Consider the following 60,747-nt stretch of genomic DNA (forward strand, 5'->3'; position numbering starts at 1 on the left):
TTATTCAAGCTATTTTCTACTTCTTTTTCAGCTCAACATTTCCCTTGTGGAAAAGTGGTGGTTAGGAATGTATGCAACATTCCAAATATTGATGCATTATTGTCACTTTCATTCCAATTACTTTTCTGCCATAGGACCTTTCCTTTAAAAAAAACGATTGCTGCAAATTTTTATTAAACAATATACCACAAGACCTAAGATTCCTTTTCTGATTAGTCACTATGACTTAAACCCCATCATCATATTTACTGCAGGATATCTTTTGGGTCATAATTAATTTTTGGGAGGGAACAGAGGGCTGCAATGCAATGACTGCAAAAGCATTTATAAATGGATGGGTGATTATGCAACCCCCTCCCCCTCTTTTCTTTCTGAGGGAGGATAGTGTTGTTTCATGTGTTAAATTGCATTACAGGGCATGCACAACAGGTTTTTATTTACACTGCCTATCTATAAATGCTAGGAAGATGTGTATTATCAGAAAGAATTATGTGGACTCCAAACTATGGAAATATAGGACTCCACACTATGAGCCTAAAGTTTGCTTGGCAACATGAAAGAAATGGCTTTCTCCTGCCTAGTGTTTTCAACTTCACAGTCCTTCCTAGCGCCTTGATATTTTTGATGTTGTTATCTGGGTAATTTGCCTGGGTTCAGGATCTCAACAGGGCGTGCCAAAATGTTTATGAAGCAGCACTGTCTTCTGACTGCCATGTACATCAGTGAAATCTTTTTCTTTGTTTGACTAATGACATAGTAGATGGACATGTGCTAGAAACTCCAAATACTGCTGCAACTCTGATTCATTTTATTATCTCGAAAAAAAAATCAACAGTCTCTGGGTTTGTTTCACATACTGAGACATACCTTGGGTGGGCCCCATCCATAGTTGAGTTTATGGTCACTGCCCTCTAACAATGCTGTTCTTTAACTTTCTGTATCTGATGTTCTGTTGGCCTAGAAAGCCACTTCTCATAACATGGAAGGCAAAAGACAATTTTAAACCCATTATTTAATAACTCATGCTTGGAAGACAACAATGAGTTCTGTACAGGAATTCCAAATTTTGCTGGTTCAGCAAATGGGGGTGAGGATAGTGGAAAAGGAATTGCAATGCTGCCATTTCAGACATGACTAAGAGCAACATGGACAAATTGATACTATCTCACTTTGGGCCTGTCATCCACCTTTCAAGTCTTTCCTTTCTGACCAGTGGTTTAGGAGTATGTCTCAATTTAGAAAGCATGAGGAAAATTCTTTCTTCTTTCTCAACTCTTGCTTGTAGCTGCCAGCATTTCGCGCCCACTCAACAGTGAAATTTCTGCTTTGCTGCTCATGCAAACTCCTTCCTTCCCTCAAAGCTCTGTAATTCAAATACCCATTTTTAATATACCACCTAAGCGGTATCCCCTTTAGGCAGCAGAGAGGAGCATTTGCCTGCACACACAACACACACACACACACACACACACACACACACACACCATTTATATAATTGTTGGATTATCTCTGAAGATTTCTGCAGACAGTTTTCCTGCATAGTTTTGGTTAAAAAAAAGATCAGTACATACGTTTACATAAAGCATCATATAAGAACCCTATATCATGCATAGCATGTGTCCATAGGTATCAGAAGAGTAGGGAGAGGAAGGAGGGGCAAATGTCAAAGTATATGGTACATTGTGACATCATAACAGATATCCTATTATACACCAGTATACGTATGTCAGAGCTCATATCTTGTTTTTTCTGTCCTGGTAGTTAGTAATGGACATTTAATATTTGCAGACGTATATCAATCATCTTCATCATCATAACTATCATCCCTCCTTCTTCTCCTCTTCCTCCTCCCCCCCCCTTTTAATTCTCATTCAATTTGATGGGAAAGGAAATCAGCTTCTTTTCTTCTATTTTTCCTAAAGAAAATACTGGTGAAATTCTTGGAAATTGGTCTGAGAATACTTGCATTCACCTTGATTATGAGTAGCCATTTGGATATAAATGAAAACATTGCCTTTTAGTTTCCCAGAAGGTATCTAACGTGTGCCCATCTCTATCATTCTCTAAGTTCTTGAGAAATATTTGAGACTGTCCTTCAAACTCGTTAAAATTCAGGCCTCTATGCTTTCTATACTGTTCCCTTTTGAGTTCATGTGATTGAAAACAAACGTAATCATAATCCATCAGAAAAGTGGAAATGAAACAGTTTGTCCAGGATCTAATATTCTGCGTTACCGCAATATATTTAAGAAACAACAGTAGAAACAATAATGCAAGATTTTCAGTCCTGCAGTCATTCACACGCACCCTATGGAGATAATAGCCAATACTAATTTATTTTCTCATCTAGTTTTTGGAGGGAGGGGGCAGTTAGACCTCAGCTTGTATCTTGCTGAAATTCTTCCTCCAAAATCAATTGCTTTAAGGAATCCTGATTGCTCTTTCTCCAACTTATTTTATTTTTAAAGTAGATAGAGAAGCAAAAATAAAACAGGGACAGAGGAATATTCAAATATTTCATGAGATGCAATTAAAATAAAATACGAATGATGCAGGTTTTATGTGCATTCAAGAAACAAGACCGTCCTGCTTCTTTTTCTTTTAAGCAGCTTGGAGTATTTTCTCTACCTATATGAGAGAGAATTAGATATGCTTCCAAACAGTCAGTTTTTTAATATATTGCTTTATTGTAGGTCCAATATATTTAAAATTAGGGTGACAGAGCCTCCAGAGAATTTTAAATATTGTGCTAGAAAGAAAATAAAGGACAAGGCAATCATGAAAAAATAATAACTAACTGATATGAAAGTAGATTGGTACTTGGCTATAGCAATAGCAATAGCAATAGCAGTTAGACTTATATACCACTTCATAGGGCTTTCAGCCCTCTATAAATGTCTTCCTTCCTTCCTTCCTTCCTTCCTTCTCTCCCTTTCCCTTTCCCTTTCCCTTTTTCTCCCCTCCCTTCCCTTCCCCTCTCTATTCTCCTCTTCTTATAAAATGTTAAACAGTGAAGTTTTTGTTCTTTTCATAGATTATCAGAACATATTTTCCCAATGGCTAGATTCACAAAATAAGCTAAAACTGAAACCCAGGTAAATAAAACTTAATTGCTGTGGTTACATAATATGTATTAGAGACATCACCCCTATTCACCAGATTGTTTCTTTAATGGGGCAGAAGAGACAAAAATGTCCTACTTTATATCTCTTTTCTGCTGCTGTTATATATGGGGGAAAGACCTAAGACCAGTTACACCAAAAGCTCTCATTGGGACTATCCATGAAAATTATCCACAATGTTTTTTCAAGCCTGAAAGGTTTTCCCTTTTTGATATATAAAGATACCAATGTTAGATACTAGCAACTGTTATAATGGTTTCCACCAAGGTCCTCTGTTCCAGTGGGAACAGAGGTTTAATCTCATTGGTCCAAGGATCTGACAGCTCCCTATAAAAGGGCTGCTGTCAGACTGAACCTTTGCTGGATTGTACATACTTGACCTGTTACAATAAAGAGCTGTTGTTGCCCTTAGTTTAAGTGTGCCTTTCCATTACCCGATTTAACACTGGCAACAAGGGTGGGATTGGAAGGCAACTAGGCAAACCAAAAAGAGCGTAGCAATCCAGCAAGTAAATCCAGCCGGGAGCTCAGTGTGGCTTCGAGCAGCCATTTTTGAGCAGCAAACTCAAAACGCCCTCAGAACACAAAATGGCCATGCACGCCCCACCGACTCCATATGACCCAGTCACCGAGCACTGGGACTCGTATATGCTGAAGTTCAACTGCTTCCTCGAAGCCAACGACCTCATGGGCCTTTCTGAAGGCTGCAAGAAGAACATGTTCCTTGGTTACTGTGGACAGGAAGTGTTTGAAACAGCCAAAGAACTATCTGAGCCAATGCTGCTACAATCAGTTGCTTGGTCAGTGCTCCAACAGACGCTGAGGACACACTATGCTCCCAAGCCGTCTAAGCACGTCCGCCGGCACGAATTTAATATTCGTAATCAGAAGGAAGGTGAATCGATCAATGAGTACATTGTGGCACTAAGGAAAGCTGCAGCGTACTGCACGTTCCGTGACCTAGATGAACTTATACTAGACTGCATCATATGCGGTATGCGGGACATTAATTTACAGAGGAGGTTACTTGCCAAATCTAACCTCACTCTACAAATTGCCTTGGACGAAGGCAGGGCATCCAAATTGTCCGTTAAGTCTACAGAAACCCTGCAGCACCAAAGCACTCCACAAGACGCACAAAAAAGTGCATGCATACATCGCAAGGCTGCAAAGGCTGAGAGCTCAAAAGATGAAGGTGACAGCTGCCACATGCACAGCAGCCACGCCAAGGTGGCCCGCAAATTCGAACCGCATTTCCCACCTTGCGCAAGCTGCAGAGGAGACCATGCCAGATCGTCTTGCCATTTCCGCGATGCTATCTGCCAGCGCTGCGAGTGAAAGGGGCACATCGCAAAGGTTTGCAGAAGCGAGCACCGCACAATGACCTGGCAGCCCAGAAGCTGACCTAACTGCCAGCAGAGGCCCAACTAAGGGGCATGGCAGCTGCCACCACGGTGCTCAGAGGGCAACACCAGAGTCAGCCACCACATTTCAATCAGCCAAGTCCGCACAAGACGACCAAAAAAGCTGAAGGTCACAGTCCTCATTGATGACTCTCCATGTGACTGAAAGAAATGCACGAAAAATTTTTTTAACCAACTGATACACTTTCTACAGTATGTAAAGAAAGAGGATTTTTTGTGTTGTGTCTGTTTTGAATAATAAAAATAAAAAAAACTTTTAATAAAAAAAAGAAAGACAAGAGCACTGAAGCAATTTTTAAGGAGTTCAAGGACGTCTTCGGCACTGGTCTGGGTAAGTATGTGGAGACTCCAATCTCTTTTAATTGGACCCCAAAATAGCCCCCATAAGGAAAAAACCAAAGAGAGTACTTTTTGCTCTCCACCCCAAAATTGATCTGGAAATTGACAAGCTCGTAGTCCAGGGAATCGTAGAGTCGGTTGATCACACATGCTGGGTGACCTCTATAGTGACACCTGTCAAATCTGACGTGTCTGTCCGAATCTGCTCTGACCACAAATGCACAATCAATCAAGCATTACAACAAAGCGCTTACGCCGTACCCATTGTACAGCATTTATTACATTCTTTAGGCCCGGCAAAATATTCGCTAAATTGGACATGGTACAGGCATACCAACAATTGGCTGTAGATGGCACTATGACGGAGGCTCAAACCATTGTGACGCACAGTGGTGCATTCAAATGTAACCGCGTGCAATTTGGAGTTAGTATCACCCCTGGACTGTTCCAAAGCATCATGGAACGGCTTTTGTAGGGGATTCCAGGAGTCGTCCCCTATTTTGATGACATCTTAGTATCGGCTGCAAACGAGGCGCAACTTTTCAAACATTTACGAACTGTTTTGACCAGAATTCAAGACGAAGGCCTCCGTCTCAGAAAATGCCAAATTAACGTGCCAAGGGTTGAATTCTTAGGGTACCCAATAGACGGCTCTGGGATTCACCCAACCTCTAAAAAAATTAAAGCAATCTAGGATGCCCCTACACCTTGCAATCAAACGGAGCTGCAGGTGTTCCTTGGGCTCCTTAATTTCTACAGCATCTTTCTTAAACAGAAAGCCACCATTGCTGAGCCCTTACATCGTCTCCTGGCAAAGAACATGAAGTGGTCCTGGGGCAGCGCCTAGGCAGCCACATTTGCAGCAGTAAAAAGACTTCTGCCAGCAGACACGTTCCTGGTGCAGTACAGCCAGACCCTGCCACTGGTGTTGACTTGTGATGCTTCTCTGTTTGGTGCCGAAGCTGTCCTCAGCCATGCCCAATGGAACCAAGGCTTCCATAATCTATTACTCAAGAACCTTGTCCGCTGCCGAGTGGAACACAGCCAGCTGGACCATGAGGCTTTGGCTGCAGTGGCTGGTGCAAAAAGTTTCCATGAGTACCTCTACAGCTGTGATTTTGAACTAATTACGGACCACAAACTTCTACTGGGCTTGCTGGCTGGGGATCGACCTGTGTCATTATCACCGCAGATGACCAGATAGACTATTTTCTTAGCAGCCTAACACCTATCGTCTCGTCCACTGACCAGACTCCACTTTGGGGCATGCCAATGCCTTGAGTTGCTGCCTGCTGCCAGAACGTCTTGCAGACCCTACCCCTGAGATGCCAGGCCTTCTTATTGACTGCTTGGAGACTGGTCCTGTCTCATCTAGTGACTCTGCACCACTCCGCCACTCTGCAAAAGACTCCACCATCAAGCAAATTTTGAACTGGGTATGGAGGAGGGCCCAAGGGGCCTGTTGGGTATGATTTCAAAATGTATTATTGTAAGAGAGATAAATTGTCTGTTATTAATGGCTATTTGCTGTGGGGGGACCGGATCATTGTTCCACTCAAACTGCGCATTGCATTATTAGAGGCTTTACACATAGGGCATCCTAGAATTGTCAGGATGAAGTCTTTGACCTAACATGGACAGGGATATGGAAGAATTTGTGGCTACCTGCACACCGTGCCAGGAGTCCAGACCAACTCCCCCAGAAACGCCCGCTAAGGAGTGGGAGCGTCCTCAAGCACCGTGGTCTAGGGTGCACATTGATTTTGCTGGCCCCGTTCATGGCCAGACATTCCTAGTAGTTGTGGATGCCTACTCGAAATGGTTAGAGGTAGTCCTCATGACCTCCACTACGGCAGAGGCGGTCATCAAGGTACTATGGAGACTTTTCTCCACACACGGCCTGCCCGATGTCCTGGTCTCTGACAACGAGTCCCAATTCACGGCCATGCAATTCAAGACCTTCTTAGTAGCACAGAGAATCACACATGCCCTGGTCGCGCCATTCCATCCGGCCTCCAATGGTCAGGCGGGGAGAATGGTGAGATCTGCAAAAGAGGCCCTATCCAGGATGGGCCCAGGAGATTGGCAAATACGGGTTGACCATTATCTTTTAATTCAACACAGCATGCCAAGTGCCACTACAGGGAGAAGCCACTCCGAGCTTCTCATGGGTCTCCGGCTAAGGTCCCACTTAGACCGGCTACACCCAAACTATTCTGCCGCATCACCCCCAGACTCCACAAGCAAAATTCAGAATTTTATCGTAGGGGATTCAGTTTATGCCCACAACTACGCCAGGGGAACTGTGGATTCCTGCCACAGTGATAGGCATCACCAGACCTCGCTCTTATCTCATAGAGCTCGAGGACGGTTGGAATTGGAGAAGGCATGATGACCAACTCCATGGCCGCCTCTCCAACTCCACTCTTAGACAACCAGAGATAACTCCTGCTCAAGTTAGCCAAAGCCCTACCCAAAAAGAGCACGAAGTCACTCCTTCCACAGCCAATTCAAACCCGAATACACCAGGATATTTAGCTACTTGTGTTGCAGGACTACAGCGTGCTCCAAGCGAACCGGCTCTAGAAGTTCCAGCCGCGGCCTGTGAAAGGTTCCAGGAGCTTCCACCAAGTGAAGCTGCAGAGCAAACAGGTCCGTCCGACCTGTCCGAAGAACACCCTCCGAATAAACTGAGCAGGTTGGGCAGAGCTACCAAAAAGCCTGCCTACCTGCATGATTATGTTACCAGTAGGATGATTCCATCTAAGAGGGGAGGGGTGTTAGATACTAGCAACTGTTACAATGATTTCCACCAAGGTCCTCAGAACAGAGGTTCAATCTCATTGGTCGAAGGGTCTGACAGCTCCCTATAAAAGGGCTGCTGTCAGACTGAACCTTCACTGGATTGTACATACTTGTTCTATTACAATAAAGAGCTATTGTTGCCTTTAGCCTGAGTGTGCCTTTCCATTACCCGATCTAACAACCGATACATCGTATAAACTTCCCATTGTTTTTCCTGTCCTTCTCTCCCTGCTTTAGTCTGGCTTTCATTCCACTGTAGCAATTTATTGCTATGGTGTTTACTGAGAACATTAAACTGTACTTTTTTTTGCTAAATGAACTGAATGGTTTGGGTGCTTGGTCTGTTCTGGGTGTAAGGATGAACTAGGAGTATGTTGGGTACAAACCTGGATTATACCCACAGTTGTTTTTCAACAATATGCAATGCCCAGACCAATAAACTCCATTATGAAGTATTGGAATAGCTTGATGCATACATAGAAAGACAGTGATGGAGTTCATCTAGACCAGGGCTGTCAGATTCATGTGTCACAGTGGCATCATGTGACATATTGGGACTTCCCCCCCACTTTGGTCAGTGCATGACGCATCCGGTCCATGGGCCAGGAGTTTGACAGGCCTGCTCTAGGCCATATTACCCATTTCATGTAGTACAAACCTGGCCTGTGTTTCAACCAAGCCTAGAAATAATTCTACAGATGGTACTCTTAAATTATCTCCTGTAATATCTGTACAAAGAGGGACAACTAGTTTGGTCTTGAATGCTGGATGAAGAAATATGTTTTTATAGGCTGATGCAGACAGTGATTCATTGGATTGCAACCATGGATTGTGGGAAGGGGATCTCTGGCTCCACTACAGATCTGCCCTAATGCTGACTTTCTTGTGTTTTACAGGAGGAAAATTTTAACAGAGTGAGGCAGTTTTGCATGGACAGCCAACCTCCCATTGCACCCTCTCTGACATGAAGATTTATCAGTTTCTACCCACACTCCACATTTCAGAAATAAAATTTATGTCAGCACAAGGGACAGTTGTATGTCCTGTATGTCATGTATGAAGTCAGATTGCCTGAAATTTCCCATTTCTCTTAGAAAGGAAGAGCCTTTATCTTAAAAAAACAAAAACAAAGGCAGAATTCGTTTTTTTTAAAAAAGTAAGGTTTGTGATGAGGTAGATTAAATTAATAGATTAAATTAAATTTCTGATTAAATTGGAATTTGACAGAAGGATTTTTCAGTCTCCCATAGGTAACAAATCAATATAGGATAATATACATCTTAAAGATCTGTTTTCTAATCTAGAGGAATTAGGAAGCCATTAGCTAAGAACTATACTAAAGTTTCTTTCTTTCTTTCTTTCTTTCTTTCTTTCTTTCTTTCTTTCTTTCTTTCTTTCTTTCTTTCTTTCTTTCTTTCTTTCTCTCTTTCTTTCTGTCTGTCTGTCTGTCTGTCTGTCTGTATGCTTAAAACTAATTGATTGTTTCTGGGATGTCTAGTATTGTCTCTTCAATTCAATCTAATCCAATCACTGTGTCTTTTTCTATAATGTGGAACTATGATCCAAGTTAGTTCTAAAGAAGAACAAACTAGCATGATCTTGTGATTTGCTCAGAGCCTGAAGTCCGATATATGTGTGCTAGAATCTTCTTTAAAATGCTGTTTGTGTTTTTAACAGTCTTATTTACTGATATCCCACCTTTATTTTTTTTATAAACAATACAAGCTAGCAAACATATTATTATACTCTTTCCTTTTCATATTTATCCCACCTCAGCAACCCTGTGAAGTAGGTTGGGCTATATTTTTATTTCATTCAGCTTTGGTTGTCCTGCATGTAACTGTAGAGTTAAAGAAGATTATTATCTTTCATCTTCTTCCTTTTAAAAAGAATATCTATTTCTCTTCACCCCCTTATAAGATTAATGTATTCCCCCCAAAGCAGGAAGGAGCTGATTTTATTAGCTATACAACTCAATGTTTTTGAGCAAGAAAGAAGTGCTTCAAAATGCCTTTCTTTTTTTAAACCCTGTTTTCTCGCACAATAGGCTGTGTGAGACTGATCATACATATTTAAGTTGGGGAGAGTATGGTAGAAAGTTAGGTGGCGCAAAAACTATGAAGCTGCTAAACCAAGGCAAGATCTCTCTCCCTCCCTCCCTCCCTCCCTCTCCATAACAGAATATCACATTAATACATATAATCCACAAAAACAGCAAATAAAATGAGCATCATAAAACATCAGAGCAGTGGGTTATTTTAAAAACAATATGAGTGATGAACAAAATTATGAATAAAATAATGTATGAGCGGTTACCGGGGTGGCTACGGATATCTAGATTGTTTAGCCCTTGGACAGCAGTGCCCTCAAGATGATGTGTTTCATGCAGGAATCCAGGAAACCTTCTGAAGTTTGCAGGATGTTCTCATAGTCACATTCAGAATGATCAACTAGCCCCCATTTTTATTTCCAATATTGGCACCAGTCATAGTTGGTTCAAATCCAGTTGAGCAGAGGTAGGAGCTGAAGCTAGGAAACATAGACCATAGACAAAGAGAGTAGGGGAAAAGGATTTTGAGACCTACAAACATTCAACCAGTTGAACTAGCCTTCAAAAGGTGTGGGACTGTGGGTGTTTCATCACTGCAGGTTTTTAAGAAGAGACTGGTGTAGGGCAGGGGTCTCCAACCTTGGCAACTTTACGACTTGTGGACTTCAACTCCCAGAAATCCAGAAGTCATAAAGTTGGCAAGGTTGGAGACCCCTGCTATCTCCTGCTTGGACAGGGAGTTGGATCAGAAGACCTCCAATGTCTTTTCCAGCTCTATTCTGGTTGATTGGTTGGTTGGTTGACTGAACCTTTGGTCTCAGCTACATTGATATGGAAACATTTCAAAAGTGAACTAATTCAGTTCAAATGGGATTATCTTTAGTAATAAAGCTGGAGACAGGGAAAACTTGTAACACAGTCCATCAGAAAGGCAAAAGGTTGGTACTCAGCTTCCATACTTCATCTCAGCTCCTCCCAGTTCATTGCTGTCCAGATGTATTAGACTATAATCCAATCCAATCCAATCAAATACAATACAATACAATACAATAGCAGAGTTAACTGAGCAACTATAACTCCTTCCATGGCTACTGGTGAATGATATGTTATCTAGATAAATTGGATGAATAATTCTCAACATTTCCCAGTTAATTTATACCCTTGATTTTCCATTATATAGAGAGAGCTGTTTCCCCTTAATTCACAACCTTCATCATTCCTACAAAACAATCATAATAAAGTAAATTAATGGGGAGGGTGCTCTGGCAGCTGATAAGAGATATTCAGGTCTCCTAATCTGCCCTGATTGTGCTGAGAATGGTCCCTTTGGATAAAAAAAAAACAACTGGTGGTGCTACTTCCTCCCTCTAGTCTATATCCTTCTTTCCATGTCTCTGCCATCCCCACTGAACCATATTGGCTGATCTCAATAATACTGGGAAGTGCCTGCCTACTTTTCTTACACCTCACTACAGTCTGGAAGCATTACTAAATGGCTAATTCGCTTTGTGCTATTCTTATTCTGGCCTCAACTCTAGGGAAACAGAATACCCTGCGATGCCAAATAGAGACTGCATCATTTTTTCCTCCTCCTCGCTGTTGGACCTTTTCACTCGCTTCCAGAAAGCAGAAGGAAATCTGCGACCCCTTCTCTCTTTCTCTTTTCTAATAAAGGTGGATTAGTGTCTTTGACTGCGCCCTGGGTGTACTTCTGACCCGCTACATTCCTCCTTAAGAGACGGGGGCAGGAGAGGCTCGCTGACCTAAATATAGACGGATCATGGTAACGGAGGGCGTAGAGCAGACGGGGGTATGTACGCGTATGTAGATATATATACTCGTGTGTGTGTGTGTGTGTGTGTGTGTGTGATATACTCGTGTGTGTGTGCGTGCGTGAGAGAGAGAGAGAGAGAGATCGCGCGCGCAGCTGCAACAACTGTAGTTGTCAGCGCGAAGAAGTCGAACTGTTTTACTCTAATAGGTTTTGGATTAGCTTAGCAACCCTTTTTCTCCAACTATTTAGATGCACGTCATTACTGTAGGTTTTTTTTTTAAGGATAAAAGACAAAGCACGAGCAGCCGTTCATTCTGCGGAGTTTGCCTTTAATATTTTTAATGTCACCTCCAAAGATTTTCACTCCCAGCCGGTCGTTTTTTTTTTTTTTTTGGTTTTTTTTTAAACGATGTTCAATCCGCTTAAGGGTCCCTGTTACAGATTTCAAGGGATTTCCTGCTCAAACTGGCAAAAAGCCCCATTTTCAGCAACTGGATCTACAGGTTGCTTTATAACTCCATTACTTCCTCTTTTTTTTTTTAAAAAAAAAATGTACTTTATAACTGACTAACTAAACATCATGTTTAATTCTGTAAACTGTCATGCTCAGTGATCACGGAACTGCAGCTGGAGCAGAATGGTGAATACATATTGGATTGGGTGACAGATCTCCAATCACAAAATGTAGGTCTGTGTCTGTAGGTTTTAGGGTGTTTTTTTTTTAATCCGGAGGCTGGCTTGTTGCCAAGTTCCATTGTCTGAACTAAAGGACTATATGACTTCTGAGATGATTATAAGATTCAAATCTATCCTTATGGAAAGCAGGGGCAGCTTTCCTAGTAGGACAGGCTATATTCATTTTGCAAGAAGTCTTAAAATAATGTCCCGTATTATTCAAGCATGCTTAGTTTAAGACATCAGACTAAAACCAGTTCTTGCAGGTATCTTGTTTTGATCTCTCAGAGTTGTTCCACATTTTTTCAGGTCTCATATTATGCTTGAAATATATTTATAATCCCTTTATTCAAGGTAAATGCTTGTTCAGAACATCTTAATATTGTTAGAGACTTGATCTGAGTGAGAGAATGGAAGGCATACTAAAACCCAATTCTTCTAAACCCAATTCTTTTGAGTAAGAAGCTCTTCTCTGAATGTTATTTGTGAGGACAGTAGTTACCACAGCTATTTTTTCCCCCCTACATGACTTGCATAAGTGAAGAACTCTTTGGAGACGCACCCACAATTTGTGTACATTTCAGCACCCAAATGAGTCATTTCTACAGAAGGTCTGGTGGGGAAAGAACAAAAGCAATCTAATGATGAAAATAGTTGCCTGACCTTTCATTGTCTTAACCTGTCTAAGATAGACAGTCCCCCCTCCTCCTTCACTGAATCATTTAAGGCCTGTGTTCGGGATCCTTTGCAGAATATCTCCTTTACAACCAGTTGCTTAAATCTTCTGGAGTCGTATGCCAAACATCTTGAATTGATATGGAGAAAGAATACCTATGGAGATTGCCAGTCATCCAGTTCATGGATATCCCAAAGCTGATTTTTCAAAAGGCAACTGGACTTTCTTTGTTTTTCCTTTAAGGTGTTTCGCTTCTCATCTAAGAAGCTTTTTCAGTTCTGACTGAAAAACACCTTTTGGATGGGCCCAAGAACCTAATTCTTCTAAATCTGCAGCATGATACATTTTGTTAAGGGATTAAAAGACTGTCTTTTGTAAAGCATCATTATCATCATCATCATCAACAACAACGGATGATTATTATTTAAGGAGGGTTAGAAAGTATAGTACTGGTGCATATACGGAAACAGGAATTTCAGATTCTCTTGCTAGGAATGAGAAAGGATGAATTTTGCCATTTCCAGAAAAAAAAACCCAGAAACTGTTATATGAAGATATGGCCCACTCAGAATCACTGAAAAGATTAAAGATGTAGTCAAGAATTGTTTTAGGACAAGCTGGAATATATCACGTCTGATACCGGTATATCTACAAATTTGTGGAAGAATAAAATCCCATTTTAAGAATGAAGGTCCCTAGGGCATCATGACAGAAAAATGACAGAATTTGAAATGCTTACTTAAAACTCATGCCATGTGCTAAGGTTCATATAAAATTCCTACATAGCTGTGACATAGAAATGGAACATATAAATAACTTCATGATAAAATGGATGCAAAGGTTTAAAAGAACAGCTATGGCAGAACTACGGGGAGAATTACAAATCAAATCCATAAAATTTACTCCAAGCTGTGACCTAAAAGAAAATTAGTACCAAACATTTTACAGATGATATACTGTATAGTTCTGTGAATAATGTTCAGGATGCATAAATCTTATACTAATGAATGTTGGAAATGGTATGAAAGAGAAGGAACATTTTATCACATGTGGTAAATGCTTAACTCCCACTTCCGCAAAAGTACTAGAAAGATATATACATAGTATATCCAAATCTTATAGTACAATGCAGAAAAATTTGGAAATTAAGTTTGAAATAAATTCACAACTTATTTTACTAAGAATTATGCCATAATGCAACAGTAACAAATATAATTTCCTGATATACATGCTCACAGCAGTGAGAATACATTTTGCTCAACATTAGAAGACAGTTATAATACTTTTGGTATCTGATTGAGAACGTACCTTGAAATATATACAGCAATAGCAAAATTAACAGTATATATTCAGATGTTTAACCAAATTCAAGAAAGAATGGTTTCCATATATACAATACTACAAACACTACACCGAATGCAGTGGTGGGTTGCAGGTGGTGCGCCCCAGTACGGCATACCAGAGCATGGCTGGAGCACTGGATACCATTCCAGTTCAGTGCTCTGGAGAGCCCGCTTGCCCACCGGAGCTCCTTACTGTGTTTTAAAGCTGTTGGCGCTTCCGCGCACGCGCATGTCACATACAGTGCCTGCAAATGTTGTCTCTGTAATGAGAAAGACGAGACAGTCGACCACTTGATCAGTAGGTGCAGCAAAATTTCATAAACTGACTACCTACAACGCCATGACTGCGCTGCTAAGATCATTCACTGGAAATTGTGCCAAAAGTTTGGATTTGAGTACAGCAAAAACCACTGGGAACATCAGGTTCAGAAGGTTTTAGAGAATGAAAAAGGCAAGATCTTGTGGGACTTCAGAATCCAGACTGACAGGCACTTGGCCCACAACACATCTGACATAACAATAGTTGAAAAGAAAAAAGTATGGTTCATTGACATTGCAATACCTGGAGATGCACGAATTGAAGATAAACAGCAAGAAAAAATCACAAAGTACCGGGACTTGCAAATTGAAGTGGAGTGACTGTGGAAAAAGAAATCATGTGTTGTCCTGATTGTAATTGGAGCCCTTGGAGCAATATCTAAAGAGCTACATCGCTATATGGAAAATTTAAATTTATCAGACTTGAACATTCTGATTCTACAAAAAACCACCCTACTTGGAACAGCTTATATCCTCCGACGTTACCTTAACAGTTCCTAGATCCTTGGTTAGGAGTCGAGCTGTTGAGCTACAAACCAGCCCCAAAGGCTGTGAATCTCACGCAATAATAATAATAATGAAAATTTAAATTTATCAGATAAATGGTGCAAAGACAGTCAAGAAAAGTGAAGAACTGGAGTGTATCTGGACCAGATGTGATACATGGCTTCTGGTTAAAGGCACTTACAAGTGTGCACAAAAGATTGACAGCCCAAATGCACCAGATCACCAAAGATTAACCATGCAATAATAGGAAATTCTAAATTTATCGCACTTGAACATTCTGATTCTACAAAAAAAAACCCACTTGGAACAGCTTATATCCTCCGACGTTAACAGTTCCTAGGTCCTTGGTTAGAACTCGAGCTGTTGAGCTAGCAACCAGCCCCAAAGACTGTGAAATTCACCAAAGATTAACCACTAATAATAATAATAATAATAATACAGCCTCAACATTTTACTTTTGCATATTTAATACATACTAGTCATTTCTATAATAATAAACCTATCTAACTAGCAAATCCCAAAGTCATGGTTACATTTTCATCTGCCTATTTCCAAGTAGAAAATAAATTGGATGCATTCTTTTTTTTCTCAAGAAAAGATTAAACTGCTTCAATAAAGTAGTTGATTTGGTCATTTTTGCTAGTTCTACCAGTTTATCCAGACATTCTTCCAATATGGGAATTAATGTATCTTTCAATTTTTGCACATAGAGCAATTCTCACTGCCGTCAACATAAATAACAACAAAGTCCCATTTTGTTCAAGTTGTCCCTTGTCCATTAAACCTAAAAAAAGGTGTTGGCTTGGTTTTTATTTTTTATTTATTTTATTTTTTATATATTCATTTATTTACATATTTATATAAAATAAATATATTTATTTTGAGACTGCTCTGTATTAAAAGATGAATCTTACCCCGTACATCTTTGCATTGTCACAGGTCCATCAAAAATGGACTTATTCTTTTTTTACATTTCCAATATACATTTGAAATACCTTTATATATTATTATATATATTCTTTTACAATATCAGGTGTTAAATATCAATGGTACATTTTATTTTATTTTATAAAAGTTTTTGGGGGATTATATTCAATATAAATTTTAGATTGTTCATCCATATGTTTTCCAACTGTTCAAACATTGTCTTCAAAATTCTTTCACTCTCCAAATTCATTCTCCAAATTCAGTTTCAGGAACAATTTATAAAGCTTCACAATAACATGTGAATCATTACCACAAAATATAATTTCAAATTCATTTTTTTATAAAATCATAAATTTTTGTGTATGGTAGTTTGAATCAATAATAGACATGTCCTTCTGACCTTAACTCTTCTTTGGACTTGAAAGGAGGTTCTCCTTGATTAAAAAATATTATTTGACCATCAGCCCAGTGATTTGGCCTCGTCATAATTTCTTTTCTAACAGAAACTTCCTGAGGTCACACCCAAAGAGGTACCTTCATAGAGAACCATTTTACATTTATTCCAGGCCCCTAGGATGACAAGCCTAACAAAAGTATTCTTAAAATCAACATTCGTTTTAACCTTGTCACACAGCATAAGAAGGCATGCCATCCAAATCTTAGTTCATGGCCTTTAAGTCAAGTAGTCCCTTGTTTTAGAGAGTTACTGACTCTTTCAAATCTGGTAAGTCTAAACTTCCTCTTTAGCATCTTGCAATAGTTTGCATCTAACCTTGGGAGTTTTTTTTTCTTGCCGTATGAATTTACAAATGTCCTTTTGCCATTATTTAAATAGAATGTCAGTGGTCAATATCAGGAAATTCAGAAATAAAAACAGTATCTTTGGCAAGATATTTATTTTAATTATAGAGATTCTACCTAATAGGAAGAAATATTGACTTACAGTTTGCTTTCTATAAGCATATATATATAGTCTTAAAGTTACCAAGATTGGAGACCCCTGCCATATAGATAGATAGATATAGATATAGATATAGATATAGATATAGATATAGATATAGATATAGATATAGATATAGATATAGATATAGATATAGATATAGATATAGATATAGATATAGATATAGATATAGATATAGATAGATAGATTTATTTATCAGCACAAATATAACAAATACGTGTGTGTGTGTGTATGTGTGTGTGTGTGTGTGTGTGTGTATGTATTTAGTGTCACAACCCCTGGTATGCCCAAATATGGGAGGAAGTCTACTGCTTCCATTCTCTGTCTATCGGCTCGTCACAAGAGACCATCCAGACAGAAACCCAATATTTTTACTGTTGCCTTTGTTACATTTGTGTTGTATTTGTGCTGATAAATACAATTATTGGGTTTCTGTCTGGATGGTCTCTTGTGACGAGCCAATAGACAGAGAATGGAAGCAGTAGACGTCTTCCCATATTTGGGCATACCAGGGGTTGTGACACTAAATACATACCTATTTCCCTGGCTCAGCTGATAAGGGAGGAGAACCTTGTGGCTTAGTGGTTAACACATCTGCCTAATATGTAATACAGCCCAGGTTCGAATCCCAGTAAGGGTATGGTTAGCTGATGAGAGCTAAATAGCTTGAAATAGATCTATACTAGTCTCCCTTTATTTATTTATCAGTACAAATACAACACACACACACACACACACACACACACACACATAACATACATACATACATACATACATACATACATACATACATACATACATATATGGCAGGGGTCTCCAATCTTGGTAACTTTAAGACTTGTGGACTTCAGCTGCCAGAATGCCTCAGCCAGCAAAGCTTTCTGGGAGTTGAAGTCCACAAGTCTTAAAGTTGCCAAGGTTGGAGAGTCCTGCTATAGGCATAAAAAACTGATAAAGGTAGCATAGGGAAATTAGAAACCAAATAGCTTAATATTTTTTCTTCTATTTTTTTTTATATGCATAAACAACAATATGTAACAATATAGTGGAGACTTTAGTATTAACTGTTAAACTTAAGATAGAAAGCTTTATTAAATAATAAGTAATGTATTTTGCAGTTGTTTATCAATGCCACATCCAACTTTAGAAATCTCATGCTTAACAATATTAAAATTCTGACTTCACCTTTCCTTTTTTTTCTTTCTTTAACATTGCTAAACAGCAGTGTTTATAATCCCCAATCAACATTGTTGAAATGCCACTGGAAATATAATGTACTGTTATCTTTATAATACAATAAAACAGGGTGAGGGGAAGCCTTACATTTTTTCTCCTTTTCTCTTTAAAAAAATATATCCTTTTGCTGGCCTCAACAGGAGGAAGTGAATATATTACGTGCAAAGTGGAAGTACTTTTTTCACACTTTCTGGGCAAATCTAACACAAAGGAAAGCTTTGGCAGAGACAAGATTTTTCTCCAAGCTATTTATTGTCTCTCCAATAATTTTCCTCACTGTAAGCCGAGATGATGGAGATGCATTTCAGGAGCAAATATTTGGGAACTTTGAAGATTAATATTTGGTACAAACATTGGCTTTTTAAACGGTAAGTATTATGAGTGTTGAGTATGTATGCATGATATACAGGCAATCCTCAACTTACAACAATTCATTTAGTGATTGCTCAAAGTTACATTGGCACTGAAAAATTTACATGACCATTTTTCACACTTGCAACCATTATAACATCCCTATGGTCACGTGATTAAAATTCATATGTTTGGCAACTGACTCATATTTATGACAGTTGCTATGTCCCAGGGTCATGTGAGCACCTTTTGAGACCTTGTTACAAGCAAAGTCAATGGAGAAGCCAGATTCATTTAACAATTGTGTTACTAACTTAACAACTGCAGTGATTCACTAAACAACTGTGACATGAAAAGTTGTAAAATGGACCCAAATTCACTTAACAAACTTTTCACTTAGTAACAAAAATTTGGGGCTCAATTGTGATTGTAAGTCTAGGACTACTTGTATATATATATATGATGTCACATTCTTTAATTTTTATTTTAATATAAAATAAAAGTATGGTTTTATTTATACGGAATATTCATGTCCTAGCATTCAGATCTTTAGTTATATTAAAGCATGCGTATGCTTCATTGGTACTGCTAATAATTTCAGGAAAGTGGGTATAATTAAATAAAAATACAGATTGACAACTAGGCAAGTCCTTATTTATTGATTAAAAGATATGTTGGCATCTTCAGATCTAGTGACTAGATTCATGCGACATGCTTAATCCAAATTAACAACTATATTAATTAGCATTATAAACCTCACAAAGGCAAGACAAAGGATACGAATTATATAGAACTGTATAGTTTGCATGAGGATTCAATAATGATATTATGGTGAATATATTATGACATAAGCTTTATAGAACTAAACCAAACTAACTAAAATGAATGATTAGTCTCTAGTCCTCCATAGCTAATGCAATAGCACACTGGTTGGGTTTTGCATAAGATAAGTTTTTGGGATACAAATAAAAACAAATAAGAAAAATAAATAGGTTTAATTTTTAAAAGGTAGAGGATGCTGATAGAGCCACTGTAGTGTAATCTACTATCAGTCATGGAAGCTCCAAGACTGACTTCGGGCTGCTGCCGTACTCCTAGCCAACTGCCAGTGGAGAGCAGTGATGAAGATGCTGGACCCAGAACAGGGAGACCCAGCCTCTAATTCATCTCCAGCTAAAGAACCTCCTTGGGTGATTTTGGACCAGACACTCTCTTTCAACCTGGTCTTTCTCAGAAGGTTGTTGTGGGGAAAAAAGGGGCAGGGGATGCTTTATAGGCAGCCTTGAGCTCCTGATCAAAGGCTGGGTTTCAATCTAAGGAATATGTGTCTTGCAGCTCATTCTATTGTAGCCCAGTGTGAGAGTTACATAGAGGATACAGTATTTATTATTTGTTAGACTGATTAGTTGCCTTTCCTCCAGAGCTCAAGGCCACCCGTGTGGCACTGAATAATGCTTTAAGAAGAACATTGGAGTCGTGAAAAGAGTTGAGTTACTGTACAAGCAACATTTTTCTTTTATTTAGGGTTTTTCTCTCCTTCCTTCTCTTCCCTTATATAAAAATCAATAAATGCTGATTTCCAGATTCCTCTGTGCCAAGGGGGCAAGGAGAGGCAGAGGTTAGGTGTTCCACTGTTTTACTCTCTCAACCTACATTTTTCACTGTTAGACAATTCAACTTCTATGCTATTTTAACCTTGTGAAAAACTGAGAAGGGGCTTAAAGTTAAAACCCTGACAATACTGCTGGCTGAACAGACTAATACAAGCCTGATGGGCCTGGAGTAGTGATGGTCATGGATGAAATCCACTTACCTTTGCTACCAGTTCAGTAGCAATGTGAGTTCATGTGTACTCCATGCATGTGCAGGACCTTCTGTGCATGCGCAGAGTGTCAAAATGACATCTGGGAGAGTGGGCAGAGCCTGCTACTGAGCGTATGCGAGTAAGCAAACAGCGAGGTAAGCAAACAGAGAGGGGGTGGGGAAATCCGCTCTGTCACGTGATTTAGATTAACTGGAAAGCAGGAAATCCTGCTTTCTAGCTAATATAAATCATGCAGCACAGCTGATTGTCGAAAAAACTGGTTTGCCTGAACCGGTAGCATTTTTTTTTACTACTGGTTCGGGCGAACAGCTGGCATTTTGCTACCAGTTCGGGTGAACCGGCCCGAACCGGTAGCATTTCACCCTGGTGGCAGTACATTTAACTTTAGGAGACTGCTTTAGGAGAGCACAGCAGAATGGCAGCAGATGAGGCCAGTAGTATCCAGAGTAAACTCTGATGTTGTCAAAAATGCCAGCTCACCACGCAGTTGTTGTATCTCACATCATGACACATGCACCATCATTTCTCTGTCTCCTTGTCAGAGTGGAGAGACATCATGGAGTTGATTTTTGTGGATAAAATTGATGCATGACCAGAAGGAATGGATGAGATTCCATCTGTATGACATGGTCAGTAAGACTATTCTTCTTCTACCTGCTATCAGTTACCTTGTCTCATCTCCAATGTAATACAGATGCTCCCAGAATTTCAGTTTCCAGGCAATATGATCATTAAGCAAGTCATAATGTGATCAGACTCTTTTACTATGGTCAGTAAGTTAATCACCACAGTTGTTAAATAAATCCAGCTTCTCCAATTGACTGCCTGGCGGAAAACTGTCTCGTAAGGTTGCAAATTATGATCATATAACCTCATGATATTGCAAATATCGTAAATGTGAGCCTAGTGCCCAGATTGCAATCATATGACCAAAGGGATGGTGCAATGGTTGTAACTTTGAGGATGTGTCCTAAGTCATTTTTTACAAGGCTTTTGTAACTTTGAAATATCATTAAATGATGATTTAAGAGTGATTTAAGTCTACTTCGGCCCTGGGCTGTGATTAGAAGGAAACAGTACTGTACTTAATAAATAAATGTTGAATACATATGTTCAAAGGACCAAAATCCAGCGATGGTACTAAGAAAAACAAACACACAAACAAACACTGACATACCTCAATTTTTAGTATCACAGATCCTTAGAAATGAACTCTTAGTTCAGCCTCCTGTCCAGAATGAAATCTAGACTGAATGCTTAGAATGTATTGAATTCCGCTGTTGCCATATGGCACTACTTTGCTTTTTATTAGACATTATAAATTACCCTTTTTCATGGGTCTTAATATGTCATACTTCTTCATCAATAGTGTAACACTATTTAATATCATCCTATCATTTAGTTCAGTTATATAGTTAATAATTATATTATACATCAATTTATTAACTTGTCATTACATTTTCCTTTACTTTAATATTTAGAATAGAATAGGACGGAACAGAATTCTTTATTGGCCAAGTGTGATTGGACACACAAGAAATTTGTTTTTATTGATTATGCTTTCAGTTTACATAAAGAAAAATAAAATGCATTCATCAAGAAGCATAAGGTACAACAATTAGTGATAGTCATAGGTTACTAATAAGCAATCAAATCGTACTAGGAAACACATAAAACAACATAAATTGTAAAGATACAAACAACATGGTTATAGTCATAAGTGGGAAGAGATAGGGATTAGGAAGGATGAGAAGAATAATAGTACTGTATATACTCGAGTATAAGCCTAGTTTTTCAGCCCACTTTTTGGGCTGAAAAAAGCCGCCTCGGCTTATACTCGAGTCAGTGAAAAATTTGCCCGAAATGGAGGAGAAAAAGGGGCGGGGCCATGCCGCTGGGTGACACTCGTGAATGGCCCAGTGCCCCTGTGAGTTTCCCCTCCCTCTGTGTCAGTTTGCCGCACAGCGCGCACCGCACCATCCCCCCTCCTCACGTTCTAATGTAATGCAGGGCTGTCTTACGATTCCCCTTCCTCCCACTCCTGCCGCTCTGCAACGATGTCCCACCTCCTCCTTGTTATGGCAAGCAGCCACATAGCGATGTCCCACCTCCTCTGGTACAGTGATCCAATGATAGGAATCACTGTGCCGTGTGTCATAGGAGGCGGGACATCGCTCCCGCGGCTGCACGGGACATCATCATCACAGCGGGACATCAGCATCATGAGGTGAGTGAAGTATTTCATTGAATACACCGCTAGTTTACTGTTTTTCTTTGAAATAAATATTCAAAAACATTATTGGTATCTATTTTTATTTTTGAAATTTACCGGTAGCTGCTGCATTTCCCACCCTAGGCTTATACTCGAGTCAATAACTTTTCCAGTTTTTGTGGTAAAATTAGGTGCCTCGGCTTATATTCGGGTCGGCCTATACTCGAGTATATACGGTAATACAATCTTAGTAAATAGTTTGACAGTATTGTGGGAATTAGTTGTTTAGAAAAATGATGGAATCCTTGTATCTAGTTGTTCTGGTGTGAAGTGCCCTATAGCCAGAGGTGGGATTCTGCCGGTTCGGACTGGTTTGGGCAAACCAGATGCTAATTTTACATCTGGTTTACTGAACTGGTAGTTGCAAGGACTGGCTGGCCCCGCCCCGCCCCACATCTCCCAGGAGTCTCCATGCATCCCATTTTGGATGCCAGGTAAATGCAGGGCCTGTGCGGAGGTTCTGGGAAGGCTAAAACAGGCCTCCCAGAAGTTCTGGAAGTCTGGAAATGGGTCCATTTCCAGCTTCCAGAAGGCCTCCAGAGCCTGGGGTGGGGAGGATCTTCTCGCGCTCCCGGAGGCTCGAGGAAAGGCTCTGGAGCCTAGGAAGGGCAAAAACGCCCCTCGCCATGGTGCAAGAGGCTGAGTAGGCCAAACCCACCATAGCTATGCCCACCCAGCAACCCGGAAGAGAACCAGTTGCTAAAATTTTTGAATCTCACCACTGCCTATAGTGTCATTTTTAGGGTAGAAGTTGAAACAATTTATGTCATTTGAACTTTCCTGTAGCTGGTGATTGGAGCTGCTGGCTGGAAGGGAGGAAGCAGAGAGAAAAAGAGGAGTAAGTAGTGTCCAGCGCGCCTAACAGTGCGCGAATCATATGTTGATAAACCAAAATAGTAATAATACATTCTGGATTAGTGTGCTTGAAATTGTGATTTTATTCATTTAAAAATGACCGGTTTAGTTCAATATAATAGCTGTCTTGCACCTGTCTTTCGCAGTACTCTTTTCAAATTTGGATACTGTCCCCTTTGTAAATAAACTACTAGTCTACATAGACAGATTATCTATCTAGAAACTCTAATCTGTGCTCTCCAAGCAGAAATTAGGTGTCCAATTTGGCCATTCCACTCTACGGAGATGCCATGCTATCAGCCCCGCCCCCCCTGCAAAGATCCCGCTGATAGAACCTAGAAACTTGAAGGTCTCTAGTGTTCATACTATCTTGTCTTGTATTTTAAGAGGTGATAGTAATAGCAATAGCAGTAGACTTATATACCGCTTCATAGGGCTTTCAGCCCTCTCTAAGCGGTTTACAGAGAGTCAGCATATTGCCCCCAACAATCCGGGTCCTCATTTTACCCACCTCGGAAGGATGGAAGGCTGAGTCAACCCTGAGCCGGTGAGATTTGAACCGCTGAACTGCTGATCTAGCAGTAGCCTGCAGTGCTGCATTTAACCACTGCGCCACCTCGGCTCTTAGTATAGTATAGGAGGGTTTCTCCCAAAATTAGTTCCCTATGTTATTAATATTATTCTCAGAGATTTTGTTCTAGTCTTCTTCTTCCCCACCCCCACCCCCAGAAATAATACTATTTGGTTACATTGTATAATATTATTTGGTTATTGAATTTCCCATTTTCTGGGTTTGAGGTTTTGAATTACTTTACACAGCATAGTAAGCCCCCCTACTCCACCCTACGCCTCTCCCAACATTGATGAACATAACCACATTTAGCACCTTGTTAGACGTCCTAACATAATATGTATGTCATCTGAATGCTGCACTGCTTCTCTGTATTATCTTACCTACGCTATTGAAATGCAAGCATATTTTGGAGTGAAGGACAAATTTATGCTTAACAATTTGACTAGCTGCTTCTCTTCGGAGTATCTATTCCTGGAATAGGTTGATGCTGCCTCCTTGTGGCAGTTATGGGGCCTAAAACATGCCCCCCAGTTGGTATACATTATCTTAACCTTTGTTGGCGACAATACACATACACTGCCTCCCCCATTTCCACACCAACCTGCCCCTGTCAATCAAGGTTTTCCACTTGCAAGATGGCAGGACAGTGCTTAACTGGGAGCTGTTTCCTCGCAGGCAAGTTTGTTCCGAGTTTTCTTCTGTATATGGGAGTATAGAAATGTGCAGCACCCTGGGTGTGCTTGTGCGTTCTCTGTATGGCTCAACTCTGTCCTTCTGTGTGAAGGTGCAGCTTTGAACAGGGGCTGTTTATAAGGCTTCAAGAAGCCATAAGGAAAGATTGTAGAAGGAAGCTACCATGAAAGTTGTTTCAAACTTGCTGAATACCACTCAAGAAAATTCACATATGAATTTTCTTGTCTTTTGTACCTTCCCAATTTCTCAGGAATTGTATACATTGTCAAAATTTCACGGAGATCATGTTTTATCTGCTTTCTCACGGCCTCTATCAGGCACCTTCTAATTTTAGTGAGCTGCAGTTCCTTTTGTGGTTTGGAGCAGAGATGGTTGGTTCCCTGTTTGCTGAAGAAAATAGAGGAACAAAGCATGAGTGGTGGCATTTATTAGGGGCCCAAAATCCAATGGGTGTAATGTGCTTTTGAGTTATATAGAGCTCTTGTCAAAATAGGAAAAAAAATATTTTAATAAGATATGGAGCCAAAATTCAGGAAAATATCTTTGCTAGGAAAAAAGAAATAGAAACAAGGGTTTATTTATTTTATTTTTTTAAAAAGCAGGGCCCATTATTTCTGGATGCTTTATTTTTAGCAATGAATAGGAGATCTGAACTTGATCCAAGTATTTATTTATTTGTTTGCCTAGGTTTATTTATTTGTTTGCTTAGGTTTAGACGCCACTGCATTCCAAGCGACTCTGCACGGCTCATACTAAAAATCAATGGCAATGAAATGGAAAGAAAATAACTTAAAACTGGTGTAAAGAAAATAAAACACCATTTCTTTCTATATCTTTTTTCTATTTTTCTCTCTCTTCCACTTTTACATTTTCTTTGATTTTTTAAATTTTCTTTTTTATTGCTTTACTTATTGTTTTGCATTAGTTTTTTATCTTCTTTTATAACACTTTCATAAAATTATTAAAAAGAGTGAGAAAAAAAGTAAAGATGTCCCTGTGAATTTTACTCCTTTAGTTGTTACTGACTATATGGGGCAGTTTTCATCTCGGTTTCAAGGCCATTAAGCCAGCGCTGTCTGAAGACATTTCCACAGTCAAGTGGCCAACGTGACATCATGCTGTTACCTTCCCACCAAAGTGGTACCCATTTATGTACTTGCACTTGAATGCTTCCGAAACTGTTAGTTTGGCAGAAGCTGGAACAAGGATGGGTGCTCACCTGAACATGTGATGCTCGGGTTTTGAATCTGGACTATCAGCTTTCTAGCCAATAAGCCCAGCATCTTAACCACTGAGCTACCACAGAGAGGGAGAAAGAGGGGGGAGGGATGGGAACAACCAACAACTCATCTGCAGGACCAGGAAAAAGACACAGTTTGCTGTGACAAAGAAGACAACTTCCATGGTCCCACAAAATGACTTTTTGATTTAAAAAGTCCTGGAGTACATCCACTTTGCCTGATCTTACTGGGCAGTCAGAGGTAATTGGTTCCTCAATAATGATGCAGTGTGTATATGCGCATGTGTGTTTGTAGTTAAGTTCTTCCCTGCCCTGTTTCATTACACTGAATTTCCCTACTTCACCACTACACCAAACTGGGGGTCTTTTCTGTCATAATAAAATGGGGAAAATAAATGCATGACATCTTTAAAGACCAACAGATTTATTTTACTTTAAATTGTCTTCATATTTTTAGAATTCATACCTAAATGTGCGCATATTCTTGTCTGTCTATGCATCATCCAAATCAATCTATTACAGCATGAAGATTCATTGAAAGTTGTGGGATATATTTTATAGTACTGGTGCAGTATGAGTTGATAGATTTTTTTTCAACTTCCCAATTTACAATAGATCTGAGAAAGAGTCACCATCTCAAAAGTCACCTAACTGGCTTAAAGGAAGTCTATGCTTAAAGGTAGTCTAACTCTCCCCTATCCAGCACCTGAACCACTACATCGCATTGGTTCCCACACAGATGCCTACATCTACACACACACACACACACACACACTGTGCCAAACTTATTTAAAAGTAGGTTCCATATATCACAAAATTAAATCTTTATGTGTCCTTAGCTCTCAGTAAGAAAAGAACTGCTTTATTAAAATCCTACATTGCTTGCACTAACAATGAAGATTGATTCCTCCTCCTTCCCCTGGATAATTTCCCTTTCATTAGAACCAAGAGGAGAGGAATTTGACATTTTTGATTCTCTGTACATTTCCTGCCCAGTCAGGAAGAATAGGGACCGGGACAGTTTTGAATCCAGCAGAGTCAAATTTCTGATTTGGCTATAATACACTTCCTGATATATTCTCCTCCTTCTGACATTCTCCTTATTCTGATAGCATCGCATGAGATTAATATGGATCTCTATTAATGAATGGGAATGAGGAAATTATAAAGAATTGCTGGGAAGATTCAAAGAAGAAATAATATTTTCATCTGTCCTCTTGGGGGCGCCAGGGGCTTTATTGGTGTACACAAGATATTCAGAGAATGGGAAAAGGAACTTCTTACTCAATAGGCGTTTAAGATTTCCGTATCAGGAACTTCTTGAATCTTGCCGATGTGAGAAAATAATATATTCTAAGGTAAAAAGATCTAATTATGTCTGGAAATAAATCAAGCAGAGGTGGGAAAAGTCTGAAACATTAACATTGTTTAAATATCACAACAATCACAAGAAAATTGAAGCTAGAAAGCAGATAGAACATCAAACATCAAAAGCACATAAAGTAAAAAAGAGAGAGAAATTCAGTTTGGTTGGACTTCTGCACATATAGAAGTTGGGTTTCAATCAGTGGTGGGATTCAGCCAGTTCGAGCGAGTTCGGCCGAACCAGTTCTTGAATTGCTAGCTGCCTCTCCCCCTTTTTGCCCAGCCCCTTCCAGCAGTTCACCCCCCCCATGCCCTGTTTTGGCTCCCAGGTAAGTGCAGGAAGGCCTATTAGGCGCAAAAAGGGGTGTGGGGAAGAGTGTGATGCACTCCCCTGCAGCCCGTTTTTGCTCCCAGGAGCCTACAGGGAGGCCTGCTATAGGCCCAAAATGGCCCGTTTTTGCAGGAGGCCAAGTTCTACCTGCCACACCCCCTAGCCACGCCCACCATGGCTACGTCCACCCAGCCACTCATTAGGGCAGAGAACCGGTTGTTAAATTATTGGAATCCCACCAGTGGTTTCAATATATAAACTCTATCTTATTTACATGAAAGCAATGACTAGTGGACTTTGAAGAAGCAGGATGGAAAAAATATTGACTCCTTTGAACGAAGATTACTGAGAATTTGGTAGACAGCTGTAAAATCAAACAAATAGATCATCAAATAAATTAAAGTTCAAGGAATGTTATAATTTATCTAAATTTAGTTTAATAAAAGGGGAGTTAAAGTACAAGAGGGAGGTAGGATGCTATAGTTAGCTAGCTTATGTTAGTGTATGATTGTTAAATGTTTATACCCTGTATTTTGCTCTGGGAAGTTGGGGGGGAGGGAGGGTTGGAGGGGGGGGAGTGAAGGGGAAATATTTGTAAAATTTATTAAAACTTTTCAATAATAAAAATAAATCAAAGTTCTCACTCAAGGGACAAATTTCCAAATTAAAATTATTATACTTCTGAACCATTATGCAATGACCTAGCTCTGTGGAGAAGATTATAATACAGGGAAAGCTGGAAGGAAGATGAAGAAGAGGGCAGCCAGCAGCAAACTGAATAAAGTCAATTTACAATGGTGATGGGGGCTCCATTGGAAGCCTTGAAAAACCAAGTTAGGAGCAGATAATCAATATTTATATTCTGTTCAGTACCAAGATTTCTCATCCACTCCAAAACAAATCGGAATCACAATTAAAGAAGCCAACCCAAAATGCACATGAAGACCTATGACAAGATTGGGAAGCTTCCCCATTCCTTCTGAAACAGTATTAAATGCAGATTTAGCCTGTACCAGTGTTTCTCAGTCTGGGTAAGGTTAAGATGTGTAGACTTCAATTCTCAGAATTCCTTTAAAAGGAAACATGTGTAAATATCTCTGTGTACTAATATTACAAATCTTCACCTCAATTTCTCTGAATAAATATTTATCAAATTTTATTACAACCAGAGTCCAAAATCCTGTCAGACCCAGAAAAATATACCTAATTCAACAGAAAAAGTAGCAGGTTTTGATACTACACCTTAATACTGGAAAAATCAAATTCATTCCTTACGTGGTATGAATAACTCTGTTTAAATGGGGCAGAGTATCCTCCCCTGAATGTGACAATGGGACTGTCCAGCACACACTGCTTCACATAGTAACTAGCTGGTATCTTACAAGGAGGAAAAAGAGACTTTCTCCAATTAAGAAATACCACAATTGGAAAAATGCCCTAGATATTAACATAAAGAACGTTTTTTTATTTACACAAACTAACAAATTTTAAAATATAGTTTATAACAATATACGACTTCTTGAATTTCTTATGCCTTACAAATTGGTCACACAACTCCACTGTATATATATCATATTATTATGGGTTCCTTCTGTATATCCTTACTATTGCTACTATTGCATATATTTCATGTTATATGCTAAATAAATAAATAAATAAGTGCAAAATCTCATTTAAAGTTTGCATTTCCAATCCTGCTTACATTATGATAATATTTTATAGTGTGATTTTGTAACTGTAATTATCCAAAAAGTTAAATCGATGAGAAAACCAACTAATGGAGCCTATAAATAACCTACAGAAATCTATTAACTAAAAAAAAAAAAAACAATCACGAGAAGAACATCATCATTACGATGAAAATGGCTTAATGCAATTTAAAAGGAATTAAACCCAAGGAAATTTTATGTATTATCTGTGTTTAAAGCACATTCTGTGTTACAGTTTAATCTATTTCCAGGCCACATGATTTCAAATTATTGTTTCATTTTTAGCCGGAGTACAAATGTGCAGTTTTTCCAGATATGCAAAAATCTTGCTTCAGCTGGATATACAGATAGTCCTTTTCATTTAGCGACTGTTTGAAGTTAAAATGACATTGAAAAAAGTAAGACTATTTTTCACACAACCTTTGCAGCATCTCCATGGTCAGGTGATCAAAATTCATATGCTTGGCAGCTGACTCATATTTATGACGGTTGGCAATATTCCAGGGTCATGTCATCACTTTTTGTGACTTTCTGACAAGCAAAGTCAATGGGGAAGCCAGATTCACTTAACAGTCATGTTACTAAATTAACAGCTGCAGTGATTCATTTAACAATTATGCCAAGAAAGGTCATAAATTCACTTAACGACTGTCTCGCTTACCAATGGAAATTTTGGGCTCAGCTGTAGTTATAAGTTGAGGGCTGTAAGTTTTGCTGAAGCTCAGTCTACTGAAAGTAAGGAGCCCAAGAGATAAAATAAATATTGTATTTGTACCAAAAGAGATTTTATTTCTAAACTGCTACTTTCTCTACTTGCTCCTAGGGGTTATTTTCATTGGGGGTTTGGCAGCCAGTCTTCCTATTCTCAATCTCCATGCAGTGGTTGGAGTGATTTTCATCCATGAGCTGGACAGAGAGGACTTTAAGGATACTTTCCCCTTCTCTATGGAGGACAATGGTAAGCAATTCAAACATGCTCTTTTTGTTTTGTTTGCCCTTTTGTGAGTTTTGCCATAATAATTTATCATTATTATTGTTGCTATCATTCATGCACATGAATGCACACATCTTCTGTCATCTGCCTATTTACCCACCTATCTACCTCTTTCTCTCTCACTCCCATGCATACACACAAGTAAAAGTAATCTTCTATATTGCCTTCCCGCCTGCCTGCCTGCAAGATAAGAGCATCAGTCGCTACCCAGCTGTTCCTAATGTGATCAAATTACAAAGCTGGTTGCAATGGGACAGAACTTTTATACTGCCGTCCGAACTGAGCCATTCTCATTGTTTCTAAGGTCTTATTTTTCCTGGAGCTCAAACCAAAAAAGTGTAACTTTTGAGAGATCAGAAACTAAATTTTTTTCTCAAATTTATTTTTTCTTTTATTATAGGTTGCTAATAATTATATATTATCAAGGTAAAAGTGGTATTTATACTATATTAACTAGAAATTGTTAACATTATGACTTAGATAATAAGGAAACAATTACATCAGTATTAAATATAGTTTTTGAAATGTTAATGAATGTAAGGTTGCTTGAGTTGTACATTTAATATAATTCAATTTCTTAATCTTAGATTGATAACAGAATGAAGTAATTTTGGGATGTCTGATGGGTTTTAAAAGTAGAATGAGAATAGTTTGCTTACTATACTGTTTAAAAAATAACTCTGAAAAACCAACCTACTAAGCAGCCATTTTGCTGCCAGATTTTAGCAGTAGAATCTCAGTTACAATGAGATGCAGAGGGTCTTCATGATTTAAAGCAGTGTTTCTGAAACTTGGCAACTTTAAGCTGTGTGGACTTTAACATCCAGAATTCTCAGTATACTTTCTAGGGAATTCTCAAGGTTAAAGTCCACACAACTTAAAAGTTGCAAAATCTGGAAAAAAAACCCCACTAATTTAGAGCTCTATTGTAAGAAGCAGGAGAATACTTTGTGTCACTAGATTAATGCAAAATAAAAGAATGTTTTGATAAAATTTCCAAAAATTAGTAGCCTGTTGAAAATGTAATGTCTTCTGTTTTCTGCCAGTCATTCTAGGGGGGAAAAAATCCCATGACTGATAATAGAATGGGGAAAGCATTCTACTAATGTTGCCTTAATAATTCTAGTCCTATTCTTGATTCTATATTTATAGAATTTTTTATTGACTAAGTGTGATTGAACACACAAGGAATTTGTGCATAACCACTCAGTGTACATAAAAATACATTCATTGAACTGGGCCAAACCAGGAGGATTTCACCCCTGGGTATCTGATGTGATTTTGCCTAGCTTTACCTGCTGCTCCCTGTTTGTTATGAAGCTTATGGTTTACAAGTGTGGTCAGGTACAGCTAACTGATTTAGTTTAGTTAGAAGAATATCTGGAATGTTGGTATTGAATGCTGAGGTGAAATCTATAAAGGACCTTGCATAGGTCTTGGGAGATTCAAGATGTTGTAGGATGTATTGCAGAGCCATATTAACAGCAGCATCTGTGTAGGGGGGGCTAACAGTGGGTCCATGATGGTTTTCAGGTGGGCCAGCACTAACCTTTCAAAGATATTCTTAACTACAGATGTTAGAGCAACTGGTCTGAAATCATTCAGTTCCTTGATGAAAGGTTTGTTTGGCACTGGGAGGATAGTAGAGCATTTGAAGCAAGAAAGAACATAGCAAATCTCTAGTGATTTATTAAAGATGCAGGTGATAATGGGGGCCAGGACAAGCTTTTAAGCAAGAAGGAGTTGTCTGGGCCTGGTTTCCTGGCTTTTGGCTGTAAAATAGACCTTGCACATCATTTTCTGTAATCTCCAGAGATGGGGGGGGGGCGCAATGGAATGGGGTCAGTTGTAGAAGACTGGGCTATTGTTAGTGTGCCTGGGATGGGGATTGTGGAGATATAAAAAAACAATTATGTAGTTAGTTGTTAATGGAGTCTGCTGCTAGTACCATAATATTAGCCTTTTAAAGAAAATTCTGCCCATTTTAAATTAAAATTGTTTAGGTGAAAAAACAAATCTTCATTTTGTACAAGTATTGTATCATTTGAGTTTGGAACTTCACAATAGCATCTTCTTTATTGTGGGAGAAAACCACATTTAACTTAGACTGCATTTAAAATATTTCAGAAGAAACTCCGTTTGACCCTCCCATCACTTTCCATGCTAATCTTCTGCATCACCCTGATCTGCCTCGCTGGATACGCTACATTCAACGTACCCCTTTTGACACAGGATACCTTTATGGATCTCCCACAGAAAAGGACATCGGCAAACAGACAATTGAGGTTTCGTGTGTCTGCTTTTCAGAATGTTATATTTGTTTGCCTGCGTCTCAAGTGAAGCTTTCTCAACATTGCATTTTATTACCTTTTATAGCAGGAGCTTAAAAACTTTATAACTGCATTCTGTGAAAGGTTTTGGGGGCCATAATCCAGTTTAGCTTAAGCTTCAGCAGATGTATTTAGTTGAATGTATCTGGGCCTGGAAGCTCAATGAAGCTGCGGCTGGGCACCACTAGGACGGAAATCTGCTTCATAGGACTGAGAAAGAGCGATTGACTCAATAGAATAGAATAGAATTCTTTATTGGCCTAGTGTGATTGGACAGACAAGGAATTTGTCTTTGGTACATAAGCTCTCGGTGTACATAAAAGAAAAGATACATTCGTTACGAATCATAAGGTACAATAAATAATAGTCACAGGATACAAATAAGCAAGCAAATGATACTAGGAAACAGTCAATATAAATTGTAAGGAAACAAGCAACAAAGTTACAGTCATACAGTCATAAGTGGATGGGTGATAGGAACGATGAGAAGATTAATAGTAATAATAATGCAGACTTAGTAAATAGTTTGACAGTGTTGAGGGAATTATTCATTTAGCAGAGTGATGGTGTTCAGGAAAAAACTCTTCTTGTGTCTAGTTGTCTTGGTGCGCAGTGCTCTATAGAGTCCTTTTGAGGGTAGGAGGTGAAACAATTTCTGTCCAGAATGTGATGGGTCTGTAAATATTTTCACAGCCCTCTTTTTGACTTGTGAAGTTTACAGGTCCTCAAAGGAAGGCAGGATGGTAGTTGTTTGATTGGGTAAAGGAGGCACAGTAAGCTTCAGTAAACAACAGGGTCCACCGGAACAGAGGACCTTGGTGGAAACATCTTGCAGTCTGTCAGCAGGGGGGCGGGGATATCTAACAGTAGTAACTGTTTTTTCTGCAGTTCTAATTATCCTCTGAAGTCTGTGTCTGTCTTGTTGGGTTGCAGAACCAAACCAGACAAGATCTTCCATCTGGCTTCATGCATAGTATGCATAGCTTCCTATTTTCTAGCCAGATGCCTTGACCACTCCATCAAATGGTCTCTCAACCATCAGTTATAATACAGGAATATTTCGGTATAATGGACTTCTCTGAATCTGGAAAGAGAATGATAGTTTCCAAAATATCACAAGGCTAAAACAGCTACATATGCCTTCCATATCAGGGAGGTAAATAGCTATTCTAGCTATTTCAGAGGCAATCAGCAAGATCAAAAAATATCCGTCTTAATGAGCTTACTGATGAAAATCATGCCAATGTATATATATACAAGGAGTCCTCAACTGCAATTAAGCCCATAATTTTATTGCTAAGCAAAACAATTGTTAAGTAAGTTTTGTCAGATTTTACCATCTTTCTTGCCAGAGTTGTGAATTGAATTACTACACTTGTTAAGTTGGTAACATGGTTGTTACATTCATCGAGCTTCCCCATTGACTCTGCTTGTCAGAAGATTGCACAAGGTGATCACATGACCCCGGGACACTGTGACCACCATAAATATCAGTCAGTCGCCAACAGAGGTGGGGGGGTCACATACTGCAATAACCAGTTCGTCCAGCACCAGAAATTTGAGTGTGCGCCTTCCGCGGATCCATGTGGCGTCAAAAAGCATGGAATTTCTCGCAGATGCCTTCTGCACATGTGTGCAACATCAAAAACACAGTGATATAGGATGGGATTGTGCCTGGGCAGGGAGGGTTCTAGGCCTCAACTACCGGTCCACTTGAACTGGTCCGAACCGGCAGCAGCCCATCCCTGGTTGCTAAGCACATGAATTTGTGTGAAAAATGGTCATAAGTCACTTTTTTCAGTGTTGCTTTAAGTTCAAATGGTCACTAAATAAACTATTGTAATTTGAGGATTACCTGTTATATCTGTTTTCAAGATTTGGTAACCTATTTTTTTTAAAAATAAATCTGGTTAATAAGATGTGAGAATCTAACCTTCTTGGTTGCAAGCATTGTAAGGTTTGGCTTTCTGATTCTGAAATGTTTGCTATTACTGCGAAGCCTCATCTCAGATTTCCAAATCGATAGAAGAAAGATTTGCCTTCCGGCATTTGTGTTATTTGGCTTTAGCAACTGTATTTTTTAGAAAATGAGGAGGAAGTAGGGGCAAAATTCAGCAGGTTCTGACATGTTCTGGAGAAACAGTAGCGGAAATTCAGAGATACAGCAAATACCACCTCTGGCTGGCTCCAGAGTAATATGGGAATGGAGATTTTGCAGAATCCTTCTCCCAGGAGTGGGGAGGGAATGGGGATTTTGCAGTATCCTTTCCCTGCCAGGCCCACAGAACTGTAAAATAATTTGAATGTCACTACTGGGAGTAAGAATTTTCTTTCTTTTCAGGCAATAGATAAATAGATATACAAAAAGAGAGAGAACTAACACCCATACAGTAACCCTGTAACCTGTTGATTCTCTGTTGTAGGTGATGGCCTATAACAGATATACATTTGAGACTGTGAGGCAAACAATGGAAATACGCATTTCATTATCTCCAGGTAAATGGCTCATACGTAATAAAAAATATCTGATAGCTTTAACATAGAAGTGGTCTTTGATTAACTTGGCTTCTAACTTCTAGCTTTAAGTTATGGAAAAATCCCTTAGTTAACATTACAATATTAATGTCTCTTTGAAAGAAGGCAGGTTGTCTTCTTGCTTAAAGCTGGCAATGTTCAACCTTTTTCTTAAGCAACATGCTGTGAATCCCTCAGCAATGGGTAGTTCTCACTTGCCTTTCCCTATCTCCCATTTTTCTGTCCTTTACCTAAAGATGGAGATACGCCGTACCAAGCCGACTTCCTTGTGAAGAACTGGGATGTTGAGGAAATGCTTCCAAAAGAAGCCCAAGACCTTTTCCAAGAAGCTGTAGATAGAATGTGGGAGCAAGAAGGCTTGACTGTCATTAATATTACCTCAGCCTTAGACCGGGGGGGCCGTGTACCTTTGCCAATTGAAAACAGGAAAGAAGGGTAAGAAACGTGACCCTGGAAATGACAATCAAAGCACAGTTGCTAAAGTTTTGAGTATCAATTGCTCAAGAAACCGAGGTAAGATTATAGCAGAATTAAGATATTTGATTGGAAGGACTTAATTTACTTCATTTTGTAGACTTCTATCTATGTTTTCCGGCAAGAATTTACAGTCTGAAGCATCGGCACCACCTATATGCTCTCTCTCAAAAACCTTGCGTTTAGCCTCTGGAGCCCTTCTAAATTTTCCCATTGAATTCTAATCATTGAGGTGCTGAATTTATTAAATATAATTGAGTAATCCAACTATGAATAAATTAAATTTTATTGCAATTACATTTAATTCAAGTATAGTTTCTTTCTGCCCTGACTCTGCCCAATTCTTCATCCTGGTCTTATCTATTTATTGAGATATGGTCCTCAGTATATCACTCAGTGGCCAAGATTGGATTTTTTAAGTTTTTTTTTTAAAAAGGATGCACACTTCCAGGTCTGTAATCATTAATATGTTCTATGTTTGTCTCATAGGGTTTATGTTAAACTGGGGTCCAAGGATCCATTCACTACATGCTTAACAGAGGCAAAGTCACCTGACAATCTTTACCGATGCAGATTGGAGCAACAGCCTATCATTACCTGTTATGATCACTTCAGTCCTCAATTCCAAGTTGATTGGTGCAACCTTACTTTGGTGAGAGGATGTGGGAGAAAGTTGTGCATTGGAGGGAGAGGGAAAGCAATTAAGGTATCCTGGGATTTAAAGTGTTACCCCTCTTCTCATTTTTCTTTCTTATATTCCTCAGATAGATCTTACAACTATGAATGACACGAAAATGGTGCTAGTTTATGGAGATGGTGTGCTTGAAGAAGGGACTGAATTTAATCCTCCTGATGATGCTCCTGATAGGATATTTTTCAGTGATTTCTTACTTACTTTCCTTCTTCCATTCCTCTTGGGCTTTCTTATCTTTCTACTCTTGGCCTACATCATGTGCTGTAGACGAGAAGGCGTGTAAGTTGGGCATGCATCCACTAGAGGATGTTATCTGACTTTATTAACATACTTGGGTACATATAAAGTAAATAAGAATGCAAAATACAGAATGACTCAGAGTCTCTCCCTCCTTCCCTCCCTCCCTCCCTCCCTCCCTCCCCCTCTCCCTCCCTCCCTCCCTCACTCCCTTCTCCCCTCTCCTTTCTTTTATAAGTATGTTGAGTCACTCAGTGGTGGTCTTTAAGAACTACTCTCATGTGTGGATGAAGGTGCAAGCAACTTGGTTCACACGTGTAAATTTCAAACTAACCACATTAATTGTATCCTGCCTCCAATATAGTATTTTGCCCAGGCTGCTTGCTTTCTCTCAGGAACAAACAGATAAGGTCCCATGGACCTTGGGAAGTGTGGGAGGTGGTGGTGTCAGTATTAGGTCTCTTGCAGCTGTTCAAGAACTCAGGGTCAATTCTCCACTTGAATCCCCCTCCTTGCCTGGCTGGAAGCTTTCTACAAGAGATCAAATAAAATCTATCCTATTGAATTGTTCTTTCTGGGGTTTGGGCTGCAACGGTTCATGGAAAGGACCTTGAAAAGCAGGAAGAGCTACAGACTGGAGAACCAGTTCAGTAAAAGATATCTCAGCCCAGAGAAGGGGGTGGGTGGTGGGACACATTTCAGAAGAGACTTTCTGAAGAATAAAAGTAAAGGAGGGGGGGAGAAGTAGTAATGGCACCTGGAGTTTGCATGTATATGTGTGTTTAAAAAATGCAGACAGACACTGTGATTGCACAATTGAAGTCCCACTCTATTTCCCCCAAACCCTCCCTCCCTCCCTCCCCCCCTCCCTTCCTTCCTTCCTTCCTTCCTTCCTTCCTTCCTTCCTCCCTCCCTCTCCCTCCCTCTCTCCCTCCCTCCCTCTCTCCCTCCCTCCCTCCCTCTCTCCATCTTCTTTCTTTTATAAGTATGTTGGTTTGCATTCAGCGGTGGGATTCACTTATCTTCCCTACCAGTTCGCAAATGGAAGCACCTGTGCATGTGCTTTGCTTGCACGCACCGCATCTGCGCATGCGCTCCACTTCCTGTGCATATTCAGTGCTTGTGCATTACGTTGGGGGGGAGGGGGCTCACGCAACTTCCACTACTGGTTCGCCTGAACCAGAGAGAACCAGATGCATACCACCTCTGGTTGTTTTTCAGGAAGAAGGTAAGTCTCTCCATTTGATACCACTCTGCAACTATCAAGATATATAATCCAGCCTAATAATATTTCCCAGGAGCACAAATCAGAAATTTAAAATCATAGTACAGGTAGTCCTTGACTTCCAATAATTAATCTAGTGATTGTTCGAAACTATAATGGCACTGAAAAAAGTGACTCAGTGACATGGTTTTCACACTTATGACCATTGCAGCATCCCCATGGTCATGTGATCAAAATGACCATTGGTGTGTGCCAAGGCCATGTGATTATCTTTTGTAAGCTTCTGACGAGCAAAATCAGTGGGGAAGCCACATTCACTTGTTACTAACTTAACAACTGCAATGATTCACTTAACAACTCTGGCAGAAAGATTGTAAAATGGAGCAAAAATTCACTTAACAACTGCCTTGTTTAGTGCCAGAAATTTTGCAGTCATAAGTCAAGGACTATCTGTAAAATAAATTAGAAAATACCAATTCCAACTCTTCATTCTGAGTAGGAGTCACATTAAAACATTAAAGATAAAAGTCTGTCCAGCCTCTGTTAGGACTGAATTATATGTCGAAATAAAAATACTTATATCACTTTTTCTCACTTAGCAAAAGAAATTTTGGGCTCACTTGTGGCCATAAGTTAAGACCACAATTGAGCCCAAAATTTCTTTTGCTAAGCGAGACAGTGGTTAAGTGAATTTTGTCCCATTTTATCATTTTTCTTGCCCAGTTGTTAAGTGAATCACTTCAATTGTTAAGTAGTGACACTTTTGTTTAGTGGATCTGGCGTCCCCATCGACTTTGCATGTCAGAAGGTTGTAAAAAAGGATCACATGACCCTTGGACACTGCAACCGCCATAAATATGAACCGTTTTCTAAGTGTTCAAATTTTGATCATGTGACCATGAGAATGCTGCAATGGTTCATGTGAAAAACATTCATAAATCACTTTTTTCAGTGCAGTTGTAACTTCGAATCGTCGCTAAATGAACGGTTGTAAGTCGAGGACTACCTGTAATTTAAAGAGACGGTGTCTCCTATCTGGGACAGTTCTCCTCTCCATAGTAAACAGCTTTGGAAAGGATACCCATGGAGGAAGAGGGTACTTTCCTCAACTGAATTGATCCTGGTAATCAGTGGCATAATCAAGGAAGGAGTTCTCCAACAATTTATCGAGCATATTAGTCCTCTTATTAATAACAGTAGCATTTATATTGGAAAGATCCAGTGGGAAATTGTCTCCCACTGAGGCTTAATTAATGCATAAAAAGCCAGAAGCACTAAAGCTGGTTGCAGAGAGAACTGAATCATTTTGCAACTAAAGAAATGTTAATTATCTGCTCATGAAATATTCTCAAAATTTTTTCTCTTTTGAAATAATTTCTTATTATGGACGGATTAAGTCTAGGAGCATTTTTCAAAACATAACAATAGCTTAATAAGCTGGGTTTCTCTTATTGGGTGTGGGAGTAAACTGAGAAAATGAAGATGGTTGGTGGAGCCTAAGAAGTTGGGCTTCCACATAATTTTGGATGCCCGGTGACAATCTAGGCTACTCCCTGCATTTTTCTTTGTAAGATTTTTGAAGTGGTTGATCCCCACCTTCTTCCTAAGATGAGAGAGAGTGACTGGGTGACCAGAGTCATCCAGCTGGCTTTATGTCTAAGGTAGGACAACAACCCGCCATTTCCTGGTTCTTATCATAGAGATTTAAACCACTATGCCAGACTGTCTCTCATAAGGGGATGCTTGCAATTCTTAAAAATATATTACTGAAAAATAAAAATTTGCTTTTTGTCTAATTGCTTTTTCTCTGTTTCTTTGAATTGTAGATACAAGAGGGATCTGAGCACCTCAGAGTAAGTTGCTTTCTTTCTGTCTTTGCTTTTATTTATACTTGAATGTAAAAATCAATCAATCATTTGTCTTGTTCAATTGTCACCATTTCCCTTACAACCTCCAGTGTGTTTGCATTTTCAAAATCTCCTTTCATTCTAGCTAAACTTTGTGAATTTGTGCCTTCTACTATATTTGCTTAATAGGGAGGTAACCAATTTTTTCCCTTAAAGTTAAACCATATGGTCTAGTTTATGATAGTCCACATGGTCTAGTCCATAGAGTCAGTCTAAATTATGGATTTCAAACTCGTAACGTCATGTCGTCACGTGACATATCTAGTGGTGGGATTCAAAACTTTTTACTACTGGTTCTGTGCAGTGGTGGGTTTCAATTTTTTTTAGAACCTCTTCTGTACGTGTGCCCTGCTTTGTGGGAGTGGCTTGCCAGCCATGTGCCTGGGTGGGAGTGGCTTGCCAGCCATGTGTCTGGGTGGGCGTGACCAACTTGTAAAATGTGGTAAAACTCACTTAACAACGCTCTTGCTTAGCAACCAAAATGTTGGCTCAGAAACTCTGGCATTTGAAGCACGCAAGTCTTAAAGCTGTCAAGTTACAAGACCCTTGCACCCCTAAACCTTTAGAAAAAAACCCCAGGGGTGTTCAAACTTGACAGTTCTAAGACTTCTGGGACTTCAACTCCCAGAATTCCTCCTCCAGTCATGTTGGCTCAGGAACTCTGGCATTGAAGTGTGCAAGTGTTAAAGCTGTCAAGTTACAAGACCCTTGAACCCCTAACCCTTTAGAAAAAAAACCACAGGGATATTCAAACTTGACAGCTCTAAGACTTGTGGACTTCAACTCCCAGAATTCCTCCTCTTGTTCTTCATCTTGATGATGTGCAGACGGGCAGGGAGAGGGGAGAGAGCTGGAACCAGTTCTAAATGGCACTGTAGATTTGTGGAACCTGTTCTATAGAACAGGTTAGAACTGGCAGGAACCCACTCCTGTTTCTGTGGCTGTGGCTTGGTGTACATGGCAGGGTAAGGATACTGCAAAATCCCCATTCCCTCCCCACCCCACTAACCTGCTTTCCAGCTCCATTCTCCTATGCAGGGCAACAAAAGAAGACCCAGCTGATCAGCTGGCAGGTTGGGAGGCAGTAATAGACTGACCACACTGATCAGGTGGGAGGCTGGGATGCAGAGAATAGATAGATTGGGTGCCTTAGCCTTAGAGCAAAAATAGGCTGCAGGGGGGACGTGCTGCACTCCTGGTGTCCCATTTTGGACTTAATGGGCCTCCCTGCAGCCTCCTAGGAGCAAAAGCGGGCCACAGGAGGACTCCTGGAAGGGGAGGGGTGGGTAGGAGTGGTGCCAGCCAGAGATGGTATTTGCAGTTTCTCCAAACTGCAAAATTTTCACTACCGGTTTACAAGAACCAGTCTGAACTGGCTGAATATGCATCGGTGATGCGTCTGGCCTGTGGGCTGTGAGTTTGACATCCCTGACTAAACCATTAGCCAGGAGACACACATAGAGACACATAACACAGAGAGAGGAAGGCATCACAGAGTAACTGTGATACCACAATCTACCAAGCTATTCCCATGGCAACACTTCAATAGTTTCAAGCACTTCCTCCACTGCTCTCATAACTGTGGCAAAGTGGGATGGCCTTGCACAGGAATCCCAACCAACATCTTACTTTCTGTGGCAGCCGGTCAATCTTGGGGATTCCTGGAAGAACCATCAGAGTAAACTAACGTGGCACTCAGGAGGGAACCTCTACTAAATAGGAAGGCACGAAGTGAGTTAAGCCACCTTGAAACGTGGGGTCATGTTGAGGAAAGAACAGGCCAAGCCAAGTTTGAGAAGAAAATGGGCACCATAAGTGAAAAACAGATGACTTTTTCTTTGACTAATGCTGAATCTTCAGAAGAAAGCATTCCTGAACCAATATCAGCCAACATCTTTGCACCAAACCTACTTTTAAATAATGACTTTGATGAACCTCAACCCTCTTCTTCAGGCCTGCACATGAAAACCATATCTAGTCACAAGTCAAAAGATAGAAGCAAGCCTTCTTTTCCCTGGAAATTCCTTCTGCCAAAGCGTGGTGTCTCCAAACTCATCTTCCAAGTGGTGGCTTCCACTGAGAAACGCAGTGGTGTCTCCCTGCAAGCCCTCAAGAAGAGTGTTGCAGCCACTGGCTACAGCCTGGAGAAGCGGAAGAACCATTTCAAGAAAGTCTTGAGGGCCTTAGTGGCCAAAGGATTGTTGAGGAAGTTGACTGGGCATGGGCTGACAGGCTCCTATGGGATTAGTAAAATAATGTTGAAAGTACTGAGAATAAGAAAGAGAAAGAGGAGGAGGAGGAGGAGGAGGAGGAAGAGAAAGGCAATAGCTATCCTTAACAAAAAGAAACTTGCCAAGCAAAGGAAGAGGAAGAGGAAGAGGAGAAGGTCAAAGAAAGAAAAGGCCAAGCCTGAACACTCTGATCCACCCAATTGTTGTAGTGAGAAGTCAGTAACGACATGAAGTTTCCATAGCTGAAGCTGTGTGTAAGGAAAAAGAAAATAAAGCACCATAATTCAAATGTCTATTGTCCCTATTATTTGAAAAGGGAAGAGTAATGACAAATAAGGTAACATGGGGCAAACCTATAGAAAACTCTGAATGTGTTCTATCCTTTTATATTATGAACATGTGCTGTTTATAAGTAATGTAGAAATGAAAGACATGCTTAATCCTGTTGGATTGTAAACTTGGAGAAATGTTTAAGAATGGTTTTATTTGCTTGAATGTGTGTGTGTGTGTGTGTGTGTGTGTGTGTGTGTATACAGTATGATAAATTTTCTTTTCTTTATATATTGTATGGTAAATACTAGACATGATAAAGAAAGAAAAAGAAAGAAAGAAAGAAAGGGAGGAAAGAAGGAAGAAAAGGAAGGAAGGATGGATGGATGGAAGGAAGGAGTATATGAGGCTACCCTTAAAGAACATTCAGAAGTTTCAACTGGTGCAGAGTGTGGTGTCATGCACAGTCTTTGGGGCTCCTAGTGCGGCCCATGTTACAGCACTGCTTTGAGAGCTGCACTGGCTGCTAGTTTGCTTGAGGATGCAATTTAAGGTGTTGGTTATTACCAATAAAGCCCTTCATGGCACAGGTCCAGGTTATTTGAGGAACCACCCGACCCTATGGGACAGGCCTGCACCACCCATGCCAGCAGAGAGGAATGCTATGGGTCCTATCAAGAAATTCTGGCTAGCAGGGCCCATGAGAAATGCCTTCTCTGATGTAGCCCCAGCCCTTTGGATCATTTTGCCCCATGAGTTTTGCTCCCACCCTTCTGATTGACTGTAAGAGCCTGAAAACCTGGCCCTGCCAGTGGGCTTGGAGCCTTAATGGAGGAATATCACACTGGAAGTGATTGTTTGACTAATAGTAGTTCCCACCCACCGCCAACCCCCATAAATTATCTTCCTCCCAATCTTTAGTTACCACCTGCGTTTTATTGTAATTTTAATACTTTATATATTTATAGCATATAAAAACTTATACTTTGACCAAATATGTACAGTATTTTGAAATATTTTTTTTAAAGAACTATGCAGATAAATTATGTTTTGGTTGGTATTCCCATCTGAATAGGAAGGCAGCTGTTTTGGAAAGTCTGATGTGGCAGAGCTAATATAAATGATCTACAAAGTAGATCCGGTTTTGCTTCCCAAAGAGTGAGTGTTATTATTTTTCCTTTGGAAGAAGAGTTGTGTAGAAATTGGAAAAGGACAGAAATAATTTTTAATGCAATATTTCAAGACAGGGATATTTTTTATAGTGGTGGTGGGGACTAGCTGGCACATTTGTAAAGTTGACAGTATGCTATGGGACAATTCATATGAAATAATTGCTCTAGGAGAATTAAATTACTATTTGAAAACAGCTGCATTGTGGATGTAACCATTCACAATATTGCCATTTCATGGCATATAAACAAGGTTGTTCCTAATGTAGTTCCCAAGATGGATCCCATTGACTCAGGTTAGTGTTATGCTTTGTGGGAGATATATCAAAATACTTCCAAAGGGAGTATTTGAGTATTGGCAACTATCTTGTGTTTTTATGTACACTCCAAAACCATATATACACACCCCATAACCACATATAACCCACAACCTCCTTCCCATAACTATAATTTGCTTTATTTTTCAAAGAAATCATAGGGACATTGTTGAATTTCAAATACAGTGATTGCTTTATTAGTCAAAAAGCTTCTGATGTCATTGTGAAAGATAGCTCAGGCATGTTGGCTTACACCTTGACCTGGCTTGACAAAGCCTGAACAGAAGACATCTTGCTTCTTTTAGAGGGTTTCTTGGCATTTGCCTTCGCCTGCTTCTTGGCAGTTTCTCGGCCTTTCTTAGACTTCTTTTTATTCTTCGTTGAATGTTTGGTCTTCGGACCTTTTCCTTTCATGATCGATAGATTCTTCTTTCCAATGTCAGGATTGATCTTGAATGAACCGGTTGCTCCAGTGCCCTTTACTTGCCAGAGTTGCCCTTTTGCCACCATATTCTTGATCGATCTCAGGAAATAGTGCTTCTTTTTGGTCACGTCGTAGCCCATGTTTGCCACAATTTTCTTAAGAGCTTGCACGGAAAGACCAGACTTCTTCTGGGAGCCAGAAACAGCATTGTAGATCATTAAGGAAAGACTGGAAGTTGGTGGCTTGGGTCCGATAACTCTTGTTTGAGTGAACTTCCTTCCAATTCTTCTGGAAGACGAGGTGGCTCTTTTCTTGGAACGCTTTCTGCCACCATGCAGCAAAGGATCTGGTGCAGCAGCGGACTCGGAAGGACCCGGAATATCTTGGGAATCTGGACCTTCATCTGCATCTTCAGTTTCTGGAGACTCAGCTATGTCATCAGATGTATCTGGAGCAGGAATCTCAGGAGATGCGCTTGACTCCATCATATTTTTCAAGAAGGGATTTTCTGTCACTTCTCTGTCGGATCAGGGGGATATTTTAGCAGCTTACAGCTCTCTTGCCCTGCTTGAAAGAGAGAGAGAGAAAAAATCAGTTCCTTCCCTCATACTTTTCAGATTTCAGTTGCCTTTCCTACCCTCCTACTGGACTCTATTGTCCACACATGCCTATCACTTCATGGGCATACATTTGCAAATTTCTTAGGTCTGAGGATTCTGTTTTCCCTTCCACAGCTTCACTTTTTCACTCACCCAGTTCTTGCCTTGGTTCTTGAGATTCTAGAACAGATGCTTTTTCTTAAGTGCTTTTCTTTTAAGTTCTATAAGCATATCTAGTACATGTATATATATATATATATATTTTAAAATGGTTGTATATCTTAGAGGATCTCAAACTGATGGTGCTCAACTGCAAGGCAAATAAATCCTATCCATCTCTCACAAGCACTTTTTGAGTGTTTAGCTCTAACTGGTTGTCAAGACAACATAGGTAGGTTCTCTATGATGTCGAGTTTCTGCACTATGATATCATGAGTGCAGGTACATCCTTGAATCCTCCTCTTTAGTTTTTAAGTATTTTTCCTTCAGGATCTTTAAAATAATAATTAAATAAGTGAGTATTTTCCTGACAATATTACCACAGTATCCAATAATTAAAACAGGAAAAAATGTGTATTTTGAAACAGAATCAGGATAGATTGGAGAAAATAGGATGTTTAGAACAGATACCTTTCCTCCCACAGTCTGCTACCCCCTTCTTGCCAACTAGCTGTCCCTGTGAGGAACCAAACACAATTGGGGAAGGTAGTTGGGAAGTCCCATCGCCCCTATATTCTTTCAGAAGCAAACAAAGACACCTCAGTTTGGGGGCTAAATTAAAGGCTTCCATTATCCTGGAGGGAAAATGACATGGTCTCCAAAATAATCCGTGTTACTTTTTTTGAAAGAAGAAAGTAAAAAGAAGGTCAGTTCCAGAACAGCTGATCCATTTGGTCAGAGAGTTGCATTGCTAGACCAGCCCCTGCTGCTTTGCAGTAATAGACCTACGTAACTTGGCTTGTTAAGAATAATGAAAGACCAGTCTTGATGAACTTGGTTAGCTTAATGTTAGATTGGATTTTTGAGCCTTAATATATTGTGCAAACTAAGCCTGTTTTATTAGACTATGGTTCAGTGTTATTAAAGAAAATGGGTTAATTTGGTAACCAAAGTCAAACACAGCTAATGAAATTGGAATAAATTGTTTGAGGAGTGCAGCAGTTTTTGAGTTATTGGAATAGGAGTAAATAGACCTCTATGGCTTGGCTGTATACACTATCCTAGCTTGGCTGCGCTCACTATTGAAATTTAGGGGGAGATTTCCCTATACCTCCATATAGTTCAATTTTGTGCTATTAGGGAAATCTTCATTTGTGTTTTAGCTTCATTTGTTTTCGCCTCTTATTTTTATATATATTATCAAAACAAATCATTTTAATATGACTATTTTTCATTACTTATTGTAGTTTCCAATTTGGACTATAACTACAAATACATCTACAAATTTATATTGATCAAAGTTTCTACTTTAACTCCACAAGGACAAATCCTGTTATTTCTAAAGTACATTAATGGTGACTTTCAAAACAGCAGGCTGAAGTCCTCTATTATTATTATAGACTCTGTAGAGTGTAGTGAGATTAAAAGTTCAATTTATAATTAAATACTTATTGAATAATTTGCTTCTCTTAAAAAAAAGTTCTATTCCTAAGCCAGAACTAGAACTCGTGGTGAGGAGAGCATGGCTTCCATGAAGAGAAAATTTTATGTCAAAGAAGCAAAGACTACCTTACTAGAAGAAGGCAAAGGGAGCTGCCCTAACTTTGACTTTAACATTACATCAAATATTAAACAGCAAGAGAACCTGCTTGTTGAATTAAGCTGCTTGCAAGATTATTTTTGGAATGGACCACCAAAGGAAAGACGTAACTAAGAAATAGCCCACTCAGTAGTATAAAAGAATGCTGAGGAAGCAATAAGACAAGGCTGAAAAACAACAAGAAATTCTACTCCTTCTACCACCTGTAATTCTCACTAAGTTGTAAGTACTCCCTTGCTTAAGAACAAGTGGACCTCCTACCTCAAGAAAGGAAGACTCTGCTTCTTCTCTCAATAGGGTTGAAAAAGAAAGGATCAGCTTCCTCTTTATAAGGCTCCTTGTAGCTCCGCCTTCCACAATTACAAGACACAGGTGAAGTGGGGGGGGGGGGATGTAAAGGAAAAGTCATCCAATCCATCATGCTATACATACTGTTCTAAAGTCACTAGGAGAACTTAGTTTACACACAGGTTCTACAGTTGTAGTTATTTTTACTTCTCCGAATAATATTCAATCCAAACCTGATAAACATATGTACAGTAGTGGCCAAAATCGTGGAAATTTTTTTTTGTGGGTGGAGTGTATTTTTTAGGTTTGATGGCTAATAAATCCACTTTTCGGCGTACCATAACATTATATATCAATGGAAAAATAATTTAATCAAGAATGTAATGCAATATCTTTTATGAAGGATTTGCTATTAGAATAGCAGTTATAAAAAGAAAAGTGAAACCCATAGAAAAAAACAAGATATACAAAAATTATCACCATAGAAAAAATGAGATATACTAAAATTATCACCATGTCAGTTAATACTTAGTTGGGTAACCTTTACCATGAATTATTACCTTACAACGTCTTCCCATGAAGGGAACTAAGTCTTTTAATTCTGGAGCTGAAACCAAGATTGAATGATTGCTTCTGGATTTTATTGTTGACTATATTTGGTTATAATTTTCCATAGCATACAGATAACTAAACCAACTTCATTCTTCATTAAAGTATCTTTCCATTGATTTAAACCTTTATGGTACTACTACAAAATAAAGTGGTATTATTAGCCATCAAACCTCAAAAATACACCCCCCCTCAAAAAAAAAAGGTTTCCACAATTTTGACCACTACTGTAGGTTCTGATAATATCTAGTGAATGGTATTATTTTTATTAACAGACTCTGTAACAACTACTAATGTGGGGTGTGCTAATAAAAATAAACCCACATTGACTTTTAATAAACCCTACATTATAGAGTGTTTCAAAAGAACCAGGTTCTGTTGCCTATCCCTTTCAATGCCTTGCTTGCTAGGGATCTTGTACAATCCTAATCCTAAATTAGGATTGTCATCCCAAACATATAGATGTGGATAAGTATCATTTTTTAACCTAGCTCTTTGGGGTTTAAAAGATTTTGTCTTCTCTTTAATTCCTTTCCAGAATTTTTAGACACCTCAATTCACCCCCCCCCCCCCCCATATTCAGCTACATTCTCCACATTTGTTTATGCATGCAGCTTTCTGCAAAGAGCAGAGGAAAATTATCACAGAAACCACTATTCTGGTACAGTGAGAATGCAATTACTCTTTCCTCTCTCATAGTGACTCATGATGCTCAACTAAAAGATCTCCAGAATGGTCTCCAGATTTTAGACCAACAAACCTCAACATTGATATCTCTTATCCCTTGGCTGGACTTAAGTGAGAACAGCCTGGACAAGAGATAATCCCCTACCCTAACCACTTACAGTCAGGTAGGTTATGTAGGAAAATTAGGTAGGTTACAGTTAGGTTAGATAGAGAGCCCTAACACGTTCCATGTGCCTTCAGTGTTTAGTCATGCTAGGCAGATGACCTCGAAGACATCTTCGGACAGTGCCTGTTCTTTGGAGATGAGCACTGCTCCCTATAGTCGGGAATGACTAGCACATATGTGTGAGGGGAACCTTTACCGTTACCTAACCGCTTAAGGCAACTCCATGAGAGGAAAACTATTCTAGTGAATTTACAATTTTACATCTACATCATTACCCAGCCAGGAATATACTCTCCAAAGGCAGAATTTCTTGCGCCTCCAATGCAAACCTAGATAAGGATTTTGATACACAAATGAAGTTGCTGGATAATGATGAATCATCATCTCACCTATTTGGAGGAAAGCTACTAGCTCCATTCCTAGATCATGGCTTAGATTCTATTTAATACAAGAAAAGGATGTTAATGGCTTAGTCCCTCCTAATCAAGCTTGTATAAGCCCATTATCACTGTCAAGATTGGACAAAGCTACCAGCCACGAAAATATGAGGAAGGGACCATTTAACATTCAGAATCTGCTTTTATATGATTTAGAAGAGAGGAAACATTGAACCTCAAGGGATGCAACTACAAGGAGGGAGCAGGTTTCTGTTCCCCAAACAGAATATATCATATCAGAAAGGTGGTTGTCAGGCTTGCTTTCAGGGCCATATAGAGGACTGACATGAGAGCCAATAGAACCAAGTCACTCTGATTAGTTGGAGTGGGACTAACTGGCTGTCCAAATGCAGAAATGCTACCTTCACGAGCTTTATAACTACATTTTATGTCATCTTGCCACAAGAAACCTGGTTCCAACAGCCCTGACATTAAAGGGATATATAGCTTACTCTCTTAAATGTGTAGCAAGGTAAGGTAGAGACAAGCCTAAAGGGAATTCTAGGTATATTGTTAACCAGCAGCATGAATATAACAACTCAGGAACCTATGTCATTTGAATACTATGCTATGTCAGTAGAGATTCAATTAGGATCCTGCACTCTGGTAATAGTCAAGGTATATTTCCCACCTTTAAGAAGAAAATAGGCAGTCAGCAGCTTGTGGAATGTTACTTGAACAATGTATTTAATGCATTCCTATTGTGTATATATTGATAGGGGGAGATTTGGATTCTAGACTTGGACTTGACGATGAAACTCTGTATATGCACAATATAATCCTCATCAACTTAGTTTAGAATTTGACTTTCTCCCTACGTGCATGGAAAATAAAGGATCCGAAAGCAAACTTTGCAGGCTTATGCCTGGCCCAAAGAACTAACAGGCTGAATCTTTCCATCTTAAATGGCAGAGCTTAGGCATTGGAATGGATCCGAGAGTAACCATATAACCGAGTAACCATATAACCGAGTAACCGAGAGTAGCCCTTGTGATCTCTAGGCTGGAATACTGCAATGGGCTCTACATGGGGTTGCCCTTGAAGTGCATCCGGTGACTGCAGTTAGTCCAGAATGCAGCCGCGCGAGTGATAGTGGGCGCACCGCGGTTCGCCCACGTTACACCCATCCTCCGCGAGCTGCACTGGCTACCTGTCGGTCTCCGGGTGCGCTTCAGGGTACTGATGACCACCTTTAAAGCACTCCATGGTAGTGGATCTGGGTACTTGAGAGACCGCCTTCTGCCGATTACCTCCCTCCGACCGATTAGATCGCACAGACTGGGCCTCCTCCGAATCCCATCCACCAGTCAATGTCGACTGGCGACTACACGGAGGAGAGCCTTTTCTGTTGCAGCTCCGACCCTGTGGAACGATCTCCCTGTCGAGATCCGCACCCTCACCACCATCCAGACCTTTCGCGCAGCCCTCAAGATCTGGCTCTCCCATCAGGCCTGGGGATAGGTTCCCAATTTACCCGCCCGAGTGTTGACTGTTGAATGAAAGTTGTGTTTTATTATTTTTCTTTTGTTCACATTTTGTTTGTCTTTTGATATTGCACCCCCTTCCCTGTGATTGTAAGTCGCCCTGAGTCCCCTCAGGAAAAAGGGCGGCCTATAAATCTTAATAAAATGAAATAAAATGAAAATGAAATATAAACTATGATTCTTTTAAAGTTTGACAAACCTCCCCCCCCCCACCAAAGTTGATTGTGATCATTTCCCATTTATTCAATGCTTGAGAGGTCCTTGGTGCTCTCTAAACTTGATTGTTTCAGTACTAGGTGACATCATCAGTGCTGGTAAGAAGTGGGGTTTGTTCTCAGTTTATATTCTAATAATTTTCCTTGTGTATGTTGGTAGGAATGGTCTCAGAGTTTCTTTGGTTGGGCATTTTACTGTCAGCTTGCTTGGCAATTCCTTGATTGGGATATAGTTTAGTTCTTGATTGTTGGTCTAATGTTAATCTTGGAGTTCATCTAAGCTCATCTGGGTGTTAATTGTTAATGGGGAGATATCTTGGTCTTTTTTTTACTCCCTTTTTGGTTTGCTGGTTGTCTTTTTTCATAGTATATAGATTTTGTTAATGTCTATGTGTGTATTGAGATTAATTTGTCAGAGTGCCAGGCTTCTAGAAATTCCCTAGTGTTTTTGGATTTGGCTTGGTCTATGATGGTCACAGTTTCCACTTTGAAACAATGGTTAAATCTGTCCATATGTTGTGAAGTTAAAGGGTTTTAACATGTCTTCTGACTGCTGTTTGGTGTTCATGGATGTGTTCTGCCAATCTTCTGCTTATTTGCCCTCGGAAGTGGCTTTTGCAGTTGTTACACTCTATGTTGTAGATGATTCCTGTTTTGTCTTCTGAGACTGCTGGGTCTTTTGATTTATTTAGAATATTTTGAAGGCCTTTAGTTGGCTTGCATGCTATACTGATTCCATGGGATTCTAATCCATAAAAAGAATAACACTGCCATGCATAAAGCATTTCAGAAGCCACCTATAGACTTCTACAACTGCATGGAATCAGAGTAGCACACAAACAAACTCAAGCCCTTCAAAACATTCTAAGTACATCAAAAGACTCAGCAGCCCCAGATCAAACTAACAATCAGCATCCAGATGAGTATAGATGAACTCCAAGATTAACATTAGACCAAGCAAGCCTGCAGTAAAATGTCCAACCAAAGAAACTCCAAGACTGTCCCCACCAACACAGACAAGGAAAACTATTAGAATATAAACTGAGAACAAACCCCACTTCTTACTAGCACTGATGATGTCACCTAGTTTGGGTACTGAAATGTCTGTGAGAAAACAACCAACTTCAGAGAGCAAGCATAGAATAAGTGGGAAATGACCACTATCAACTTTGGGATGAGGAAAAAACTTTAAAATAGAGCCCAGAAGCTAAAAATTTCCAAATACAATTGCATAGTTTATAAAGCTATTCTTGGACCCATTCCAATACATAAGCTCTACAAGTTGGCCTGATTTAAGGGACCCATTTAAGATGCTATTCTTTTATTATACAAGTAGAAATCAATATATACCTGCAGCCATCAAATGTGGGTAGTACTATTCAGCTTCCCATGATGGGTAGTCAGATATGTATCCTGGCACCAGTCACACACCTTGATACGCTCCACCAGAGGAGGTCCTTTGTCTTAGTCCAATGCAATATATTACCTACAGTACTATCTGGAAGATACAAAAAGATAGCATTACTCTTTATGAGGGAGGGAAAGACGGATTCACTTAACAATATTAATTTATGTTACTAACTTAACGACTGTAGCGATTCACATAACTGTGGGAAAAAGGTCATAAAATGTGGCAAAACTCACTTAACAACTATCTTGCTTAGCAAAATTAATTTTGGGCTCCATTGTAGTATTAAATCGAGGATTACCTATAATACTAATTTCCAGGTATACAAAACTAGACAGGGAATAATTAAGAGCATTTGAACTTGTTTGAGTAGGGAGCAGTTTTGCTTCCCTATGATCCACTGGTCTTTTTCTTTTTTTAACGCCATGGTCTGTATTGTATCTTCCTCAGATTTGTCTGGAGCTCTATAATTCTACATTTTAGGTTAGTTTTAACTAATAAGAATGAAGCATGTTTTTCTGTGTATGGTTCGTTTAGTTTTGGATGTCCTGGTTAATTTGAAAACTATTTTTTTCTTTTCTTTCTTTCTTGCTGGTTAATGACCGTGATGCAGTTATTTGATTTGATTTAGTTCCATTTATTTCTTCTCCTGCAGCATCCAAATGGTGCATCATCACACAATCCATGACAATACAGAGGAACTGAGGGAGATGGCTGGTACTCGGGATGTGCCCCGTCCCCTCTCTACTTTGCCCATGTTTAATATCCGCACAGGCGAGAAAACAAATCCCATGCAAAATAACCGCTATGACAGTGCCCAGGTGCCTCTCATCTTGGCTCAACAATGAATAAATGATCAGGTTTGTATCATCTCTTTGAATCTGCCTGCCCATAACTCCAGCCATTTGAGTGGACAGAAGGGGTACAGGTGTGATTCTAGGCAAAGAAACCAGATAGCATAATGCAAAATCTATATGTAGCAATTCTATCACTCTCCCCTTCCCCTAGATAAAAAAAAGAGGAAACTTAGTATTATCAAGTTGCATTTTAAACTATGGGTTGTTATTGTTTTTTCTCAACAGGCCATTTTCACTGAGAAGGGTTTTTCCATTAAAGATGTTTCTCGGGATTGAGACAACTGTTGACAAACCTTGGCATGAGAGATCTGAGTTTATTGCAGTGTTTTATGTTGATAATAGTGAAGCTCGGAAATGAATGACGTGTGTTTGTTCGGTAATCCTTGGTCTAAGTTTGTAGGGTGGGTTTTGAGTCCTTTTGTTTCTACATATTCAATGGATGGGATATATTTAAGGTTAGTACAATAATCCTCTGTGTTGGAGATGCCCAGCCTTCCACACAACTATATTTTCTGAACTTCTTGCCAAAAGCAATCAGAGTTAATATGTGTTTGATATGATACAGAATACACAATTTTCCTCTCCTCTTGTAACTTGGCATGATAAACGATAAACTCTTTTTCCTGTATTTTGCTTTCCTCAGTGAATAAATTGGCAAAACCTGGGTTTCTTTATAAATAATATTTATATTCACACATACATAACCATCACATTATACCGTTTTGAATAAACAGCAGTGTACAAAATACAGAAAACAAGAAGTACCATGCAAAAAAAAAAAGACATGAGACAAGAAAAGAGAGAACTAAATTTAATGGAAATAAGGATTCATTGTAACTCTTTTTTTCCTATCCTTGGGAACTATTTTTACAAATTGTAAATCACTTTGAGATCTTTTAGTTGGGATTAGTATAAAATGATTTAAATAAAAAAAAAATCCATGCATATTATCCTTACTTCCACCATGACATCATACTGATTCATGTACTATCTTTTGTTCTTGAATCTTCTTTCCTTTCTCTTTTCAGGAGTCTAATAGCAATAGCAATAGCACTTAGATTTATACACCACTTCACAGTGCTTTACAGCCCTCTCTAAGTGATTTACAGAATCAGCATATAAGCCCTCAACAATCTGGGTCCTCATTTATAGACTTCGGAAGGATGGGAGGCTTAGTCAATGTTGAGTCTGGTGGGATTTGAACTGCCAAATTGCAGGCAGCTAGTAGTCAGCAGAAGTAGCCTGCAGTACTGCACTCTTAACTGCTGTGCCACTGTGGCGGCTAATCAAGTCTTATTAAGCCACTTGTAATTATTCTACTGTCTCTCACTCCATTCACTCATTTCTTTTGCATCTTATTCTTTCTCTCTGCATAAGCAAATCACCCCATATTGATACTATTAGTTTCATAGTGATATCTCATTTTTATATGTAATTCATGATTGCTCATCATATAGTTATCCTTGACCCTACCTCTTTTTGTTTCACAGTGTGTATTTCTTAGGTAACCCTTTCCCGAGATACCAAATTTAGCTTCCATATAACAAAGTGAGCAGAAGCATGCTCTTATATGTAGTAATCTTTGCTATTTTCAGCAAATGTTGATGTTATATACTACTCGTTCCTTTTCTATGAGCCATGATATGTTTGGAAGATATATTGAAATATTATTTCACCTGAAGGGAAAATATTATACAGAAGTTTACTAAAGTTTGCTCTGTACACCTAAGCAAGAAATACAGTAGTCAAGATAACAGCTGCACTTCAGTCTTCAAAGGCTCAGCTTAATGGGTATACGTTCCCGTAGCTCATTTCAGACCTTTAGACATACTGTAGGTTTGTTATTTATGCTTACTGGTTACTATCAAGGACATCATTGGAGCAACATGCTTTCTGAATGTTCAGAACAATTGCTTTCTCACTGCAAAAATGAGTACTGGGAAGTCTTCAATTTACAACCTTTCATTTAGTCACTGTTCGAAGTCACAGCTCCACTGAAAAAAATGACTTAGAAATGGTTCCCATAGTTATGATCACCACATGGCGATCGCTTGATTCACTTAACTGCAGTGATTTGCTTAACAAGGCAAAAAAAGTCGTAAAGTTAATAACTATCTTTCTTAGCAACAGAAATTCTGGTTCCAATTGTGGTCATACCAAGTTGTTAAGTTAGTGACATGGTGTTAAGTGAATTTCATTTCATTTTTTTTCATTTTATTAGGATTTATAGGCCGCCCTTTTCCCTGAGGGGACTCAGGGCGGCTTACAATCATTAGGGAGGGGGTGCAGTTCAAAAATAAACAATATGTGAACAAAGTAAAATAATAAAAACGCAACATGCATTCAACACTCATCACTCGGGTGGGGCAAATGAGAAGCTTATCCCCAGGCCTGTTGGGATAGCCAGGTCTTGAGGGCTGTGCGGAAGGCCTGGATGGTGGTGAGGGTGTGTATCTCGACGGGGAGGTCGTTCCACAGGGTCGGAGCTGCAACAGAAAAGGCTCTCCTCCATGTAGTCGCCAGTCGGCATTGACTGGCGGATGGGATTCGGAGGAGGCCCAGTCTGTGCGATCTTATCGGTCGGAGGGAGGTAATCGGCAGAAGGCGATCTCTCAAGTACTCAGATCCACTACCATGAAGGGCTTTAAAGGTGGTCAACAACACCCTGAAGCGCACCCAGAGATCAACAGGTAGCCAGTGCAGCTCGCGGAGGATGGGTGTTATGTGGGCGAACCGCGGTGCGCCCACTATCACTCGCGCGGCCGCATTCTGAACTAACTGCAGTCGCCGGATGCACCTCAGGGGGAATCTGGCTTCCCCATTGACTTTGCTTGTCAGGAGCTCACAAAAGGTGATCACATACACACATCATAAATAAATTTGAGCTGCTGCAGATGTTCTTCCAGTCTGAGTGTTCTTCACTTATCCAGCTGTTCAGTGGGAAGTGGGAGACAAAATAGAATGGTTCCATGGGTAGATGTGATATTTCAGCAGCATTTAGCATTTGTATTTATATCATTGTTAAATTATTAAATGTCCCTTTCCACATTCAGTAAAAAGTTTGATGTCTGGCATTATTTGGATTAATTGCCCTTGGGAAGAAAGCATTGAATTCTTAACCCATTTTGTATATATAAAACAGCTTGAGAATCCAATTTTATTTACCGTATTTTTTGGAGCATAAGACACACCTTTTTCCCCTCAAAAGAGAGGCTGAAAATTTGGGTGCATCTTTTTTTTTTTTTTTGACAAACAACAGACCCATTTTTGTGAAAAACGAGCCGTTTTTTGCTCATCACCCCCCCCCAGGAGCACTCTACGAGCCTCCTAAGGGCTAGTCATGCCCTTTTTTTGAAAAAAAGGAGGGGCTATTTTCATGAAAAACAGGCCGTTTTTTGCTCATTTTTGCCTTTTCCCCTCCAGAGCACTCTATAAGCCTCCTAAGGGCTATTTTTTTTGGTGGGGGGAGAGCCAATTTTTGCAAAAAACAGGCCATTTTTGATAGGTTTGCAGACTGCAAAAACTTTTTATTTTTAATTTTTCTCTTCAAAACCTTGCTGTGTCTTATACTCCGGTGCGTCTTATTCTCTGAAAAATATGGTATATCAACATTACTAGTAGCCTATCCAATAGTATATTCATGCAGATTTCTAACTAGTTCCTCTTGTGCACATGTATGACTTAAAAATAATTTGTGCAACATAGTCTTCTTATGTATTGTAGTTAGATTCATGGAATGAGACAAATTATATAAGCCAGTCGCAATGATCAAAACATATTAGACGAGCTGGTTGGAAATATTTGGACAAATAAAATTAAAAGACAGTGACTTCATCATCATTCTCACTATCATCCTGCCCTTTGTCAGAATTCTTCCCCTGCTAGGATGTATTTTCTAAACATCTGTTCTCCTAATGTTACTAGTGATTAATAAGATTAAAAAATGCAAAAAAATCAGTGCCTTTGAAGTTGCATCACCAATACAGCACACCTTCAAGTCTTTGCATGCACTTTTGATCTTAATGGAACTGAGCTGCATCTTAATTTCTTTAAGAGGATCGACACTTTTGATCTTAATCGCCACTTAGAACATGTTGCAAGAAAAAACCCCAAAATGAAAGCAAAGGGAATCAATGCTACAATATTTCAGGTAGTCCTCGACTTACAACAGTTCACTTAGTGACTGTTTGAGGTTACAACGCAAGTAGGTAAATAGGCACTGAAAAAAGTGACTTATGACCATTTCCCACACTTATGACCATTGCAGCATCTCCATGGTCATGGAATTTACATTCGGATGCTTGACAACTGAATCACAGTTATTGGCGGTTGCAGTCTCCCGGGTCCGGGGATCACCTTTTACAACCTTCTGATAAGCAAAGTCAATGAGGAAATTTGTGTTTCCCCAAAACAAGTCCTACCTAAAAATAAGCCCTAGCTTGATTTTTACAAGGTTGCTCAATATAAACCTTACCTCCAAAATAAGCCCCAGTTAAGATCCTGCCCACTCTGTTGCACCTGGTTGCACAGGGTGGGGCGAGGCACATGGGTAAAAGCAAGTTAGGGTGGGGATGCGGGTGGTGGAGCTGCTTACCTTAGGAGATTTGCAGCCAGGCCTCGCACACCTCGACACCTGCCTCACCTGCCTCACCTTGCCGTCCCACTTCTGTGATTGCTTGCCACTGTTTGCACATGTCGCCGCTGGGCTCTGTTTCGCTGTCAGAGGCCCCCAGGAAAGGGTTCTGCAGCCAATAAACAAGCTCCAGATTCATGTGCACAGTGCCCCCAGACCTCCGTTTTGCCTTCATAGGCGCCATCAGAGTTCATTTCTTGGCTTCAGAGGCTGAGATATTGTTGGAATATGTTTGCACCATGGATAGATACAAATAAGGTTTGAAAGGAGAGAAAAAGGAGAGAAAAAGAATTATGGAGAGAAGTTACATAATTTAACTGAAGCATGTGCTGGTCTCCAGAAAGATGGTGGGGGTACAATGGCTCAGTGGTTAAAGATGCTGAACCTATCAGCTGGTGAGAGCCCAGGTTTGAGGCCCAGGTTCAGTGTAACAGGGTGACATGCTCCATACTACATGCTCCAGTTCCTGCCTACCTAACTGTTTGAAAGCATGCAAATGCAAGTAGGTAAATAGGTACCACTATGATGGGAAGGTAACAGTGTTCCATGCACCTTGGCATATAGTCATACTGACAAAATGACCACATAAATTGTCTTTGGGCAATGCTGGCTCTCTCAGCCAAGAAATGGAAATGAGCATCGTGTCCTAGAGTCAGACACAATTGAATGGAAACCTTTACCTTTTAAGAAAGATGATGATATAATAAAAAGCATCCCGCCAATGGCACTTCTCCAAAGACATTGTTCTGACCTCTTCTTTATTCTCTTGCATTTTCATGCTATTGCTTGAATGTCTTTGGACCCTGTTCCCTGAAGATTTGAAGTAAAATTGGCCAACTGAGTAGCAGAAAAATGGGTTCAACAGCCCACATCTTGTCTTTTGCCATCTTTGTTTCCTTGCTGTGTTTTATTTTGCAATAAATGAAGTGGGGGCGAGGTATGGCAGGGCAAGGGGGAGGGGGAGGAGAGATAACTGTAGGGGGAAGGAGCCAGGGGTGGGTTCCTGCCAGTTCTAACCTCTTCTATAGAAGAGGTTCCAGAAATCTACAGTGCTGTTTAGAACCGGTTCCAGCTCCCCCCCCCCCACCTGTCCGCATATCATCAAGATGAAGAACGAGAAGAGGAATTCTGGGAGTTGAAGTCCACAAGTCTTAAAGCTGTCAAGTTTCAACACCCCTGGGTTTTTTTTCTAAAGGGTTAGGGGTGCAAAGGTCTTGTAACTTGGCAGCTTTAAGACTTGCGTGCTTCAAATGCCAGAGTTTCTGAGCCAACATTTTGGTTGCTAAGCAAGAGTGTTGTTAAGTGAGTTTCACCACATTTTACAAGTTGGCCATGCCAACCCAGTCACATGGCTGGCAAGCCACTCCCATGTGGTCACATGGCTGGCAAACCACACCCACAAAGCAAGCCACACCTACAGAAGAGGTTCTAAAAAATTTTGAAACCCACCACTGGAAGGAGTCATCAATTCCTAAGGAGAAAAAAAACCCAAAACATTATAATTCCTGGACTTTAGATGGAGGAGGAAAATTTCACAAGCCAGGAAACGTGAAGCTGAGAGTTTCTGCGAAAGGAAAGCTGAGCACCTGGATCTCCAGAAGAATGGCCTTGGCAACCTTTCCTCTGGAGCAGGAGCTGACATGAATGTGAATTGGCCCAGGCAGTATCACTGGGATAAAGGAAGACTTTGGAAGAAGACTAAGTGTAAGTACTTCATGCTCTACCAGTTAGAATCTTATTGAAATTCCCTTCTTTTAAAAAGTATCCATCACATTGAAATAATGTCTGGAAAAACTGAAGAAGAAAAAAATATCAACATAGCATCATTGGAAGATTTTCAGCCACCAAACCAAACAGTGATGGAGTTTGTTAAAATACTCTCAATCGTGCTTCTATAAAAAGTTGCCAGGGCAGAAGGAGAAAGACGTTCTCTCCTCACCCAACGCAGTAAATGCAGACACTGGTTTGCATGCTTCACTAAGGATGACATGTGGAGAGACCAGTTTAAATTGTTAGTTATCTGCACTCCCAGATATGTAATACTGTTAATCACCTCTACGGTTTCATCCTTGATATTGAGTGGAGTATGATTATGCTGGCTCGCTCTAAGATCTACAATGACCTCCTTTGTTTTATTAACATTTAGAATCAGGTTAGGGTTAGACAGTCCTGTGGGGAACCCGTACTCAAAGAAATGGAGTTGGAAACTTTTCTTCCAGCTCACAAAAACTGGGGCCTATCAATAAAGAGGCCAAGTTTGTTCACCAAATGCTGAGGAATTATTGTGTTGAACATCAAACTAAACCATCAGCATTCACACATGAGTATTCTTCTCCTCCAGGTGTGCCAAGCCAAGATGAAGCACACAGGAAAGTGCACCTATAGAACAGTTCTTCCAATAGGCAAACTGCAATGAGTCAAGTGCACAGGGAAGGTATGAAACCATATAGTTCTTTACCAGTTTCTCAAAACACTTCATCCTAATGGAAGTGAGTACAACTGGATGGTAATCATTGAGGCACATGATAATAGTTTTTTGGGGCACTAGTGTTGTGGCCTCCCACCTGTGCAGAGTTGGCTGCTGCAGACTCAGATGATGAGAAGTTTGGGGAGGAACTTGAGTGAGTTCTGGAGTCTGGGGAAGACTCTGATGGATGTCCTGCATCAAAGAGGTAGAGCCAGGGCCGTCCGACATTTCCCAGCCACCGTAGAGGCAGCTGCCTTTGGAGCAGAGGTGGTATTCAGCCGGTTCTGACTGGTTCCGGCGAACTGGTAGCAGAAATTTTGAGTAGTTAGGAGAACCGGCAAATACTCCCTCTGGCTGGCAGGATGAGACATCAAATGGCAATAGAAGGGACAAGATGAAGTTTTGCTCGATATATCACTATGAAATGGCTTGAACCAAAGACTGAGAAGCCTTGAAGAAAGAGGGATGTTGGCAGCATCAAAGGGAAAAGCTATTGAAACACTCATTTTAGGCCTTGCATTTGAGCCTTGATCTAAATGCAGAACCCTCTCTATTTATTGTGTGTGGTATGTGTTATAAGCTCAATATTCATGAGTTTTGGAGGCCAACTGTGCATTTCTCTATCCGGCTTCTTTTGGTAGGGCAAAATATTTGCTATGCGTGATGTCTCCAGCTTCTGTTTATAAAGCAGCCTTTCATACAAAGAAGCCCACTTCTTTCCAGTTTCTGAATGAGGGCTATTGAACTTTGTTCAACTTTCTGGGCAGGTGGGGGGGAAGACGATGCCCCATTGGATGGGGAAGCACTTTTTCCTTCCATGCTCAGAATATCAGGTGAGCAAGAAGAAGGGAAGCTCAAGCCATTTGCAAAGTTCTCAGGGAAGCCGAAAGAGCTATATCAGAACTTGTTAGAAAGGAAAAGAACAGCATAAGAAAATCATAAGTAGAGGGCACAAATGG

At 39.8% G+C, this 60,747-nt stretch overlaps 2 protein-coding genes across 2 annotated transcripts; both read left to right on the forward strand.

Annotated features, from left to right (window-relative positions):
- Positions 1–20,445: 20,445 nt before the first annotated feature.
- Positions 20,446–53,262, forward strand: SGCA (sarcoglycan alpha). Its single transcript, XM_032235943.1, has 10 exons — positions 20,446–20,467; positions 30,196–30,330; positions 32,494–32,651; positions 35,120–35,192; positions 35,468–35,666; positions 36,195–36,357; positions 36,470–36,678; positions 39,688–39,714; positions 52,487–52,691; positions 52,914–53,262. Exons 1-9 carry the CDS (start codon positions 20,446–20,448, stop codon positions 52,677–52,679), a joined length of 1,179 nt encoding a protein of 392 aa, XP_032091834.1. The 3' UTR covers positions 52,680–52,691; positions 52,914–53,262.
- On the forward strand, positions 41,421–42,245 carry LOC116522384 (spermatid-specific linker histone H1-like protein). The gene is given in 1 exon segment (XM_032237279.1): positions 41,421–42,245. A coding segment is annotated over 1 exon segment (675 nt). The 5' UTR covers positions 41,421–41,570.
- Positions 53,263–60,747: the final 7,485 nt, after the last annotated feature.

Source organism: Thamnophis elegans, chromosome Z (genome assembly GCF_009769535.1).
Source record: "Thamnophis elegans isolate rThaEle1 chromosome Z, rThaEle1.pri, whole genome shotgun sequence".
Taxonomy (NCBI): Eukaryota; Metazoa; Chordata; class Lepidosauria; order Squamata; family Colubridae; genus Thamnophis; species Thamnophis elegans.

What these genes read in the sequence shown, in the direction of transcription:
- SGCA (XM_032235943.1), top strand. Translation starts at nt 20,446, where the DNA reads ATGCGAGTAAGCAAACAGCGAG. An exon ending in GCGAGTAAGCAAACAGCGAG is followed by an intron (nt 20,468 to 30,195) that starts GTAAGCAAACAG and finishes ACTTGCTCCTAG; the next exon opens with GGGTTATTTTCATTGGGGGT. An exon ending in TGCTGTAGACGAGAAGGCGT is followed by an intron (nt 36,679 to 39,687) that starts GTAAGTTGGGCA and finishes TTTGAATTGTAG; the next exon opens with ATACAAGAGGGATCTGAGCA.